The sequence below is a fragment of the Balaenoptera ricei genome, unplaced genomic scaffold (genome assembly GCF_028023285.1).
Source record: "Balaenoptera ricei isolate mBalRic1 unplaced genomic scaffold, mBalRic1.hap2 scaffold_403, whole genome shotgun sequence".
Taxonomy (NCBI): domain Eukaryota; kingdom Metazoa; phylum Chordata; class Mammalia; order Artiodactyla; family Balaenopteridae; genus Balaenoptera; species Balaenoptera ricei.
The window spans coordinates 29,710-101,798 of NW_026777606.1; the positions used below are offsets into that span (position 1 = coordinate 29,710).

Genomic DNA, 72,089 nt, shown 5'->3' on the forward strand with positions numbered 1-72,089 from the left:
GGAGCAGAGACCCGAGACCCAGAGAGTCTTGGTGGAGCTCAGCATTCCGGTTCCAGGCCTTAGGGTGCCTGGGGCACCCCAGTCGTCTACCTTGCCACGGCTTATGCTTAGTTGGTCAGTTTTTCCTTTGATTCTGTGAACTGGCATGCTGTCCATTCAATATCCACCCCCCTAACACATCTTTTGTTTGTTTTTAGCGGTTTAAGTTGGGTTGTCATCACATAAACTCGGCTACTAATAAATTCAAGCAATTCATAAGTGTGTGAGGTGAAATAGTTTCCCTGTTCTAGTCCCATTCTCCTCTCCTAAGTAAACAAAACAATTATTGCCTACTACAGTGAGCATGGAAGACCTTTATGTTCAGGAAAAAACTGATAATAATGGTATTTCAAAAAGAAACTCATATGTGTAAACTTGTATTATAAGGATTTTATTGCAGTATTGCTTTTATGACACTGAACTATCACTACTTCTGTGTTTTCCATACAAACTTCTATTATAAAACATATACAAATATATATTCTATAAACTTGCTTTTCTCCCTTGTTTTCATGTTAATATATGTAGCTTCCTCCTTTTAAGAGCTACATAGTATTCCATTATATTATTGTGTCATAATTTATCTAGTCTCTATTGATCTATATTTGGATTGTTTATGAGAATTCCCTTGGTTGAAAGTTGAAAATCCCAACTGAAACTAGTCTAAGCTAAAGAGAGAATTGTGTAATTGGATCCTGGATATAGCAGAGTGACTAAGCACATGAGCTCAAAGTCAGGTATCTGTGTTCATTAAGCAAGTTACAATTTGACCCAGTTTCCTCACCTGGAAAGTGAGGATGATAATAGTACTTATTTCATAGGGTTGCTGTGAGATGTAATAAGATACACGTAAGGAGCTCAGAACACCTGAAATGTTGGCTATATTATACAAAACTATACCTTTAAGGAAAAAAACCCCTGCTTTTTGGCCTTATCCCTGATCCTATAACAATATATCATGGATATTTTCCCAAGTCTGTACTTCATTTTAAAGAGAACAGCATTGTATTCTATTATATGGACATACAATTACCTATTTATGCAATACTCCAGTGATGGACATTTCAGTTACTTTTCATTTTCCACCATCACAGATTATGTTGCATATATATATATATATATATATATATCCTTTTTTATTTGTGCAAGCACTCTGTAGGATAAATTCAAAAGACTAGAATCAGTTAGAAGATAAAAAAAATCTTAAATATTGAAAGAAACTGGAAAATTTCTTTCTGAAAAGGTTGTGCCTAATTACATACTCCCTGTGGTAAACTAGTGCCTAGTCTTCTTTTCATTTTGTGCAATGGAAGCAGTGGTGCCCAAATATGCTCACTCAGAGTTGTACTGAAAACTCAGATTTATATCCATACTTTGTTCAAGAAGTCTCTTTTTTTACCCTCTTAAAAATGTTCTCATTATAAAAGTGATATGTAATCATTAGAGTCACCCAAAGTAAGTGGAGAAAAGAAGAGCCCACCAGTCCATGGAGAGTTCAGAAATAGAAGCTCCCAGAGGACAGAGATCTTGCCAGTCCTGCTCATCATGGTATCTTCAGTGCCTGGGACAGTGCCTAGCACAGTGCGTATTTGTTGATTAAAGGAAGAAAAAAATAGCCCAGGAGGTTTCACAAAATAATGATAACAAAACCACTAACCTCCCTGAATTCCTTCCTTCCCCCCACAACAGGCAAATAAATACACAACCCACACACCACAAAGGAAACAAGGTTCTGACTCTTGGCCAACAGTGAATTGCAATTTTTTCCTTCATTACTCTGAAAAAGGGAATGAGACTGAATGTCCAGGTGATCTTGAACAAACTCTTGGAGCATATCTCAAACTTGGTTTAGGTCTTTTGTTAAGTATCCAGTTTATATCTGATTATTCCCTCAGTTATGCCATGAACATTTGTGGATATCTATTATGTACCGAGCACTGGGTCTACAGTGATGAACGAAACATAGCCCTGTTCATGCAGAGTCTATAGGACCATACTCTTAAGTTCCTCTGAAAAGCAAACAACTCTCACTTCTGGAAACTAAAAACCTGATGTCTGCTATAAACTATAAATCCCATGAGGCTATAACATTTACCTGTCATCTTCTCTACTATATTCCTAGCTTGACATACAGTAGGTGTTTAATACCTATTTGTGGGCTGGCTAGCTTAAGTCAGTTCTGTTGGCTTCTGTATTCTACGGCCAGATTTAGGAAGGTAAGAGTATTCTGAACAGCAGGAGAGTCTGAAATTCAGGAGGTAAAGCAGTTTGCAACGGTCAGAAAGAAATCACTCTCATTCAACCTCCAGGGACAGCCACTTCCTCACCAGGTGCGGGACGTGCACCAAGGCAATGAGTCTTGACATAAGTGATCTACATCCTAGTTTACTGGAATATTTGATCAACAATATTTATTTTTAAGAAAGCACTGTTTGTCTTTTTTTTTAAGGTATAAAGTTATTTTGACACACTGGGTTTTGTTTTGTTTTGTTTTTCTTGGCTAAACCAAACACTTTTTCTGTCTGTGAAGCCCAAGTATAAAATACATATTCCTAGAGTTTGAACTGGTACAGACTGAGGTATAACTGGTCCAATGTCCTTTACAGATGAGTAAACTGAGGAGCAACTGGGTTGAGAGTTGCCCAAAATGGCATTGTCTCTCCGGATCTGATCAGTAGACATCAAGTTGGTAATTATCGCTAATCACTGGTTTGGCATTAGCTTTGTTTTGTAATTTCCCCTTCCCCCTTTAGAAGTTGGCAAGGATGGCAGAAAGCTGGAGTAGATAGATGAGAGGTAAAACTGACAAATTTCCTTGGGGCATGAGGAATTCTTTCCAATAGTCTCTATCACAGTGAAGGTGTTCAACTGAGATGGTAAGAGAAACCACAGGCCAGAAGGATTAGATCTGTGAACCTGACACAGGTACTTGTGGCCTTGGTTGGCTTTCTGCATCCTCAGCTCTGATGAACTACATCTTGAGAAATGTGGGCCCTATCTTTTGCTCTGCCTTCACATGCCCTAGAGTAGAGCACCCTATGTTACTACTTTTATAAAAAGCTGGTGAAGTAGATCTCTCTGGACCCTTCAGATCATCTCCACAGATGAGTCTAAAATGCAAATCCCACTAAAATATATGGAATAAATATTTTCCACCATGAATTAGATTTGAATATTACATATTTCAAAGAATAAAAGTGGATTTAAGGGGTTTCCCTGGTGGCGCAGTGGTTGGGAATCCGCCTGCCAATGCAGGGGACACGGGTTCGACCCCTGGTCTGGGAAGATCCCACATGCCGCGGAGCAACTGGGCCCGTGAGCCACAACTACTGAGCCTGTGCGTCTGGAGCCTGTGCTCCGCAACAAGAGAGGCCGCGATAGTGAGAGGCCCGCGCACCGCGATGAAGAGTGGTCCCCGCTTGCCGCAACTAGAGAAAGCCCTCGCACAGAAACGAAGACTCAACACAGCCAAAAATAAATAAATAAATTTATTTAAAAAAAAAAAAAAGTGGATTTAAAAAGCAGAGCACCAAAAAGAGGGCACAGATTACAATCATGTTAACATATAGAAATGTATAATAACAGTGATCAGAGGCTTTGAGGTATTATACTTAACTATTTAATATTCAGCAGACTTTTTTGTGAAATTAAGTTTATACAGTATTGGGGCTTCCCTAGTGGCGCAGTGGTTGAGAATCTGCCTGCCCATGCAGGGGACAGGGGTTCAAGCCCTGGTCCGGGAAGATCCCACATGCCGTGAAGCAACTAAGCCCGTGCACCACAACTACTGAGCCTGCACTCTAGAGCCCGCGAGCCACAACTACTGAAGCCCACGTGCCACAACTACTGAGCCCGTGTGCCTAGAGCCTGTGCTCCGCAACAAGAGAAGCCACCGCAGTGGGAAGCCCGCGCACTGCAACAAAGAGTAGCCCCCGCTCTCCGCAACTAGAGAAAGCCCGCGCGCATCAATGAAGACCCAACGCAGCCAGAAATAAATAAATAAATTTATAAAAAAAAAAAAAAAAGACTCATGCTTTGATTCTTTGAAGACACTATTTCTATGAATATAACACTGAAAGAATGGTCCAGTTGGAGCTCATGCGGGGTCAAGGACCTAGGTGAAATGCTGACAAATAAACAGTTTTACCCTCTGGAGTAGGGGTTCGGCAAATGCTCTCAGATTGTGGCTGGAAAGGGTGGAATTTGAAAAGCTGCCAGAGGAGGAGGGTGCAAGCTTAGGTGACATGAACAAAACGCTCTGACCCGACAGGCCTAAGAGAAGACCGCTCTTCTGTGGTGGCCAGGTTTATGAAGAAGCTTCCAACCTTTCTTCTCTAGGTTTTCTGCCTCCCGTCCCTCTCTGGTTCAACGTCTTTCATGCTGACTAAAACTTCTGCCCTGGTGACCATATCCATTAATTCAGAAAATCCGTAATATCCAATATTAGCTTGGCTATTTACAGTTTCCAAAGTCTTTCCTACTTTATAAACCACTTTCATGTATGTTTATCACCCACTGTTTGAAATGCTTTGACTTTTGACCCTGACTTAAATTAACTTTTTTTTTTAAACTGGAAATAGAGTCCATATACTGACCAAAGGTAATATAAAAAAAACAGTGAAAGGTTGGGGACCAAGTGCTAAGGACATTGCATTGGCCTGGCAACACAGACCAAGCTGCAGGGTAAACAGTGTGATGTGGGCAGAATGGAAGTGTTAGATTCTGGGGTATGGAGCTCAGGAACGCATTCCTTTCTGAAAAGGAAGGGCAAGGTGGCACCGTAGAAGCATTTGCCACTCAAAGACTTTCAGAGGCATCCATGCACATGAAATTGACAATGAATAGTTGTGAGACAGATGACCCTAACTTGCAATGTCATATGTTAGTCTTTGGAGGAGTGAAGAAATCCTTTGTTTGCCATAAGGTTGATTTATTAGGAAAATAAATCATAAGTTGCAACGTCTAGGCCATGGAGAAGAGTATCACGAAAGAAGCATGTGTTACATAGTTTTTAGGGCTGTGTTGTTTTACATACTTAATATACATAAAATTGGAATTTTTTTGACCTTCGAGAAGGTGTCATTCATCTCTGCCTTGGCAGAGATGACGGGAAGACTGGGACGTCTATCTGTTGGTACATGACCTCTCCCTCTATGTGGTCTCTTCAGTAGGGTAGCCTGACTTATGTGGTGACTCAGGGCTCCCAAAAGTTCAAACATAGAAGATTCCAGGCCTTCCTTAGCCTTAGCTGCATTTTACTACAACTTTCTGTGAATATATTTAAAATTCTATCAAGTGGATTACATATTGGAGTTTCAAGCTGTGATCAGCAGTATGGAAGACAGATCCATGGCAGAGCTAGGAGTAGGAAGAAAGTTTTTTTACACACAGTATCACTTATCAGGTAGCCTATCTCATACAACTCATTTTGAAAAAAGAAATTGAAATACAATCTATACATGCAAAATCAAGTGTAGAGCTTGAATTTACACACACATACATGCGCGCGCACACACACACACACACACACACACGCCCATCTTCTTTACCACCTGAAGGATGCCACCTGAAGGTATTCATCATTCTGACTGCTATCACTTAGATTTTGTTGACTGGTCCATTTTTATTTATATTCATCAGCACTTTCAGTGCTAGCTTGGGAAAGAAAAAGAAAACAACTCTATTGATATTGCTGCTTGTGAGAACTCTCAAAGCAAGAAAGAAACCAACCTAAGCAGTGGCACTCTTTCTAAAAAGGAATCAGGTCTTCTTGTTACAGAAGACCTGCTTTCAGTGAGGCTGAGTGAACAGTGAAGCAGCTCTGATGGCCCAAGCCCTGCGCACCAGGCTTTCACATGCAGTGTTTGATTCCACTGCTTTCCAGTGCTGGCTGGTGACCACAATGTCTATGCCACATTAAATTTACCACTCAGCTTTTTTTTTTTTTTTTTAATGCACCAGTGTAAAAGGCTGATTGTACAGCTTCCTCTCACTGTGTCACTGTAGTATAAGTCCAGAATTAGGATGGGCTCCAGTGTTGATCGGCTTCTCAATGACATCCTCAAGAACTCAGGCTCTTTCCACTCCTCCACTCCATTGTCCTTAGCTTCACCTAAGGTCGATTTTCCTTAGAGTTGTAAGTTACCTGCCCAAGTTATCAGGGCTACAGTGCTTCCTTGTTGAGGCACACCTGGAGAGAAAGGTGGCACAAAAGGGGGTTGGGGATGTCCTGGAAGCCATCAGGTATGAGACACCAAGTTAAAGGCACAGGAGGATGCAGATGGTACCTCAGTGAGCGCAGCAAAGTCCCTTGATCTTTTGATATCGCCTGTCATCTTCACAGCTGCAGAGATACAGAGCATCTTGTCTGGGGCCTGAAATGTCTGCTCTTCCCAGTGTTTTGGAACATGGCAGAAAGCTTAAAAGTAACACAATTGCTGGAGCTGTATTTATTTGAGCTAACTAGGGGCTTTCCACTCATTTTTAAAATTTTATTTAATTGAAGTATAGTTGATTTACAATGTTGTGTTAATTTCTGCCATACAGCAAAGTGATTCAGTTACATATATACACACACACACTTTTTTAAATATTCTTTTCCATTATGGTTTATCTCAGGATACTGAATATAGTTCCCTGTGCTGTACAGTAGGACCCTGTTTATCCATTCTATATGTAATAGTTTGCATCTAAGCTAACTAAGCTTCTCATTCTTGAATATTTTAAATTCAAAGGGGCAGAAATGATGTTAATGGGAATCCTCCATTGTTTAAACTTCCTGCAGCTCACTCATTCACAGGTGCACTTGATTGTGCACAGGATCTATAGCCAGGAAATGCCAGGCAGGGCTGCTTTACTCTCTAAGGGGAAAGGCAACTGCCAGAGTCAAGGGTCCTGAGGCCAGGACTGTGCCCCACCTTTGCTGGGTGATAGGCACCTACGACTGACATCAGTCAGGGTCCTGCCACAGACAGATGCCACACCAACAGAGGTCAATGGAGGAGGAAGGTTTAATATAAGGCTATTTACAAGGTGTGGGTAGGGTTAAGAAAACTTAACAAGGGATGCTGAGACCTCTCAGGGCTAGAATACCCCCTACCCCAGGTCTAAAGAGACAGGGGGAGGGAGTAGTTACAAAGCTCAGAGACAACAACTGAGAAGAGGGACTGAACAGCTGGGTCCTTCAGTGGAGGAATGCAGCCAATCTGAAGTCCAGCAGGAAGGGAGCCAGGGGACTAAATACCCCAACCCTTCTCTTCTCCCTCCTCTATCTTCTGCTGTTGCCTCCCATTTTCCTAACCCAACTCAAAGACAGGGCACCAGGGATCCTTGTTGAGAAAGTGGATCTGGTGGGAAAAAATGGAAAATACCCAGCACACGACCCTTTCATTCATCATTGCACAACTGGCGTCTGCCCAAGGAGGGGACTTTCTACCCACTGGACGAAAGGAAACAAAGAAAAAATTAAGTACCAGTGGTACGTCCTGAGAATGCCAACCCAGGTTCCCACATATGGTCAAAGTGGATTTAACCTATTTTCTTTTCTGCCTCTGAACCCCACTGGGTCCCAGCACTGTTCATCACACAGTAGTCGTGCATGCAGGTTTCACAAAACAATTCTACTCTATTTCTGGGGGTTACTAGGGTGCCACTGATCAACATCACCGTTGCCCAGCCCATATGTCTAATTGTGAGGGCCATTTTAGATTTCAGCTGAAAGTCTATCTCAGGGAAGCTTTCAAGCTAACCCAGGCAACACTGATAAAGATATTAAGAAAAGGTGGTGAACACCCCCTACCCAGTCACTGAATACACAAGCCGTGATTAAGGTGTTTACCTATAGTGCAGACAAAAGAAATGGCGTCACTTTGAGCAAAGTGGTGAATAAGGGCATCATGAGGGCTGTTACCTACAAATTTCTCTCCATCCCTCAATCATGAAGAAGTGGACTTACCCCCCCCCCTTGAAGCAATTGCTGGTGCTTGAAATCTCAGACTAGAAAAGATCCTGTCCTCAGAAATACACAGATCCTGTCTTTATTTAAAATTTTAATAATTTGTTCATCATTAATTTTTTGCATTAATTTTGATTTGTTAGATTATTGTATTAACATATTATTCATCTTGATTGTTGAGTTTTTTGGCCACCCCTTACTTGCCTCACTCTAATCCTGGCCCTGCAAGGGCCTTGCTTTATGAAACTTTCTGGTGAAGTTTCTTTGGAGAGCTTACTTATTGCATTGTAACTAGGAATCGGTTTAGAAATTTTTCATATAACTTTTCAGGAATATAGCTAGTTTATAACAGAAGTTACAATTCTTTATTTTTTTTTTCTTGGTGTCTTGGAGCCCGTAGGTGCAACCAAATACCTCCAGTACCACAGGGTGGGTCTCCAACTCCAGGGCTATCACTGCTTCTCCCCCAGCACCAAAACTTTGCCCAAGCCAATGGGCATTATTTATACTGACCAGAACTTTGTTTAACCCTGGGTGGGAATTAAACTCAAGTTATGTAAAAACAAAAAACATTTTAAAGTCTCCCTATTTTACTTTCATCCTGGCCTTTGGTTACTCACAAGTACCTTTTAAACAAACTCTGACAGAAATTGATACTGCAGTAAGCTAAAGCCCAAAACAACCAACCATATAGGAGAAAAAAAAAAGAGCACCTAGGTTCATCCAGAGCAGAATGAACAGACTCCCAGGAAGTAAAACCCATTTCTTTGCACTAAACTCACCCACCTCCATATCTTCTCACTGAAAGCCAAATCCTGGCAGTTAGCCCCTGAACCCCTGTCCCAGGCTTTCCATTGTTAACGGTCTCTCCTAATCCAGTGCCAAACCCAAGGCTCCAGAGATGCCAGATTTCATCCTGTGTCCCTCCCCCCTGACAGCCTGAGCAGGGGCTTCACACTAACAGGGCAGAATAGAAGGTTGGGTGCCAGGACACTCCCCAGCTGCTTGAATGTTTGAGGGAGATGCACTGGATTCTCTCAAGCAATAGATCAGTAGGCAGGCCAGCAGGGAAAGAGACAATAACATAACTTGTACTTGTACTTTCTTAAAAGAAAAACAAAAGGGACTTCCCTGGTGGCACAGTGGATAAGACTCCACGCTCCCAATGCAGGGGGCCAAGGTTCGATCCCTGGTCAGGAAACTAGACCCCACATGCATGCCGCAAGTAAGAGTTCGCATGCCGCAACCAAGGAGCCTGCCAGCCACAACTAAGAAGCCCGCCTGCCTCAACTAAGGAGTCCGCCTGCCTCAACTAAGAAGCCTGCCTGCTTCAACTAAGAAGCCCACGTGCTTCAATTAAGGAGCCGGTGAGCCACAACTAAGGAGGCTGCAAGCCACAACTAAGGAGCCCGCAAGCTGCAAATAAGACCCAGTGCAACCAAATAAAATGTTTAACAATGTCAAGCCCATCAGCCCTACCAGCATACCCTAGCTGCCCGTAGCTCTCAGACTGTTTGATACGCTGCTGCTGCCTGCAAGGCCTGGGTACAGAGGACCCCGCTGCACTATGTCTGAGTATTTTCCCACCGCATAAGCCCCCAGACTGCCAGCGTTCTGCCTCTGGCCTGGTGTACACCCTGGGTCTTTGGCCATTTCCATCCTACATCTCCCAGAGCCCAAGCTGGTTTGAGATGACACAGGGGTGACCTTTGAAACTGCCCCAGGCTGGGCCTGGAACACACCATCCAGACCCAAAATCAGCCTGAAGGACCAAGCTGCCTGGGGTTGGGCAGTGAAGCCTTGACAAGCACCAAGCTGGCTATTCCCCCAGAGGCAGAGCACGCTGCAGCCCTAGAGGCCAGAAGTTGAGTCTCTTGGAACAGGTTGACCTGTCGGATTAACAGCTGCAAACTAGGAGGTGCAGGGAGCCTCTTCTGGACGTCCTCCAAGCCAGCCACAGGCTTTGTGTACTGGTCTTGTTACAAACTGTTCAAATAGTAAAGTCTTAGGGTGTTCTTGCCTCTCCTGCTAATGCAGGATCCCAGCCCCCTGCAAAGTTCTCCCCACTCCTCATTTTAAATAATTCTGGATGCCCACAGGGACTTTCTCTTGGGTCCTTAGGATTAAGTCAGCTCAATTACAATGTTATGTCCCTGGACTCTGCTGCCAGCATCCTGCACTGTCCCCCTGCACTACTGAGGTGCAGGGCAAAGCAGGGGGAGAGCACCTCATTCCCCACTTTAAATTTTACTGTTATTAGGGTATTTAAGAGTCATGTAGTAAGCCAAAAAATAGCCCCCAAAAGATATCCACATCGAATTCCTGGAATCTGTGAAGGTCTTTGCCAATGTGATTAAATTACCAATCTTGAGAGGAGGTGCTTATCCTAGTGGGCCCTAAATGCAACCATATGTATCCTTATAAGATACACAGAGGAGAAGAGCCAGACATACAGAAGAGAAGGTAACAGGAAGAGGGATTTGGAATGATGAGGCCACAAGCCCAGAAATGCTAAGGCAGCCATCAGAAGATGGAAGAGGCAGGAATGGATTGTTCCCTAGGGCCTCCAGTGGGAGTACAGTCCTGCTGACATCTTGATTTCTGACTTCTGGACTCCAGAATTGTGCCACAATAAATTTCTGTCGTGTTCATCTACCCAGTAATGGTAATTTTTTACAGCAGCCTCAGGAAATGAATACAAATAGTGTTGCTTATATTCTCTCACTGTCTGACAGAGGTTTTTGTTTTAATTGAGTGAGTGTTCTTTAACTGAAAGCTCTTTTAGTTGTTGCTCCCAGCACTCAGACATGAATATATGGGGATCCTGGGATGAGACACCAAGCTGATTAAAAATTCCTACATGGAAAAAATACCTTTAATACAGTAAAAGACCCTAGAAAAATACTTAAAACAATTATGACAGACAAAATGCTAACTTTCTTCACATAAGAAGAACTCTTACAAAACGATAAGAAAAATACCAACAGAAAAAGAAACAAAATGGATGAAGGCTATGAATAGGCAGTTCACAGAAAAAGCTTTTCAATGTAGGAAGACATGCTCAAATTCATTCATCATTAAAGAAGTGCAAATAAAACCAAAGTATCATTTTTTCACCCATCATACTGGCTAAGAGCTGTACTGCTTGATTCTTTTTACTGAATCTATATTTCTCTGTCAATAAAATATTTTAAGAAAACCTACATGTTAAAAATAACATATAACAATAGACTCTGAAACCAGAAACCTGGTTTCAGATCAAGACAAATTTTCTCATTTATTCAAAATTTACCTAAAACCTTGCTTTATTTCAAGCCTTCTGAGATCCTTAGGTAAATGAACTCTTCCTGCTATAATAAGTCCATGAGTATTACACAGAATATGCTTTAAGAGAGGCAAAGCCACCCCCTCCATCATCTTTCTCCTCTTCCCTGTGCTGCCATCAAGAAGAAAGTTGGCATGGATTGTTCAAATTCTACGACTCTTATTGGGTCAAGTTTACTAGCAATTAATGTACATTAAAACATCACTCATTTTGGGTGTGGGAAGACTGAAACTCTTTCAGCATTCTCTTCTCTCCATGCTGAAGAACTGGAAGGTGTCAGGGCCCATTCCTAGCTGTGTGTGTGTGTGTGTGTGTGAGCCCCAGGTTGCAAAATAGTGAGTGGACATAGGGTCTTCTCCCAACACTACCCAAGGCCAGCCCAGCCATCCCTTGTCTCTTCTCTCCCTTCAATCACTGACAGGCCAGAGTCTGTTCTCCTTCCTGCTTCCCTTTTGCACACACACAGTGCTCACTACCCCAGCAGTAGTCTAAGCCAGCTCAGTAGTAGGCAGTGAAAACAAGTACCTTCTATCTTGCTGCCTGTGTGCTTCTTTCTGAACACTCTCTGTGTCTTGCTGGATGTGTCAGATTGGCTTTTTGCCTGAAGGTTCTTAGTCCTAACCAGACTGGCCAAAAAGGACTGATGCACGCATTTCAGTTCAGATCACCCAAGCTTTTCTCACTGAGTTCCAGGTCCAAGCCCAGTCAGCAACGAAGGCACACCAGCTACTCCTGGGTGTAAAGCATCAATGCAACTTCCAGACCCTACTTGCCAAATGGGGAGGGGACTTGCTTAGATGTGGCTAAATGGTCAAGAGCAGCTGGCCTGCAGCTGAGGGGACTGAAGAACATAGAAGTGGACTTGGATTTGATTTAACCCACTGCCAGGGCATAGCAGGGGCTCAATAAATGTGGACTGAGGTGATGACTGAGGTTGGAAAGACAGAAGAAACACATAGTGAATACTGTTTTTCACAATATAAGAACATGTCATCAAATACTACATTATGAGACGCAGCCGAATTTATTAGGAGATTGTACTAGTTAGGATAAAGGCTATGCTACTGCAACAAAAACATCCACAAATCTGACTGGAAGAGGATAGAAGTTTATTTCTCCCTGGTATAATATCAACCATTTAGTCTAGGCTACCGAAACAGCGCTACTCTGCGAGGTCATTCAGAATCAGTGCTTCTTCCACCACTGCTTAGGGCTACAGTTCCCAAGTTGTCCCAAAGAGCCTCAGTGAGCTCACAGGAGCACCATGGGACGTGTCAGATTTTTGAGAAAAACACAGTAATCCTCAACATCTGATATACACCACATAAACTACTAGCTTGAGGTCGTTCAGTTTCAACATGAGATAGCACTGCTTTCCTTTTGATGACATGAGATATTTCTGAATCTAGGTTTTTGGTGGTTGCCGTGATAAAAAGCAAGTCCTCTAAGAAAATCACTGTGGAACAGGGGATGGGGTAGTGGTGTCCAATCTGATTCCAAGGTTTGAGGAGTTGTGCAGTGCCCCATAGGTATACACATTCCATCACCAAGTGACTGCAGTTGTTTAAAGTAAAATATTTTTCTTTCAGTTTATGCATATTACTTGTTACAAATGTCTACTAAATGTTGGGAGACAATTCTCCATGGATCTCTCATGGTTTTGCATATGTTGTAAGCAGAGGCAATGACTGCCTTTGATCCAGGCTATCTTTTCAAGGATGCTTGTACAGGTGGTCCTCAAACAACATGGGGGTTAGGGGTGCCAACACCAGTGCAGTCAAAAATCCATATATAATTTTTGACTCCCCCACACCTTAACTACCAATAGGCTACTGCTGACCATAAGCCTTACCGATAATATAGTCAATTAACACATATTTTATGTTACTTGTATCAATATTATATACTACACATATACTATTATATAATAGTACTACTATTATATGATAATAGTACCATTATACAAAATACATGTACACTATATATAATATTATTGTACTCTTACAATAAAGTAAACTAGAGACTGTACCAATACAAGTTAATGTCATCTGTTTATGAGATTATCTGTCAGTACCTAACATCCATATTGTTGTATATGATATGAAACACTGTAGATACTATATGAATTACTAACTCTAGACATCACAAATGAAAAGATAATGTGTAAAAACAAATTCATATTTATATACAGATATAATATATTTATATACATATATAATAATACAGAAGCAGCAATATGATTACTTCATGGTAAGCTTAGTGTAATTGATACAATTGCTTCACAGTAGCTTAGCTTATACAGTGAATGAATCCTTATAAAAATTTTATGGCATACAGTATTACAGTCATATTCATAATACAGTGTTGGAAACACTGTTACATTTTTAAAAATCCACTTACCTATGGTGACATCCTGATACACAGTTTCTCCAATTAGGAGGGAAGAGAGAGGCATACTGTATGGTAATGTATATAACTTTGAAAGCAAAGTTATAGAACAGTAGGAAAACTAAAACATTATTAATTTTATATTAAGTATCACTTACCTTATTCCTATATAAGGTAGGCTAGCCACTTCAATACAAGTCTTGCACCTGATATTCTACATGATGATATTTAGGCAATGATGATGATATGATGGTGATGACACAATGTCTCATGGTTCTTGCAGTAGTTATTAGATTTTCATACAAAGACACTCACACACATACATAACAGATAAGTTTATTAACTGTAGCACATGATGACTGTCTACTATTCATTAAGTAGAAGTGGATCATCACAAAGGTCTTCATCCTAGTAGTCTTGATTCACATTGAGTAGGCTGAGGAGGAAGAGAAAGAGGAAGGGTTGGTCTTGCTGTCTCAGTTATGGAAGAGGTGGAGGAGGTGGGAGGGGAGGCAGGAGAGGTACGCACACGGGGTGTAACTTGACAAAAATACATCCTAATTCCTTTTTTTAAAATGTAGTATAGAGGAGCTATTTATTTACTTTATTTATTTATTTATTTTTGGCTGCGTTGGGTCTTCGTTGCTGTGCACAGGCTTTCTCTAGTTGCGGCGAGGAGGGGCTACTCTGTTGCGGTGTGCAGGCTTCTCATTGCAGTGGCTTCTCTTGTTGCGAAGCACGAGATCCAGGTGCATGGGCTTCAGTAGTTGTGGCATGTGGGCTTAGTAGTTGTGGCTTGCAGGCTCTAGAGCATAGGCTCAGTAGTTGTGGCGCACAGGCTTAGTTGCTCCGTGGCACATGGGATATTCCCGGACCAGGGCTGAAACCTGTGTCCCCTGCATTGGCAGGCGGATTCTTAACCACTGTGCCACCAGGGAAGTCCTTACATCCTCATTTCTATCTGAGATTTTTGCTTTTATATTTTTCTAAAAATGCTTCTATAAAGTACTAATCCTTCTTCCACTGTGTGCTTTAGTTTCAGCACCAGTATCATAGAATGGTCCATGTCGTAAAAGAAGTCAAAAGCAGTTTTTAATTATCAGAACCCTTCTGCCAGAGTGTCTAATGTCAATTTGTTTTCTGTCACTACTTCTCCCATGTCTTTTTCCTCATTGTCTGGCACTGGTTCAGAAGCACTCCTGTCCAAGTCATCTCTTGTTAAATCCTCTGGTATGGTGTCTATTAGCTCTTTTTTTTTTTTTAAGATTTATTTATTATTTATTTATTTAATTTATTTTTGGCTGCACTGGGTCTTAGTTGTGGCATGCAGGCTCTTCATTGTGGCACGTGGGCTCTTTGTTGTGGTGTGTGGGCTTCTCTCTAGTTGTGGCGTGCGGGTTTTCTCTTCTCTAGTTGTGGTGCACAGGCTCCAGGGCGCGTGGGCTCTGTAGTTGTGGCACAGGGGTTCCAGAGTGCATGGGTTCTGTAGTTTGCGGCACGCGGGCTCTAGCTGAGGCACGTGACCTCATTAGTTGTGGCACGCGGGCTTAGTTGCCCCGCGGCATGTGGGATCTTAGTTCCCTGACCAGGGATTGAACCCTGCATTGTAAGGCAGATTCTTTACCACTGGACCATCAGGGAAGTCCTGTCTATTAGCTCTTGAATTTCTCTGAGATCCCCATCTTGAAACCCTTCACCGCCAACCTTTTTTTGCCATATCTGCAGTCTCTTTCATGATTTCTTTGATTGGTTCTGTCCTAAATCCTGTGAAGTCGGCACCTCTGGACACAGTTTTCTCCAGCAGGAATTTATTGTTTGGGGCTTGATGGTCTTCACAGCTTTTCCTATAATAACAACAGCATCTTCAATGGTATAATCCTTCCAGACTTCCATGATCTTTCTCTACCATAGCACTGACAATTTTTTCCATGGAGTACCATGTGTAATGAGTCATCAAGGTCCTTAAGATCCCCTGATCTAGAGAATGAATTAGATGTTGTGTTTGGAGGCAAGAAGACCACTTCAGCACCTTCAGTGTTGAACTCATGGGGTTCTGGGTGGCCAGGGGTATTGTCCAAATCAAATAAACTTTAAAAGGCAGTCCTTTACTGGCAATGTAATTCCTGACTTCAAGGACAAAGCATGGATGGAACCAATCTAGAAAAAGGGTTCTCAATGTCCAGGCTTCCTTGCTGTAGTACAACCAAAAGACTGGCATCTGGTGTTTATCTTTTCGCTTCAAGGCTCGGGGGTTAGCAGCTTTATAGATAAGGGCAGTCCTGATCCTAAACCCCACTGCATTTGTGCAAAACAAGAGAGTTAGCCTATCCCTTCCTGTCTTAAATCCTAGTATTCGCTTCCCTTCCTTACTAGTAAATGTCCTTTGTGGCATTTTTTTTTCCAGAATAGGGCACTCTTGTCTACATTAAAAACCTGTTCAGCCTATTGTTTCTCCTCAGTGATTTTCTTAATCGTGCCTGGGAACTGGTCTGCTGCCTCTTGGTCATCCTCCTGTTATCTTGACATTTTTTTTAAAGCCAAACCTCTTTCTAAAATTATCAAACCAACCTTTGCTGGCATTAAATTCTCCAGCTTTAGATCCTTCACCTTCCTTTTGCTTGAAGTCATCATATAATGACTGCTTTTTCTCAAACCATATTAGTAGGTATGCCTTTCTTATAGCAATCCTACACCTACATAAAAGCTCCATTTTCAATATAAAATAAAAAGTTATTTCACAAAAAGTACATTTTCATGCATACTGGCATAGGTGTAGTGATGCTTTCACGTATTTCCTTTTCTTTTCTTTTTTTCCTTTTTTTTTTTTTTTTACAGTAGTCTTTATGCTGGATTCATTTATCCTGAAATGGCTGGCAACCGCAGCTACAGATCTCTATCTACAGTATACATCAAGCAATTCAGCTTTTTCTTGAAATGTCAAGACTTTGCTTCCTGGGAGCACTTCCAGCATCACTAGTGGCACTTCTAATGAGTCCCATGGGGTTATTCAAGGTTTACAGTATTGCACTAAACATGAAGAAAAATATGCAAGAACTGCAAGAAATCACTTTTTTCTGTGATAAGCAGTTTAGTGGAAAGATGAAGTGCTCACGTGGAGATGATTAGTGTCACATGGCATTTTAAGTGGATACCCACAAAACTTGAGCTCGCCACAATATTAAAAGGAGGTTAATTATTATAATAGTACAATATGCACTATAGTTAATTTTATGCAGTTATGATTCAATACTGCACATTTATGTTTGTTTATATTTCTCTCAACTGCAAATGTGCCATGTACTATCTGTAAGTCTTTGCGTAAGTTTTGATAAATTTTAACTCTTATTAATAGATTTGTGTATATTTTATGGTAGAAAATGATCAAATAGACTAGTATCTATACATATTTTATACATTCATGACATATCGTTTTCTTATTTTTTTCAATATTTCTAGGCTACATGGTTAGTCTGTGAATTTTTCAAATTGTTGCAAATCTCCAAATAATTTTCCAAAATGTTTACTGAAAATAATCCACATATAAGTGGAACTATGCAGTTCAAACTTATGTTGTTTAAGGGTCAATTGTATCTGATAATTTCTTATTTTGCCTCTCTGATAATTATACATACTTCACTCTGTAACCTTTCAGTATCCAGTCCTATATCACTCTGCCTTCATCAGGCTTTCCCAGTTATAAGCCTGACTTCTCACAATTGCCTATCAGACAAATGGCTTCTAGCCTAGCTGTCTAATACAGCAGTAACTAGCCACATGTCACTACTGAGCACCTGAAATATGGCCATTCTGAAATGAGGTATGTTGTTAGTATAAACTACACACTGGACTTCAAAGACAATATCTCACACACACACAAATATAAAATTCTCATTAATAATTTTTATGTTGATTATATGCTGAAATAATATTTTGGATGTATCAGGTCAAATAAAAAATAATATTAAAATTACTTTCATCTATTTCCTTTTTTTAAATATAAATTTATTTATTTTTGGCTGCATTGGGTTTTCGTTGCTGCGTGCAGGCTTTCTCTAGTTGCAGTGCACGGGCTTACCATTGCAGTGGCTTCTCTTGTTGCAGAGCACGGGCTCTAGGCACACGGGCTTCAATAGTTGTGGCACATGGGCTCTAGAGCGCAGGCTCAGTAGTTGTGGTGCACGGGCTTAGTTGCTCTGTGGCATGTGGGATCTTCCTGGGCCAGGGATTGAAGCTGTGTCACCTGCATTGGCAGGCGGATTCTTAACCACTGCACCACAAGGGAAGTCCCATCTATTTCCTTTTTACCTTAATATGGCGTCTAGAAAATTTTTAATTGCGTATGTAATTCACATTATATTTCTACTGGATAGCACTAGAAAATATATTCCGTGAAAATATCAAAAATATTTTGGGAAAATATGCAATATAGGACATAATAGTTATTAAAAGCATTTCAGATTTTGAGGTGCCTATATATAAAGGTATAAGTCAAAAAGTAAACAAATTAAGAATTTCCAGTGAATTATCTATATCTAATGTACAATCGTGTAAGTCAACTAAGAAATGAATTGCCAGTTAGTTGGGAAATGGAAAAATAGATTGGTATTTCTCCACAAAAGTACTTTAAAAAAGTAAAATCACATCTGGACACTTTTATTTTAAAAAAGATCAGGTTTATTTAAGAAAGGAAAAGCTTTGGCTTACTCAGTTTAAAAACAATAGTAAATCATAAAAGGTTGATCAAAAACATCAAGTTCTCCCAAAGAGTCAGAAGCCAAGAAACAGAAAATGCCCCACATTCTTAGCCCACTTCCTGTCCTTAGAAAACAATCTAAGATGAAACATTGTTTGTGAGCAAAAACAGCATGAGTGACATTCTCAAATGCTTGCCTTCGATCCTTAGAGAATTCCTAATAGAATATAGAATATTATATTACAATATAGCTAATAGAATATAGCTCTATTGTCTTAACAGGAAGACATAAACTGAGCTGTGTCTTCTCAAAGGCCAAATAGTATCTTGTGTTCCAAAGGAAACAGGTGTTCTTTAGTGGGTCTAGAGAGGACTACTGACAGGAAACCCTACCAGAAACAGGCAAAATGAGGACCTCTGGTTATCAGAAAATATGAAGTAAAAGAACACTACTAGACTCCTGAAAAATACAATTTTCCCACTCAGAAAATCCCAATAACACTCCCCAATAGAAGATTAAAGAGCCTAGTCCAAGGACACAGGATCCACTTTATAGGTTCAACAAACACACACTCAGTGTCAGACACTGCATGTCAGGCACCATTCTCAGAGCTGAAAATACAAAGTCATATTAAGACATGTTCCCTGCCTCTGAAAACTGAATAGTGTAGTGAGTGAGGCAGGCATGTAAATCAACAGTTACTATCTGGTATACACATTCTGTCAGAAGTTATTTAAGGAGAATATGCCATATATAGTCACAAGGATAGATCTAAATCAGGGGCTCAGCGAACAGCCTGCAGGCCAAATCTGCCCTCATCTGCCATCTGCTTTTGTAAATAAAGTTTTATTGGCTTACGTATTGTCTATGGCTGCTTTTCACTACACAACAGAGTTCAACACACAACAGGTAAGGTAAACAAAGACTAAAATATTTAATATCTGACCCTTCACAGAAAATGTTTGCCAACCTCTGATCTAAATCAAATTGAGGGATCAGGTAAGGTATCCTGAAGGAGATGAGAGTTAATATAAGTTTTGCAGAATAAGTGAGATTTACCTGAAAAAAGTAATAAGCACCCTTCTCCCTATTACCCATTTTTGAGGAGGCATGGGTGACAGGGCATTCCAGGTTGAGGGAATGGGCCCATGGAAAGGTAAAGAGGCCTAAAACAGCATAAAGAACTCAATTTTACCCTAGAGAACACAGGAAAGCTGAACGCAGCTCTCAGCAGAAACACATGGCATTAACAATGAGTTCTCAATCATAAAAAACACAGCCAGTGTTGGTTCTTAGGCTTTCTCTTAGCCCTGCCTGCCCTCAGGTGAAGCATGCTGTTCCTGACTTCAAGCTAGGAATACACCCGAGTCAAAACCCAGGGTCTGCCTGCTTTGGAGCAGCCAAACCTCGATTCTCTGCTTTGCTACATAGACAGGAGGCCAGCTCTGGCTAAAGTGTGTTACAGTTTCTCTCCAAACCTACTTTCACCTAGACAGACCCCAAGGTGTATATCTGAGAGAATCAAAAGCCTGAGCCCTATCCCTCAATACAGTACACTAAAAGCAAAAGCCCTATTTCAGGGAGTATTAGAACTCATACTCTATTCTAATGATTAAAAAAAATTCATCCTAATCCCAGAGTACTTCAACAGCCTCTAAACATAAGAAGATCTAATAGAGGTGTATCACATTTCATGAATGAATCTCTGGAATCAGACAAAGGAGAAATCAGAGATGCTCATTCCCTTTTTAAAAGCACTGTTGTCACCTTTACAAAAAGATTCTCAATGCATATAGATGCATATATCTAATGCATTAAAGCAAGGAATACCTTATAATTAAATTTAGCTCAAAACAACACCGATAATTTTGACAATATACTTTACAACTCAAAGGAAACCGGTTCAAGAAAGATACCAATGCAAAGATAACTTTCACTAGTCTTATACCTCATTTGGAAATCTCACAGATCACATGGTCTTAGTTAATTAAATACTCTTATTTCAGACACAGTGATGTCCACCTGATGCCACAATTTCCATAGAGTGTTCATAAGTTGTTCAGGATCTTTATGTATTCCAACCCAGCAGCCATTAACAAAAATCTTGGTTGCACTAAAATGCAACACCAACAGCATTTTGTACTTAGTAACCCTATAAGCTATAACTAAAGATTAACAATAGTTTTTGCATCTATACACACTCAGCAACAGCTGCAGGAGAAATTTCTTCTAAATTTCCATACTCCTTTCTTCTAAAAATACCAGAATTGGAGAAGGTTGAGCTCCAACTGAAACATAAGCCATCAGAGCTAAATTCTTCACAAGTCCTAGAGCATGGCCCTTGGAATAAATAAAGTACATATTACTCATACTGATTTAACATGCCTATCGAAATTCTTTTCCAAAAATATTTTTCCTTCAATTTGATCTCAGGATGTACTCTTACTTACTAAGAACAAAATTATAAATAATATCTTAGTTCTAAACTACACTACATAATAAAAACTTGCTTCTAAAAATAATTATACCCTACATAATTACTGTCACACTTTTTATCCTGAACATAAATTCTAATGCATTACCTCTGGAGTCTCAGCAGGACACACCATTCCCCACAACGTATTACGTAACTGTCTTGGTTTTGCTAGCTTGCCATCTCTACCAATGGAAGGATTTAAACAACACAGGTGAGAAAGAGTAGATGCAAAAGTCAGGCAGTTTAATACCTAGAAAACAATAGTAAATCTTTAAAGTTTGGGCATTTCTGTTACTCACACTATCATGTTTTTGGCAAATACTAGAATGAAGCAAAGTCATATTTTTACATATAATCCACTCAGTGTTCAATTGTCCCCATCCCTCCTTTCTCCATCCTGCCCTGGATAATCTTATTCACCCCTGTAACTTAACTGACCCTTAGAGCAGGGATGGCAAATACATGACATATAGTTCTAACATACCACGTAAATGTTTTGTTTATGGTCTATCTCCAACCACTAGGATGTTAGTTCCACAAGGGTGGGGAATTTTTATTTGTTTGTTTCATTCTCTGTTGGATTTAAATAATCCATTTGGGTCATGTAACCATATCAATAAATACTCTAATAACTAAAATATACTCCACTTTCTAACTCTGTGACCAGTGTTTGGTCTACATTTTACCTTACTTCTCTGTAGTCTTAAAGACTCTGGACAATTCAGGACAAATTTAAGAATATCAATTACTCCTGAGACAAGGATCATCAATGGAAAAAATTGATAAGGAAATGCATATTTATCTAGACTCAACAAACCTTTCCACAAAAATAGTAACTTTACAGTGGACGAATCTAACAGATGCCACTGTGAAGTTAATATTACCAATAATGGGACAAAATGACATCCTGTGACTCCTGATGTGATGCCCTGGGAAGCACACAATATGATCTCTGTATGTGTCCTGCCAAAAAATGCATAAATTGAATCTAATCATGAGGAAATATTGGAAAAGCCCAAATTGAGGATATTCTACAAAATAAATGGCCTATCCTTTTCAAAAATTTCAGTGTTTTGAAACACTGAGGATAAAGACAAGGGAAGATAGGGACTTACCTGGTGGCACAGTGGTTAAGAATCTGCCTGCCAATGCAGGGGACACGGGTTTGAACCCTGGTCCAGGAAGATTCCACATGCCACGGAGCAACTAAGCCCGTGCACCACAACTACTGAGCCTGCACTCTAGAGCCCGTGAGCCACAGCTACTGAGGCTGCATGCCACAACTACTGAAGCTCATGCCCCTAGAGCCCGTGCTCCGCAACAAGAGAAGCCACCACAATGAGAAGCCCATGCACTGTAACGAAGAGTAGCCCCCGCTCGCTGTAACTAGAGAAAGCCTGCACGCAGCAACAAAGACCCAAAGCAGCCAAAAATAAATAAATAAATAAAGACAAGGGAAGATAAAAAGAGACTAAAGAGGCATAAAAACAACATGCAATACATGATCCTGGACTAGATTTCTGAACCGGAAAAAAAAAATGCCATTAAGGACATGATCAGCACAACTGGCAAAAACCTGAATAAGATCGTGAAGCTAATAGTGTTGTACCAAAGTTAAATGTCCTGATTTGGATAATTATACTACAGTTGTGTAAGTGAATGTCCTGGTTCTTAGGAAATATACACTGAAGTATTTAGGAGTAAAGGGGCATGAATGCCTGAAATTTACTCTCAAGTGGTCCAGAAAGAAATAAAACGTATATATAGATAATAGAATCCTAAAGTAAATGAGGCAAAGGTAACAACTGGTGATTCTGGGTGCAGAGTATAGGAGAGTTATTTGCAACTCTTCTATAAATTAGAAATGATTTCAAAGTAAAAGGTTTAAAAAAAAAAAAGGTACCAACTACTCTTTTTCCCTTTATACTAAATAGCACCAGACTAGTATGGTTTTCCTTACTACTGTTTCTTCTTGTTGATGTCAATGAACTCTGGCTGCCTCTAGGTTTCATGTCTATTTTACAGAGAATTGTCAGGAGAGAAGGTAAGGCAGGGCTGAAGGATTGCACTACACAGTAAACAGCATGGGGTTTGCAACAGCTAAATTGATCTTCAGAGCAGCTTTGTACTGTGTTTTAGGATTAGCAACAGTCAGTAACTTTAAATCTCATGAAAAATACTATGAATACATTTTGCTTGCGCAATACCATTTCCATCATCTCTGGATCTTCAAAATCATGAATATGCTCTGAAATATCTCTGTCAGACACAAAATCTAATGCTCTAAAAAAATTAATGATGAAAATGTCTGGGTTAATATATGGTAGGGTTACCACAATGTGCTGACCAATAGCACTCTTTTTGCACCCTAGGAAAAAAAAAATCATTAGAATATGAGGACACAGAGATCGTAGCCATATATAAACATCATAAGAACCATTTTATATACATGTTCATTATATGTATCTCAAAAGAAGCATGTCTCTCATATTTTAAGGAACGTCCTATGGCTGCTTTTCAAACCAATGGAACAGGTTTACTCATTTGATGGACAGGCTGGTCATTTGGACCTGAGAGAACTTGCATTATCTACTCTCTCTGTCTGCCAAGATCCTCTAGAATTCCCCAAGACTGTATTTGGAAATGACCTTTGGCTGCAAAACACAGACCCCCAAGTCCTTTCCCGCAACCAAAAAAATTAAAACTTTGGAACAAAGAAATAAATGAGGGCAAAATAAGAGAGAATATGGATACACAAATGTGGGAAAAGCTAAGCACAAAATGAAAAATAAATATTAACTCTTAGTTGGTCTGTGAGGTATCGCCACATACGAACAATGTTGCAAAATTAACAAACAGCCTCTCTCATATAAGCTTCTCTTTTCCAATTTTTCCCCCTTTAATTGCAACACAGACAGAAATGAAATAAAAGCTACTAACTTACACTGCATTACACAACACCTGGTTTCTCAGTTTTAATCAAATTTCTTTCCTTCAATATCAAATTCTATCTTCTCTTGGCCTCATAACCCTACATTATCATGGTCCATCTAATAACAGTTTCTGTTGTCTTCCTCCTCCTACTTCAGGCCTCCTTCCTTAGAAACCTTATCCCATCTTACGGATGTTCAGTAACAACTTTACATAAAGGATACGCAAATCTTCATCTTGATCTTTTTCCTGTACCCTCAACCCTCACGTCTCCAATTGCCATTTCATTCTTTCAACTTAGATACCAATTATTCCATTCAGTCTATTATTTGTTTCATCAAAAAAACTTTTCTGAATAAGCAAAACATTAAAGCAGAATGCCTACATCATGCACCACCCAAAATCTTTTGTCTAAAAATGAACTCACTAGGTTCTCTCTAAAAACCAATTCTTAGAAGTTCTCTATTTTATCTAGGACCTCAGAGTAAGAACCATACAATCTTAATTGACTCATTCTCATATTATATCAAACTTATCACTATATCTGGATGATTTTCCTTTCTCTGCCGCTAATTAATTCATTTTGCCCATAGCTGCCATGAAAATCTCTCTAACATACTGTGTTCTTACTTTGCCCTCCATAATCCAGGCCAATGCTTATCAACAAAGAATGCACATCAGTCACCTGGGGATCTTTTCCAAACACTTGTGCTTGGGCCCCGTTCTACCCCCATTCACAAGTAAAAACCATTTTAATTCTTTAAAACACCTATCCTACATGAGATTTTAACTTCAGGCACTTAAATGTCTCTAATGTTCAAGACTCCTTCTTTATAAAACTTATAAAAGTGATATTAGACTCTGCAGAACTGTTTGTAAGAGCACAAGACTGGAAACCTAAATGTCCATCAAAAGAGAAATGGTTCAAAAAATTATGCTACATCTACACATGGAATATCACAGCTCAAAAACAATGATCAATTGCTGATCTAAATATATTTTTAAAGGATACCAGCAATCTTCAAACAGGCATATGTTATGCTCCCATTTATAATTTTGTGTTAAGACTATTTATGGATGGATTCATGAGAAATTATCAAAAACAGCTACCACGGGACTTCCTTGGTGGCGCAGTGGTTAAGAATCTGCCTGCAGGGGACACGGGTTCAAGCCCTGGTCTGGGAAGATCCCACATGCTGCGAAGCAACTAAGTCCATGCGCCACAGCTACTGAACCTGTGCTCTAGAGCCCGCGAGCCACAACTACTGAAGCCCGAGCACCTAGAAGCCTGGGCTCTGAAACAAGAGAAGCCACAGCAATGAGAAGCCCACGCACTGCAACCAAGAGTAGACCCCGCTCACCGCAACTAGAGAAACCCCACATGCAGCAACGAAGACCCAATGCAGCCATAAATAAACAACCAAACAGCTACCGCTAGGGAAGAAATCTGGGGATCAAAGGAAGACTATCTATCTATCTATCTATTTATTTATTTATTTATGGCTGTGTTGGGTCTTCGTTTCTGTGCGAGGGCTCTTCTCTAGTTGCGGCAAGTGGGGGCCACTCTTCATCGCGGTGCGCGGGCCTCTCACTATCACGGCCTCTCTTGTTGCGGAGCACAGGCTCCAGACGCGCAGGCTCAGTAATTGTGGCTCACGGGCCTAGTTGCTCCGCGGCATGTGGGATCTTCCCAGACCAGGGCTCGAACCCGTGTCCCCTGCATTGGCAGGCAGATTCTCAACCACTGCGCCACCAGGGAAGCCCCGAAGACTACTTTTTATAGTGTACCCTTTTTTGTAATTTTTTGAACTATTTTAATGTGCACATAGGCCTTATTCAAAAAAATTTAATAAAAAATTTACATGAAATTAAGTAAGAGTTGATTACAACAAATTCCCAATATAGTTGTAAAGATTAAATCAAGCAAACTGAGTAACATAATTGGCACATAGCAAATATTCAAGAAATGTTAGCTGTTATTATATTACATTACTATAAGCAACATGCCTAGGGTAGGCAGCTACTAAGATAGTGCCCGATGATCCCTGCCTACTATTACTGCCTTGTATAATCCCCTCCCTTGAGTATGGACTGGATGTGCTGACTTGCATCTAATAAATAGAACTTGGCAAAAATTATAGGATGTTGCTTCCAAGACCAAGGTATAAAAAGATGGTGATTTCCAGGAATTCCCTGGCAATCCAGTGGTTAGGACTCGGCGCTTTCAATGCCAGGGTCTGGGTTCAATCCTTGGTTGGGGAACTAAGATCCTGCAAGCCTCGAGGCGCAGCCAAAAAAAAAAAAAAAAAAGTGACTTCCATCCTGCCCTTATGCTCTACAAATTTTCTTAATTACTCTCTCTGCCAAAGTGAGCTGCCATGTTATCAGTTGCTGTATGGAGGGGAGCCAAGCGGCAAGGAACTGATTCCTGCCAACAACCAGGCAAACGAGCCTTAAGATGATGACTGCAGCCCAGACAAATAACTTGACTGAAGCCTTGTGAGAGACGCTTAGCTAAAGGACCCAACTAAGCCACATCCAGAAACTGTGAGATGATAAATGTTGCTACTGGAGTGATTTATTACACAGTAGTAAGTAAATAATAAAATGCCTAGCATATAACACTGATAATATGCTCCAGAAAAACTTTTTGACTAAACATGCAGTCTGGTAACTTACAAAACTAGACCAACAGGAATAAACCCAAACAATATCATGTAATAGTCCATACCTGTCCTCCTCTTGCCAGCATGCTAACCCAGATAGTGGGTCAGAAGAATTCTCCAGACATGATCTACACTCTCCTGTGTAGGCATATTTAGAATCCTGTTTGGCAAACACAAAGGTTATGTTTGTTGCCATTTTCTCTTGAGCAATCAGAACCTATATGGACAATAAAAGTTACAGCCATAAAACCCACAAGGTCCTTGAAGTAGAAAGAAGAGTGAAATCTGCATCTTAATTTAATCTCATCATACAGGCTCACTGAAACATCAATTCTTGAACTTTACAAACTCCATTTTGCAAAAATGCTCCATAAAAACATACAAGTTCAAACAACTGACCAAATTTCTAGTGCTTATTATATACAGCTAAATAAAACTTTGGTTTATATAAATTCAGCTGTCACCCCCCTAAATAATTCAACTACCACTTTCAGATTATTCTGTAGAAAAGCTTACTTTTTAATTTCAACTTTCATAATTTAAATCGTAATGATAATTGTGTAATTTTTTAAAAATAATGCTACTAGGGCTTTCCTGGTGGTACAGTGGTTAAGAATCCACCTGCCAATGCAGGGGACATGGTATCGAGCCCTGGTCCGGGAAGATCCCACATGCCGTGGAGCAACTAAGCCTGTGTGCCACAACTACTGACCCTGCGCTCTAGAGCCCACGAGCCACAACTACTGAGACCACACGCCGCATCTACTGAAGCCCGTGCGCTCCAGAGCCCGTGCTCCACAACAAGAGAAGCCACCACAGTGAGAAGCCCGTGCACTGCAATGAAGAGTAGCCCCCGCTCGCCGCAACTAGAGAAAGCCTGTGCACAGCAATGAAGACCCAACACAGCCAAAAATAATAAACAAATAAAAATAAAATAAATTTATAAAAACAAAATAAAATAACGCTACTATACCTTTTCTGATCCATTAATAATGAAGTAGCCATCAGGATCCAAGAGGCATCCATTTAACTCACAAAGATCATGATCTGCTAAGCCATTTAGTAGACAGTAAATTGAATGCAACATAACTGGAACTTTACCAATAAAAGTTTTCTGATGCTGCATCTGAAGTTGTTCTTCACCTTCTTTAATGACTGTTGCTGTTATAAAGTGGAGCAGAAAATAAAAGCAGATCACAAGTTAATAGTAAGGTAATTGTTAAAACTTTCAACTGGTTAAAATTGCATTTTCTAAACTGTATTTCAATATCAGCCGCTGGAATAGCTCTTTCTTACGTGAGATTTCTTAATCTGGCTTCACGTGGCAACACTGGTGAAGCAGCACAATCTCTTATGGGCTTGGAGAGGTAAAGTTGTTCAAACTTCAGCAAATATCTTGGCTAAAATGAAACCAAAAAACATGAAGAGGGTAAATAATTTTTTTCTATAAAAGTTTTGATGATTCCATTTAAACCGCCATTAACATTTTGAGTAGAAGAAACTCTATAAACCGACTAAATCAATCCACTTTAATATGGGTACTCTCCAAAGTCAACAGCCATGTTCCATATACATTAAGTTTTATACTTCATCACTTTCTCAAGGTGTAAGACAAAAAAAGAGTTAATATATCGCAAGTAAGTAAAGACTATACACATAACATATGCTCTGAATTTATATGAAACAATTAAAATGGATTTGCACTAATGATCTACACAGCCGTTTCATGTGCCCTCTCCTTCATTCAGGTCAGAAGTACAGTTCCCAGAAAAAAAAGAAAAGATAAATTTGGACAATTAGAACTATACTCTAATCTCATCAATAGAACATAGAAAAAGTAAACCTAACTCTTCAATTAAACATACAGAAAATCCTAATTACTACTCTACATAAAGGACTGAATACTTCTAGCCCTGGCTGACTATAGCTCAGCCCTTAGCAGGAAAAAAAAAAGTTTTCAATAACTTATCTATTTGTTGCCCAATAAAACAAGACCCATGAAAACTTTCCAGTAATAAATGGATAGTGTATTTCTCTCTAGATCAATTCTCAGAGGAGAAGATGTGAGTAAGCAGACCATTAAAGGTAAATTGTTGACACCCAAGCTTCCCAAACTGGAGTAGAAAAAAGCATAGAGAACTGATGGTGATAATGAGTCAAAGGGAAGCCAGCCATCCAACTACTCATTTCTACTATCACCCTAGTCTAGGACATTATTATCTGAAACCCAAGCTATACCAAGATTTTAATCTGACTCCAGCCTCTCTCCACGCCAAGTAAACATGATCTCCAAAGTAACCTTTCTAAAATAATGCTTCATGCACATTCTCTGACAATCCTTCCACAATTCCCCTTGACATCCAATGACATCCAAAGGCTGTGACAATCTGGTTTCATCTTACCTTCCACTAATACCCATCAAAAACAAATCAAATCAAAAATCATATACTGACTGTTACGGTCCCTAAAATCTATCCCCAAGCCAAATATTGATATACCAAGTATTTTTTTGCTGAAATGATTAAGTACCTTTTCTCTACTAAGACAAGTCCTACCCTGCCCTTCAGAGTTAGTTAAAGTCCATCCCATCTCTTCCTCTAGGCTCTGACAGCCCAGCTTGAGAGATCTCTTCCTCCATAAGTACTTATGACACTGGCACTTTGAAAATGCTACATTATAATACTGTTGTCTCTCTTGTTTTGCAAAGACCATGAAGAGAAAATGCTCTAAGTATAAAAAAGGCATTTTATGCCCATTTTCCAACACAGTGCCAGAAGTGCCAATTATTTTTGTTCTTAACAGCAAAAGTCTGTGCAGCACCTCCAGCCAAAATGAGAATAATACATCAGCCCTTACAAGATAAGCTACAGAAAAGAGGGACTGAACTGGCCAGAAGTAATATTCTCTCTTTCTGTCTAATTCTATTTCTGGGGCTCTCCCTACTTCCCCTTGTTTTTCAGTTTTCCCTGTCCCTTAAGGCCCATCATGCTGCTTCTCTACTCAAAATCTGGGGTCAGTCATTATCATTCATGTAAAACTAGATTCTAAAATTATAGCCTTAGGACTTCCCTGTTGGTGCAGTGGTTAAGAATCTGCCTGCCAATGCAGGGGACATGGGTTTGATCCCTGGTCCGGGAAGATCTCACATGCTGCAGAGCAACTAAGCCCATGTGCCACAACTACTGAGCCTGTGCTCTAGAGCCCGTGAGCCACAACTACTGAGCCCACGTGCCACAACTACGGAAGCCCGCATGCCTAGAGCCTGTGCTCTGCAACAAGAGAAGCCACCTGAATGAGAAGCCCGTGCACCATAACGAAGAGCAGCCCCTGCTGACTGCAACTAGAGAAAGCCCCCACGCAGCAACAAAGACCCAATGCAGCCAAAAATAAATAAATAAATAAATTTACATAAAAAATAAGTTAGTTAATTAAATAAAATTATAGCCTTGCTATGATTTTAACAATGTTAAAAAAAACATGCATATGTGAAAACAAAGACTACAATGAACTCAGAAAAATTAAAACAGCTAATATGATTGATGGTTTTCCTTTATTGTATCTCCTATTGTTATGATAATGTATTTCATGCAACAAATAATCAAGGGAAAAAGTCCTTCACATACTTTTTCTTTTATGATTCCTTACACTGTGAAAGAAAAAAGTGAGGTTTTTCTGAAGCAATATAACTATTCCTGGCTTGCTTCTCTTAGTAGTCTATCATATCTCTGAGTTCTGTCTTACTAGCTATTAAATACTTACTATCTGAATAAGGATTAGGGTTTTACATTACTTGCAAAAATGCATCTCTCCATTAGTAAGACTAAATCAGGAGCTGATTGATGATGCTAGAAGAACACTACTGAAAACACCTACAGACCCTCTTCTTTTTTTTTTTTTTTTTTTAACTGTTAGGCCAGATGAGTTAAGGACTGAAATTTCAAGTCAATACTCTCATTTATGTTACTTTATTAGAATAACCATTTTACTGGTTCTTCAACTTCTCTACTAGCATGCTGTTTCCGCTTATAGGTCTATAGGTGGAGCATCTTCCACAATTCTTTGAACAGACATCTGAATAAACTCATCAAAAGCATCCAGCTGTTGTCTGACCACGCCTTTCTTGTCAAAATGGGAACTGGGAAAATAGTTGAGTTCATAATCAGTTACAACTCAGTGATGTTTTTTAGCATATTTCCCCATTTCCATTATTATTAAATTCAATAAATACTAATCATTAAATACCAACCACTCTATACAAATCATTACAAAAAATACTATGTGGTATCCAAAAAAGGAATAAGTCTAAGAACGCTTTCTCTGTAGAACTTAGTTAAATTTGGGGGAAAGAGACATATTGGTAAAATAATTCAAACAGAACTTGAGAACTATAAGAAAGCCCTAATTTACAAATGTCCTTTATATATCAATTTCATCCAACATGTTTGAAACATTTCTTGAAAAAAGTGTCAGGAGATAAAACTAAAGAAAATGCACAAAGATAAAAATAAGTATGACAACATGAATGGACCTTTAGATAATTATGCTAAGTCAGATGGAGAAGGACAAATACCATGATTTCACTCATATGTGGAATCTAAAAAAAAAAACCCCAAACCCAAACCAACCAACAAACAAGAGAACAGAAAAACAAACTCACAGATATAGGAAACAGATTAATGGTTACCAGAGGGGAAGGGAGTTGCGGGGTAGTTGAAATGGGTGAAGGGGGGTCAACTGTACGATGATGGATGGTAACTAGACTACGGTGGTGATCACTCAGTTGTATATACAGATGTTGAACTATAATGCTGTATTCCTGAAACTTACATAATTTAAAAAAAGGATTAAAAAAAAGATAAAATAAGAACTCTAGGCGGGGTCTGCAGGGAGGAGAGCGGCCGGGGTTGGTCAGGGCGCGCGCGGCAGGCGGTGCCTGCACAACCCGCTCCCAGGCGGTTCGGGGATCCGGGGCCCCGCGCCCGCCGCCCGCGCGCCGCGTCCCCGGGCCGCCGCCTCAGACGCCACTTGTGGAATTCTTTCCCCGGCGGCTGTAACTTTAAACCGGCCTGAGCGAGGCCTGTTTTTATTCAGAAACCAACCACCGGAGAATGGCTGCGGAGAACGCCGAGATGCAGGGCCAGCCGGCCACTTGACGATTCCTCACCAAGTGGCCGGGAAGCACCGGCTTTACCTAGGAATCTTTCTTTGAGATTTCAAGGTTCTGTCGCCCCCTTCCAGGGTTGGCCGGACTGGTTGCTGAGGGGCTTTTGATTGAGGGCGCTGCCCGAGCCTGGGGAGCTGTGCATGAATGAACCGCATCGCCTGGCCTCAAAGCGCTGACTCTGAGGCCACCACGCATGAGCCCGGGCCACCCTCCTGCAGAAATCACTCCAGGAGCTCCTTAGGGACCGGCTTGTGGTGGTGAGGAGCCAGGAGATGCATGTAGCAGCCACGTACCGCCAGGCCTCCCTGTACGTGGGTGACCTCCATGCGGACGTCACCGAGGACCTGCTGTTCAAGAAGTTCAGCGCTGTGGGCCCGTGCTGTACATCTGCATCTGAAGGGACCTGGTCACCCGCCGCTCTCTGGGCTATGCCTACGTGAACTTTCTGCAGCTGGCAGATGCCCAGAAGGCCCTGGACACCATGAACTTTGACCCGATAAAAGGCAAATCCATCCGTCTCATGTGTTCTCAGCGTGACGCCTTCTTGCAAGGAAATCTGGAATTGGGAACGTGTTCATCAAGAATCTGGACAAATCCAATGATAACAAAACCCTTCATGAACACTTTTCATCTTTTGGGAAGATCCTGTCCTCCAAGGTGATGAGTGATGATCACGGCTCCAGGGGCTATGCGTTTGTGCACTTTCAGAACCAGATTGCCACTGACAGGGCCATCCAGGAGATGAATGGGGCACTGCTTAAGGACTGCAGGCTGTTTGTTGGCAGATTCAAAAGCTGCAAAGATCAGGAAGCCGAGCTCCAAAACAAAACCAGTGAGTTCACCAATGTTTACATCAAAAACTTAGGAGATGACATGGATGATGAGAGACTGAGGGAAGTTTTCAGCAAATATGGAAAAACCCTGAGTGTTAAGGTGATGACAGATTCCACTGGGAAATCCAAAGGCTTTGGCTTTGTGAGTTTTGATAGCCATGAGGCTGCCAAAAAGGCTGTTGAAGAAATGAATGGAAAGGACATGACATAAATGGACAACTGCTTTTTGTAGGCCGGGCACAAAAGAAAGAGCGACAGGCTGAGTTAAAGCAAATGTTTGAGCAGCTGAAACAGGAAAGATTTCGGCGGTGCCGGGGGGCAAAGCTCTATATTAAGAAACTGGATGAGACCATTGATGATGAAAAGCGACGGAGGGAATTTTCTTCATTTGGATCAATTAGCAGAGTTAAGGTAATGCAGGAAGAAGGGCAAAGCAAAGGGTTTGGCTTGATCTGCTTCTCCTCTCCTGAGGAGGCCACTAAAGCAATGACTGAGATGAATGGCCGCATCTTGGGCTCCAAGCCGCTCAACATCGCCCTGGCCCAGAGGCCGTAGGAGAGGAAAACTTAATGCACCAGCCAGTGTTTGTAGCAGCTTGGGGGATGTTAGTGATCTCTGCCTGAATCGTCCTCAGTAAATTTCAAATCCCAGCTGATGGCTGCTTAGTTTAGTAAACATTATGATCGAAGGCTTTGTATACAAAGCTATTTATTTTTCTTTGGAGGAAAAATAAGTGAATCTTAGAACCTCGGTTCTTTTCATAGAGGCATACCATCTAATTATAATATAGTATATTTTTCTGATTTTGATGTAGTGCTCATAGCAATAAGTATAATTAGATATATTTTTACTGCATTTTGAACCAACTGAAGTGTGGTAACTGTTTGCATTTATTGCATACTTTTTAATAATATTGCTAGCTTTAATTTCTTCCATGAAAATATGCCCAAAGTAGTTCTTATGCCCAAGAATTGCAAAGTAATTTATTTTTACAAACAGAAATTTTCTAATTTCTCATCTATTTTTTTTTAAAGAAACCAAAGTTTAAAAATTGCTACTACAAACTCAATATCTAATTTCATTTTGAATTAATGTTTAAATTACTAGGAAATAGTTGAATTTCCTTTCAATTTATATCCTGAAACGGTGTTTTTCTGATGGCTGAAATTAATGATGGAGTTTTTTAATGTTGCCTACAAACCTGCTTTATAGGATATTTTACTGTTCTTTCCATTGGTTGACATAATCCAGGTGCTTGCTGGTTATCAAAATTGTGACTTGAATAGTAAAACCTTAACTTCCACATTCCTTAAGATATAAGCCTGTATCATTTCTGGTCAAAAAGTTGGCCTAGTCTTAATTCTCTTCATACGTATACAGCATAAAATTATGCCTTAAGTTTTGAACCAGGTACCAACATTATAAAAGTCATATATAGAAAACACAGACATTCTGTTTAACAACTGTGTTTTCTAATCTCTGTTATATGTTGTAACACGTAGTGATATTGTCTCAGGGTTCAGAACAGTAAAAGTTTATGTTTATGAACTCCACGTCTCCTTTTATGAGACTTTAAGAGCTATGTAACCCATGAAGGCTCACTTTTAGCCTTGATTGATCAGAAGTTCACTAATTGATTTTCTGATAAATTGAAGTTACATCACTTAGCCTGCTTTCCAGCATGATTTTTATTTCAGTCCCATTCCCAGATCTTTTCTTCTCTCCTGCCTTTCCTCTATATTACTCAGCTCCTCTCTACTTTTTAAAAAGGGTTTTATTATATTGACTTTTACTGTGTGCTGTTTGAAATCCACTTTGGAAATAGATGCAAGAGTTATTTATTTACATTTTAAGTAATTACTTTTAAAATTCTGATTCTCTCATACCAAAGGTGTCTAGAAAATAGTTTTGTTGTTTTTTTTTTTTTTTTACTCTGCTTCATTGTTTCCTGTAACCATATATTCAAGTCTTCTGTTTCATATATTACCAGTACAAAAGAAATATTAAAGTATTTCTGTGGCCATACTTTAGCTATGAAAGAATGAGAAAATCTGTTTCTGTTTTTTTTTGTATGAACTATATGTATATTCATTGCACATTTTCTAAATTTAAAATCTCTTTAGACAATGAAAAAATTATGGACAATGAAAAAATTACGGCAACACATAATCCTATTATGCAGACAGATCTTCTGTTAAAATTTCTTGTATCTCCTCCCAAATTTTTCTCTATACTTATACACATGATTTAACAAAAATGGAATCATGCTATAAGCCTTGTTTGAAACTGCTTTCTTAATTTGACAACACGCCATAGTCAACTTCCAGGACCACAAATAATTATTTGCACTATAATTTTAATGACTTTTATCTTTCCTTTAATGTTCGTACCATAATATAACAATTTCCTCTTGATAAACGTATAGGTTGCTAGATTGTTTCCTCCCTTTTTTTTTTCCTCTATCATAAACAACTTGGAGATAAACACCCTTTGCAAACTCTTATACGCTGATGTATATAATTATTTTCTTCAAAAAATGTATGATTCATTGGAATTAATGTTTAGTATTTAAATTGCCCAAATGCTGTTCAGAGATTTGTGCCACTTAACACTTCTGTTATGAGTATGGAGGATTGCTCATTTCCGTATACTCTAAGAACAAAGGATTTTGTTTAAGTTGTTGTCTGATTCAACATGACATGTAAAAACAGAATATTTCATTGTTATTTTACTTTTTTATTACCTCAAAAGTTAAACAGCATTTCTTGTAAAAAACAAACAAACAAAAAAACCTCTAATTTGAATGAGCATGAGGATGATGCTATCAATGACTAAAATATGGAATGGGTAAGAATTTCAACTTTAGGTTAAAATTATTCTATTTTGAATATGTTAAAGGTAAGATGAGAATAAGCCACTGAAGTGAAAATATTCAGCAAATGACTGATGATAACAAATGGAGCAAGGGTGAGAGATCAGAATTAGTAGTGTAGATAGAGAAATCACAGAATGATGCCTTAAAGAAGAACAAAGAATCTAAAAGAGTAGATGTACTGTTTACAAGGAATAGACACTTGTTCACGTCAGGGATGGGGAAGGAGATATACAATGAAGATACAAGTAGATATAAGTGCAAGAGGAATCTCTCCCCTCACCACCACACAGGAAGAGCTGCATAGCTGGACTCAGCTTCTAGCCTCCTCTCCTTAGTAACTAACTCCCCATCCTCAGATTAATTTTCTGAAACAACATGTGTAGCCCAACTAATCATCAGCCTCCCATTCTGACATCATCAGATCACCACACAGGTTACTGGCCAGCCTACAGACTGGCTGGCTTTGGGTCAAAGTCCCACCCTGATTCAACCCACCGTGGTCACCAATATTAGAAGTCAGGTCCTATGGTAGAGAACACAGTACACAATCATCCCTGTACAAGGTATGGCCTCAAGAATGGTGGGGGCAATTTCCTTCAGTAGAGACTGTGAGCTGACAGGAAAGAAAAATTTCTCACAATGATCTGGGTTAGCCATCGATATGTAAGAAGCACCTAGAAGGCACTGTCCGTAAGATAAATAGCAATGGTTTTTATGGACAATTTACAATGAAAAATCTTTACAAAACTATGAACAAGTTTCAGTCCCCCAGGAAGCTGAACCATAGTTACTTTCCCCCAAATCATTAGAACAGTATTACTTCTTCATTCAAATGCTATTCTTTAAACACCTAAACTCTATGAATAGTTCATATTTATGCTATCTACCATGATAATTGTACAAGAAATCATCTTACTGAAATCATTGGTGATATTAAGTAATATCACATTCACAATGCTTGGGACAGATCACTTGATGTTAAATAGTGAAAAAACAAAATGTCATCTCACAATAGCCAAAGCACCTATAATCAATTCAAGTATAAGCATCTAATAATTTATTTTGTAACAAATGTTAAATGCAATGACTGGTCAAATAGGGTATTTTATCCTTGAGCAACCTGTCACATACATTGAAAACAATTCTCTTTTGGCTAAGATCAAAATATTCTTTCTCCCTAGAGATTACAGAATATAGGCATACCCTACAGAATAAAGGCATTTCCTAATAAAATGTCTGTTGGTGTTTAATACTCAAACATCATAGAAAATACAAAATATCTCAGTAAGAAGTTTTTATACCCATGTTTAATAGGGAAAATAGATATGTACTTACACCCCAAAAACTCAATAGATTTTTAACAAAACAATGTTCAAGAAAGGTTCACTTATCCTCCAAATACAACTAGTAGAATGTCAGAAGCATGTGTTCTTTGAAAAAGGAGAGAGGGTCAACTGAGAGGATGTGCATCTTGGAGATGGCAAGGCTCAAAGAGGAATCATAATGTTACTATATACAAAGCAACTGTCAGTTTGGTAAGAGAGGAGAGTTTTTACATTTTACATCCTATAGCAGGATGTTACTTTATTCAGTTAAAAGTTACTCTTCTTACCTATATGTAAGGCTTCTTACTGACTTTTATTACAGTTAATTATACTCACAATTGAATGGGAATTTGGGTTGAAATACTACCACCTACTGTAACTTCATCCATTTAAAATAATGAGAAAACAAAGGAATCAAATTAATAGCACCTAATAGGCATCATGTGCCTCCTGATATAATGCACTAAGAGCAGAAAATTCAATGTTTCCAAAAGTAATCATCTGAATCTAATTATGAGGAAACCCAAACTGAGGGGCATTCTAAAAAGTAACTGGCATGTATTCTTCAAAAATGTCAAGGTAAGGAAAAACAGAAAAAGAGTGAGAAACTGTTGTAGATTATGGGAGACAAAAAAATAAGGCATGAAAACTAATTCCACTATGCGCTCTTATGTTGGATCCAGGATCAAAAAACCTCTTTTTATTTTGTTATAAACAACATTAGTAGGACAACTGGCAGAATTTGCATATGGTTTCTAGATTAAATAACTGTATTAATATTAATTTCCTGATTTTGATGAGTTCTATGAGTATGTAAAAGAATGTTCTTATGTAACCAAATTACTCCCAAATGTTTCAGAAAAAAAATATATGTAGAGAGAGAGAAAAAGGAAAAGACAAAGAAAATGTAATATAAGGTTAACATTTATGGAATCTGGGTGAAGTACATACATGATTTCTTTGTGTAACTTTTGTGTAGGTCGGAAATACTTCAAAAGTTAAAGTTAAATATTTAAATAAATAAATAAAATGAGAAACCAGCTCTCATGTAGCATATTCATATAGAACATTTAATTTTCAAAATCAGAATTAGCAGGAAATTCCTGTATAGCTTATAGTGCTTTTTAAAGTTGATTCAGTTTGGTCTAAAAAGTTACCTGATTACAATCCAGCATGCCTCTTGCCACAAATCTGGGGGATTTCATCCTCCTCCTCATCATGCTGCATATCTACAAAAAACAAAAATATTCTCACTTTCAGTAAAATGCAACCAGTTAACATCTTGCTCCTATGATATGATGTAGAAGAAACATATAACTATCTGCTAAGTAAAAAACAATCCTTTTACCCCACTTTTCTAAAATTTCAGTCAATTACATTAACTGAATTGTAATGAAATAATATTCATAGGTCTATATATACATATGTCTATGTCACACAGGTATTCTCCCAACACACTAAGTGGCTTCATGACAAAGGTTCAGTGTAAATTGTGTGAATTTTAAGTATTCCATCTTCTCCAGAAAGTCCATGTAATTCTCATTAATAGCTAACTATTGATAACTAGGAACAAGGTCATAGTCCTCTGACCAGCAGGCTCCTTGGAGACATTTGGGTAAGAGGGTACAGCCAGCAAAAGACTCCAATAGCTGGGCAATACCTTAAGGTGGGCTGTCTATTACAGCAACATTTCATACATGGACAGGGATAACAGGCTGTATTTTCCAAAGATGATCACAACCATATCGTCCATTTCACATGCTCCTTTATAATAATAAAAGTGGTCTTGACACTCCTACTACCAAGATATGAGAGTCTATCTTTTCTTCCCTCGAATGTGAGTGGATTTTTGACTCTCCTATAACCAAGAGAATACAGCTAAAACAATGCTACATGACTTTAGAAGCTAGGTCAGGAAAGGCAATGTGGTTCCACCTTGTTTGCTGAGACACTTTCTTCTGGAGCCCTGAGCTGCCACTAAGAAGTTCTACTACTCTAAGGCTGGTATACTTGGGTGAGGAAGCCCAAACTACATGGAGAGGCCACTTACAGATGCTCTAGTCAGCAATCCTAGTCCTTGAGTTTTCCTAGGCTGGATGCCAGACATGTGAGTAAACACTCTAGGATCACCCAACCCCCAGCTGTCAACACTCAGCCTTTGAGACTTCTCAGTTCAACCACTGACATCAGGCAGCAGATGAGCCATTCCTACTATGCTCTGTCCAAATTCCTGACCCACTGAATCCATGAACATATTAAATTAATTTTTGCACAGCCAAATTTTGGGGTAGTTATGCAATAATAGGTACTTAAACAACAGGGCATTTGAAAAATTAGGGTGCACTGGTCCTAATATTAGTCCCATCTTCTTATGTAAAAGAATAAGTGTGTTGTGGAGATAAGGACGAGATGGGGGAGTAGAAGAACTTGAGCTCAACTCCTCTCACGAAAACACCAAAATCACAAATAACTGCTGAACAACCACTAACAAAAAAGATGGAAACCTAACAAAAAAGATATTCTACATCCAAAGAAAAAGAAGAAGCCACAATGAGATGGTAGGAGGGGCGCTTTCACGATATAATCAATCCCATATCTGCCAGGCGGGCAACCCACAAACTGGAAAATAATTATATCACAGAGGTTCTCCCACAGGAGTGAGAGTTCTGAGCCCCACATCAGGCTCCCCAGCGGGGGACTGGCAATGGGAGGAGGAGCCCCCAGAGCATTTGGCTTTCAAGGTCAGCAGGGATTGAGTGCAGGAGCTCCACAGGACTGGGGGAAATACAGACTCCACTCTTGGAGGGAGCACACAAGTTTTCACATACACTGGGACCCAGGGCAAAACAGTGACTCCACAGGAGTCTGGGCCAGATGTAACTGCAGGTCTTGGGGTGTCTCCCGGGGAGGAGGGGGTTGGCTGTGGCTCACACCAGGGGCAAGGCCACTGGTGGTAGAGGTCCCAGAGTGAGCTCTCCCGAGGTTGCCACTTTGGCACCAAGACCTGCCCCACTTGAAAGCCTGCAGGCTCCAGTGCTGGGACGTCTCAGGCCAAACAACCAACAGGGTGGGAACGCAGCCCTACCCATCAGCAGACAGGCTGCCTAAAGTTGTCCTGAACCAACAGCTGCTTATAAACACACCACTGCCCACCAGAAGGATAAGACCCAGCTCCACACACCAGTGGGCAGACACCAGCCCCTCCCACCAGGAAGCCTGCATAAGCCCCTGAACCAACCTCACCCACTGGGGGCACACACCAGAAGCAAAAGGAACTACAGTCCTGCAGCCTGAGGAACAGAGACCACAAACACAGGAAGTTAGACAAAATGAGATGGCAGAGAAATATGTTCCAAAGGAACCAGACAAAACCCAAAAAGAACTAAGTGAAGTGGAGATAGTCAATCTACCTGAAAAAGAATTCAGAGTAATGATAGTAAAGATGATCCAAAATCTCAGAAAAAGAATGGAGACACAGACCGAGAGGATACAAGAAATGTTTAATAAAGAGCTAGAAGATTTAAAAAACAAAGACATAGAGATGAACAATACAATAGCTGAAATTAAAAATACACTAGAAGGAATCAATTGCAGAATAAACGAGACTAGAAAACAGATTGGTGGAAATCACTGTTGCGGAACAGAATAAAGAAAGAAGAATGGAAAGAAGTGAGGACAGTCTAAGAGACCTCTGGGACACATTAAATGCACCAACGTTCACATTATAGGGGTCCCAGAAGGAGAAGAGAGAGAAAAAGGGCCTGAGAAAATATTTGAAGAGATAATAGCCGAAAATTTCCCTAACATAGGAAAGGAAACAATCACTCAAGTCCAGGAAGTGCAGAGAGTTCCATACAGGATAAATCCAAGGAGCAACACTCTGAGACACATATTTATCAAACTGATAAAAATTAAAAACAAAGAGAAAACGTTAAAAGCAACAAGGGAAAAGCAACAAATAACATACAAGGGAATCCCCATAAGGTTATCAGCTGTGTTTTTCCCCAGAAACTCTGCAGGCCAGAAGGGAGTGCCATGATATATTTAAAGTGATCAAAGGGGAAAACCTACAACCAAGAATGCTCTACCTAGCAAGGCTCTTGTTCAGAGTTGACAGAGAAATCAAAAGCTTTACAGACAAGCAAAAGCTAAGAGAATTCAGCACCACCAAACCAGCTTTACAACAAATGCTAAAGGAACTTCTCTAGATGGAAAAGAAAAGGCGACAACTAGAACCAAGAAAATTACCAATGACAAAGCTCATCAGTAAAGATAAACATACAGTAAAGGCAGGAAATCATCCACACACAAATATCAAGTCAAAATCAGCAATGATGAGAAGAGAAGAGTACAAATGCAAGATACTCAAAATGCATTTGCAATTAAGAGACCAGCAACTTAAAGCAATCATATATATAAAAAAATATAGAGAGACTGCTATATTAAAAACCTCACGATAACCACAAACCAAAAATCTACAATAAATACACATACAAAAAAGAAAAAGCTATAAAACACAACTCTAAACATAGTCATGGGACTTCCCTGGTGGCGCAGTGGTTAAGAATCCGCCTGCCAGTGCAGGGGACACGAGTTTGAGCCCTGGTCCGGGAAGATCCCACATGCTGCGGAGCAACTAAGCCCATATGCCACAACTACTGAGCCTGTGCTCTAGAGCCCACAAGACACAACTACAGAGCCTGCAAGCCACAACTACTGAAGCCTGCATGCCTACAGCCCGTGCTCCACCACAAGAGAAGCCACTGCAATGAGAAGCCTGCGCACCACAACAAAAAGTAGCCCCAGTGTGCTGCAACTAGACAAAGCCCGTGTGCAGCAACAAAGACCCAACACAGCCAAAAATAAATAAATAAATTTATACATTAAAAAAAAAAACATAGTCATCAAATCACAAGAGGGAAGAACAAAAGAGAAAGGGAAGAAAAAAGACCTACAAAACAAATCCAAAACAATTAACAAAATAGTAATAAGAACACACACATATCAATAATTACCTTAAATGTAATTGGATTAAATGCTCCAACCAAAAGACACCGACTGGCTGAATGGATACAAAACGAGACCTATATATATGCTGTCTACAAGAGGCCCACTTCAAATCTAGGGACACATACAGACTGAAAGTGAGGGGATGGAAAAAGGTATTCCATGCAAATGGAAAGTAAAAAAAGTTGAAGTAGCAATACTCATATAGACAAAACAAACTTTAAAATAAAGACTGTTAGAAGAGACAAAGAAGGACACTATGTAATGATCAAGGGATCAATACAAGAAGGAGATACTGCAATTGTAAATATACATGCACCCAACATAGGAGTGGGTCTATCACACCCAACCTCCTGAAACTATTCCAAAAAACTGCAGAGGAAGGAACACTCCCAAACTCCTTCTAGGAGGCCACCATCACCTGATATCAAAACCAGACAAACATATCACAAAAAAAGAAACTTACAGGCCAATATCACTGATGAACACAGATGCAAAAATCCTCAACAAATGCTAACAAACCGAATCCAACAATACATTAAAAGGATCATACACGATGATCAAGTGGGATTTATCCCAGGGATGCAAGGATTTTTCAATGTCCACAAATCAATCAGTGTGATACGCCACATTATAAATTGAAGGATAAAAACCATACGATCATCTCAATAGATGAAAAAGTTTCTAACAAAATTCAACACACATTTTTGATAAAAACCTCCAGAAAGTGGGCATAGAGGGAACCTACCTCAACATAATAAAGCCATATATGACAAACCCACAGCTAACATCACACTCAATGGTGAAAAGCTGAAAGCACTTCCTCTAAGATCAGGAACAAGACAAGGATGTCCACTCTCGCCACTTTTATTCAACATAGTTTTGGAAGTCCTGGCCACTGCAATCAGGATAGAAAAAGAAATAAAATGAATCCAAATTGGAAAAGAAGAAGTAAAACTGTCACTGTTGGCAGATGACATGATACTATACATAGAAAATCATAAAGATGCTACCAGTAAACTACTAGAGCTCAAGAATGAATTCCGCTACACCAGTCCCTCCCATCAGGAAACTTGCTCAAGCCCCTTAGATAGCTTCATCCACCAGAGGGCAGAGAGCAGAAGCAAGAAGAACTACAATCCTGCAGCCTGTGGAACAAAAACCACATTCACAGAAAGACAGAAAAGATGAAAAGGCAGACGGCTATATACCAGATGAAGGAATAACATAAAATCCCAGAAAAACAACTAAATGAAGTGGAGATAGGCAACCTTCCCGAAAAAGAATTCGGAATAATGATAGTGAAGATGATCCAGGACCTCGTTAAAACAATGGAGGCAAAGATCGAGAAGATGCAAGAAAGGTTTAACAAAGACCTAGAAGAATTAAAGAACAAAAAAACAGATGAACAATACAATAACTGAAACAAAAAATACACTAGAAGAAATCAATAGCAGAATAACTGAGGCAGAAGAACGGATAAGTGACCTGGAAGACAGAATGGTGGAATTCACTGCTATGGAACAGAAAAAAGAAAAAAGACTGAAAAGAAATGAAGACAGCCTAAGAGACCTCTGGGACAACATTAAATGCAACAACATTCGCATTATAGGGGTCCCAGAAGGAGAAGAGAGAGAGAAAGGACCCCAGAAAATATCTGAAGAGATTACACTCAAAAACTTCCCTAACATGGGAAAGGAAATAGCCACCAAAGTCCAGGAAGCGCAGAGAGTCCCATACAGGATAAACCCGAGGAGAAACACGCCGAGACACATAGTAATCAAATTGGTAAAAATTAAAAACAAAGAAAAATTATTGAAAGCAGCAAGGGAAAAACGACAAATGACATACAAGGGAACACCCATAAGGTTAACAGCTGATTTCTCAGCAGAAACTCTACAAGCCAGAAGGAAGTGGCATGACATACCTAAAGTAATGAAAGCAAAGAACCTAAAGCCAAGATTACTCTACCCGACAAGGATCTCATTCAGATTTGATGGAGAAATCAAAAGCTTTACTTATAACCAAAAGCTAAGAGAATTCAGCACCACCAAACCAGCTCTGCAACAAATACTAAAGGAACTTTTCTAAGTGGGAAACACAAGAGAAGAAAAGAACTTACAAAAACAAACCCAAAACAGTTAACAAAATGGTAATAGAAACATACATATCGATAATTACCTTAAATGTGAATGGATTAAATGCTCCAACCAAAAGACACAGGCTTGCTGAATGGATACAAAGACAAGACCCATATATATGCTGTCTACAAGAGAACCACTTCAGACCTAGGGACACATACAGACTGAAAGTGAGGGGATGGAAAGAGATATTCCATGCAAATGGAAATTAAAAGAAAGCTGGAGTAGCTATACTCATATCAGATAAAATAGACTTTAAAATAAAGAATGTTACAAGAGACAAGGAAGGACACTACATAATGATCAAGGGATCAATCCAAGAAGAAGATAGAACAATTATAAATATATGTGCACCCAACATAGGAGCACCTCAATATATAAGGCAACTGCTAACAGCTATAAAAGAGGAAATCGACACTAACACAGTAATAGTGGGGGACTTTAACACCTCACTTACACCGATGGACAGATCATTCAAACAGAAAATTAATATGGAAACACAAGCTTTAAATAGCCACAAAAGACCAGATAGATTTGACATTTATATGACATTCCATTCAAAAACAACAGATTACACTTTCTTCTCAAGTGCGCATGGAACATTCTCCAGGATAGATAACATCTTGGGTCACAAATCAAGCCTCAGTAAATTTAAGAAAACTGAAATCATATCAAGCATCTTTTCTGACCACAACGCTATGAGATTAGAAATCAATTACAGGGGAAAAAAACGTAAAAAAACACAGACACGTGGAGGCTAAACAATACGTTACTAAATAACCAAGAAATCACTGAAGAAATCAAAGAGGAAATCAAAAAATACCTAGAGACAAATGACAATGAAAACACGATGATCCAAAACTATGGGACGCAGCAAAAGCAGTTCTAAGAGGGAAGCGTATAGCTATACAAGCCTACCTCAAGAAACAAGAAACATCTCAAATAAACAATCTAACCTTACACCTACAGGAACTAGTAAAAGAAGAACAAACGAAACTGAAAGTTAGTAGAAGGAAAGAAATCATAAAGATCAGAACAGAAATAAATGAAACAGAAACAAAGAAAACAATAGCAAAGATCAATACAACTAAAAGTTGGTTCTTTGAGACGATAAACAAAATTGATAAACCATTAGCCAGACTCATCAAGAAAAAGAGGGAGAGGACTCAAATCAATAAAATTAGAAATGAAAAAGGAGAAAAGTTACAACAGACACGGCAGAAATACAAAGCATCCTAAAAGACTACGACAAGCAACTCTATGCCAATAAAATGGACAACCTGGAAGAAATGGACAAATTCTTAGAAACATATAACCTTACAAGAATGAACCAGGAAGAAACAGAAAACATGAACAGACCAATCACAAGTAATGAAATTGAAAGTGTGATTAAAAATCTTCCAACAAACAAAAGGCCAGGACCAGATGGCTTCACAGGTGAATTCTATCAAACATTTAGAGAAGAGCTAACACCCATCCTTCTCAAACTCTTCCAAAAAATTGCAGAGGAAGAAACACTCCCAAACTCCTTCTATGAGGCCACCATCACCCTGATACCAAAACCAGACAAAGATAGTACAATAAAAGAAAATTACAGACCAGTGTCACTGATGAATATAGATGCAAAAATCCTCAACAAAATACTAGCAAACAGAATCCAACAACACATTAAAAGGATCATACACCACGATCAAGTGGGATTTATCCCAGGGATGCAAGGATTCTTCAATATACGCAAATCAATCAATGTGATACACAACATTAACAAATTGAAGAAGAAAAACCATATGATCATCTCAATAGATGCAGAAAAAGCTTTTGACAAAATTCAACACACATTTATGATAAAAACTCTCCAAAAAGTGGGCATAGAGGGAACCTACCTCAACATAATAATGGCCATACAAAACAAACCCACAGCAAACATCATTCTCAATGGTGAAAAACTGAAAGCATTTCCTCTAAGATCAGGAACAAGGCAAGGATGTCCACTCTCACCACTATTATTCAACATAGTTTTGGAAGTCCTAGCCACGGCAATCAGAAAAGAAAAAGAAATAAAAGGAATACAAATTGGAAAAGAAGAATTAAAACTGTCACTGTTTGCAGATGACACGATACTGTACATACAGAATCGTAAAGATGCCACCAGAAAACTACTAGAGCTAATCAATGAATCTGGTAAAGTTGCAGGATACAAAATCAATGCACAGAAATCTCTTGCATTCCTATACACTAATGATGAAAAATCTGAAAGAGAAATGAAGGAAACACTCCCATTTACCACTGCAACAAAAAGAATAAAATACCTAGGAATAAACCTACCTAGGGAGACAAAAGATCTGTAGGCAGAAAACCATAAGACACTGATGAAAGAAATTAAAGATGATACAAACAGATGGAGAGATATATCATGTTCTTGGATTGGAAGAATCAATACTGTGAAAATGACTATACTACCCAAAGCAATCTACAGATTGAATGCAATCCCCATCAAGTTACCAATGGCATTTTTTACAGAACTAAAACAAAAAATCTTAAAATTTGTATGGAGACACAAAAGACCCCGAATAGCCAAAGCGGCCTTGAGGGAAGAAAACGGAGCTGGAGGGATCAGACTCCCTGACTTCAGACTATACTACAAAGCTACAGTAATCAAGACAATATGGTACTGGCACAAAAACAGAAATATAGATCAATGGAACAGGATAGAAAGTCCATAGATAAACCCACGCACCTGTGGTCAACTAATGTATGACTAAGGAGGCAAGGATATACAATGGAGAAAAGACAGTCTCTTCAATAAGTGGTGCTCGGAAAACTGGACAGCTACATGTTAAAGAATGAAATTAGAACCCTCCCTAACACCATACACAAAAATAAATTCAAAATGGATTAGAGACCTAAATGTAAGACCGGATACTATAAAACTCTTAGAGCAAAACATAGGAAGAACACTCTTTGACGTAAATCACAGCAAGATCTTTTTTGATCCACTTCCTAGAGTAATGAAAATAAAAACAAAAATAAACAAATGGGACCTAATGAAACTTCAAAGCTTTTGCACAGCAAAGGAAACTACAAACAAGACGAAAAGACAACCGTCAGAATGGGAGAAAATATTTGCGAACGAATCAACGGACAAAGGATTAATCTCCAAAATATATAAACAGCTCATGCAGCTCAGTACTAAAAAAACAAACAACCCAATCCAAAAATGCGCAGAAGACCTAAATAGACGTATCTCCAAAGAAGACATACAGATGGCCAAGAAGCACATGAAAAGCTGCTCAACCTCACTAATTATTAGAGAAATGCAAATCAAAACTACAATGAGATATCACCTCACGTCAGTTAGAATGGGCATCATCAGAAAATCTACAAACAACAAATGCTGGAGAGGGTGTGGAGAAAAGGGAACCCTCTTGCACTGTTGGTGGGAATGTAAATTGATACAGCCACTATGAAGAACAGTATGGAGGTTCCTTAAAAAACTAAAAATAGAATTACCGTATGATCCAGCAACCCCACTACTGGGCATATACCCAGAGAAAACCATAATTCAAAAAGACACATGCACCCGAATGTTCATTGCAGCACTATTTACAATAGCCAGGACATGGAAGCAACCTAAATGCCCATCGACAGATGAATGGATAAAGAAGATATGGTACATATATACAATGGAATATTACTCAGCCATAAAAAGGAACAAAACTGGGTCATTTGTAGCGACATGGATGGATCTAGAGACTGTCAGAGGGAAGTAAGTCAGAAAGAGAAAAACAAATATCGTATATTAACGCATATATGTAGAACCTAGAAAAATGGTACAGATGAACTGGTTTGCAGAGCAGAAATTGAGACAGAGATGTAGAGAACAAACATATGGACACCAAGGGGGGAAAGTGGTGGGGGGGGAGGTGGTGGTGGTCTGATGAACTGGGAGACTGGACTGACACATATACACTAATATGTATAAAATGAATAACTAATAAGAACCTGCTGTATAAAAAAATAAATTAAATAAAATCAAAAAATTGAAAAGACTTAATTCCGCTAAAGCTGCGGAATACAAAATATATACATAGAAATCTCTTGCATTTCTATACACTAACAATCAAAGATCAGAAAGAAAAGTTAAGGAAACAATCCCATTTACCATCACATCCAAAGAATAAAATAACTAGGAATAAACCTACCTAAGGAAGCAAAAGATGTGTACTCCAAATACTTTAAGACACTGATGAAAGAAATGGAAGATGACACAAGCAGATGTAAAGATATATCCTGTTCTTGGATTGGAACAATCAATATTGTCAAAATGAGTGTACTATCCAAGGAAATTTACAGAGTCAGTGCAATCCCTATCAAATAACACATTTTTATACGTTTTTCACAAAATTAGAACAAAAATTGTTTTTAATTTGTATGGTAACAACGAAGACCCCGAACAGCCAAAGCAATTCTAAGAAAAATGCCACTGGAGGAGTCAGGCTCCCTGACTTCAGACTATACTAGAAAGCTACAGTAATCAAAACACTATGGTACTGGCACAAAAACAAATACAGATCCCCTACCCTTTCCCCCAGATTCTCACCTTTGCTCCGTGTCTCCAGCTGATTAGCGTCAGACTTTTCCTTCATTATTTTTCTTTTGTAAATACAAAGCACTAAGTTCAAAAAACAAACAAACAAACAAACAAACAAAAATACAGATCAATTGAACAAGACAGAAAGCCTGTTGGGCATATAAAAGTTATGTTTATACTATACCATAGTCTATTAATTATGCAATAGCATTATGTCTAAAAAATTATGTAGATACCTTAATTAAAAAATACTTTTTAAAAAAAAAAAAAATACTTTTTTGTGAAAAAATGCTAACCATCATCTGATCTTTCAGAGACTCATAGTAGTAAAATCAAAGATCACTGATCACAGATCACCATAACAAATATAATAATGAAAAAGTCTGATATATTGCAAGAATTACCAAAATCTGATACAGAGACATGAAATGAACAAATGCTGTCTAAAAAAATGGCATCAACAGATTTGCTCAATCCAGGGTTGCCATAAACCTAAATTTGTAAAGAATGCAGTAATGTGAAGCACAAAAAGAGGTGCAAAATAAAACAAGGCACACCTATAAACAGTTGTCAGCTCAAGGCAAATTCAAGTTTTCCTTCCTGGCACTTTCTTCCCAAATATTTTCCATCCGAGGTTAGTTAAATTCCCAGATGCAGAACCTACTGATATGGAGGGCTGACTGTACTCAGAAGTCATCCACGTATGGAAACTGAAGCGATGGAGAAGGGATGAAATCATCCAGGGATAATGTGGACAGCAGAAGATAAAGAGAAAAAAAGCCACAAAGGTAAGAAGAATTAAGTGAGAGTGATGTTGCACATTGAACGAATGACTTTCCATGAGAAAGTCCTCAACAGTGTTGACTACCACAGGGTTTAGATAAGGTTTAAAAAATGTCCATCTGATTTATCCATTGAGAAGTCACTTATTTTCTCAAAATATTGGAAGAAAAAGGAAATAAACCATTCAACTTGCTTTCTTGAGGACAAGAGAGATCTAATATTTCGCACAGAAAGAAGCCAGCTGAAGAAAAAGTGTCTAAAAACTGATCAGGGCATATCAAATAATGATCAAAGGACACAGGCAGGAATGGAATGGAGACTCAATGCTGGAGCAAACTTGATAACTGAGATAACGTTAACTCTTTTCCCACAGGATTATTATACATTGTTAAGAGAATATTAATTAGCACAATCACTACAGTGGTCACTTGGCACCATTTAGCAAAATGTTAGTATTTTGTGTAACATGTGTACATTATCTGACCTGACAATTCTATACTTAAAAATTTATCCTACAGATATACTTGTATTGGACATAATGATATGTACAAGATTACTCATTACAGCATTGTTTGAAGCAGAAAAAGACTGGAAGTAACCCAACTATCCATCAAGACACAACTTTAGTTAGTATATCCAGACAAACTAAGTAGCTGTGAAAAAAAAATAGGATGCTCTCTATGTACTGATATGAAAATCTCCTGGATATAGTAGATAAATAAAGCAAAAAATAAAAGTGCAGAAAAATGTGAAGTTACTTTTCGTCTGTAAAAAGGGGGAAAACAGAATACTATATTTGTAGGGACTTCCCTGGTGGCGCAGTGGTTAAGAATCCACCTGCCAATGCAGGAGACACGGGTTCGATCCCTGGTCTGGGAAGATCCCACATGCCGCGAAGCAACAAAGACCGTGTGCCACAATTACTGAAGCCCGTGCGCCTAGAGCTCGTGCTCCTCAACAACAGAAGCCAACGCAATGAGAAGCCCACACACCTCAACGAAGAGTAGCCCCCGCTCGCCACAACTAGAGAAAGCGTGCGCAACGCAGCCAAAAATAAATAAATAAATAAGCTTTAAAAAAAGATACTACTATACTTGTATTTCCTTGAATATAAATAAAGCATCTGGAGAGCTAAGAATCTAAGAACAGTGGTTACTTATGACTCTAAAGAACAGTGGTTACTTATGATGGCGAGGGCTCACACAGGAGAGATGGTGGACAAGAATAAGACCTCACACTTTACATTTTCATGTCTTGTTGAGCCATGAGAATATATTACCTACTCAAAAATGAAGCTAAAAAACTTTCAACTTTTTTTCCAACACAGAATTAAGAGAATGTAAAAAAAAAAGAGAGAGAGAATATAATAATGATGCTAATAAATTAGACTCAAGATTAAAAGTGACATAAGTTTAAACAGTAGAGTTTAAGCTTCTGCTTCTACTTTCTCCACGAAGCAGCTGAGAAAATAAGGAGAAATGTGAGGGGTGAACACGGTATAAGGAGCTAGAAGAAGACGATGTAGAAATAGAAGCTGTAGAGAATGGAATTGGGAGCTTTAAAAATACATCATGAAAATACACTAAACATGACCAAGAATTCTACATATAAAAAGAAAAAAAAAAGATATATTGGTCCTGTTCAGTGAAACACACGCCACCTAGAACTGTGTCATCTTGTGGAAAGAGGAAATGGAAAAGTCATCTTTTACGATAATTTACTTAGGCATATGACAGCATGAAGGAACGCCAAAACAGACTAATCCCTGCTCCCCTCCCCTCAATATTCTTTATCCCCGGTGTATTTCCAGAGCCTAGCACAATGCCTGGCACAGGCTGACGCTCAAAAATTCAACTATTCATAAATTCATTAACTCTGGCCTTAAGGGAAATCAAGAAAGGAGTCCTTTGCTTCAAAGTCGGAACAACAGAACCTGTCGCATGGTTCTGCGCGCTATTTTCAACACGGGAAGAGAGTGTCAGATTCACCCAGGGCAGACAGATGAGAGAACAACAGTCACCCTGACCAAGATGATAAAGGCTACGTTCCCTGCACCCTCCACCTCTCAAAATCCCGGATTCGTTCGCGGCCTCGGGAGTGCGGGGAAACGACTGGGGCAATGGTGCGGCGGACCGGGGAGGAGGCCGCAAATCCTCAATTCGTCCAGCTACCCGTTTCCCCCCTTAGATGGGTCGCCGCGGAGTGTTCTGAGTGGTCACCTACCCTCGTGTGCGTCACACATATTGACAAACGGTTCACGAGAAGCTAACTCTCAAAACCACAGAGAGAAAAGCCAAGCGCCCACAAACCCACGCAGCGTCAAACGAAAACATTTCCGTATCGGGCGTTCCCAGAATACTCTGCGTCTCATGGCGCGGGAGGGGCAGGGGGCGCGGAAAAAAAATCCCCACAAAGGCCCAATATTAATTCTGCGCCTGCGCAAAGTGTAGGTTAAGGTTTGCTGACGGCTAGAACTGCACATGCGCAAGTTGTGGGCTGACGCTTCAAGTGGTTGAAGCGGGGGGGGGGGGGGGGGCTGCTTCTACACTCTTAGCTTTGGATCTAGCCAATGAAAGTTTTTGCTTTTTAATGCTGTTGCACAAATAATGACACATGAAAAAAAAGCCAAGAAGATGTATTAATAAAAGATTTTTACCATTGTAAAGCAATTATAGTCTAATAAAGATGTTAAAAAAAAAGGATTTTATTGTGGCCATATGTCTGCGGCATTCAATTTTCTATTTTTTTCCAGTTCCAAAGACAAAAAAACACGAAGATTTTTAAAATGTGATTTCTTACCAGCAGATGGTGCCAGCGCGTTGAAGAAGCCTGAAAGTGAACAAACCCTCACTCGCTAGCCTATTCGACCAACCCACCGTAGTCTAAGTCCTCGGTGCTTTTATCTTGGTTTCAACTGGGCTCTCAGGCCACAGAGCCTTCATCGCGAGAACTCACGAGATTAGACGCGAGAGAAGGAGCCGAAGTGAGACGCTGACAAATGACAGCTTTCAGGTAGTCTCTACTGTTTTACTCACATATGGGGCCACAGAGCACGTGCGAAAAGGTGGCTCAGCCCCTTTTGCCCACGCCCGCGTTTCTCATGCTGCCCACGGGCCTCACTCGTAGGCTGCTATGTAGCTTCCTGCGGGGATCCACTCCCACGGTAGCGGGCCATGGCCTCTGGGAGACGCTCCTTAAGAGGAGATGTGAGGCCAACTCCTTCCTGTACCCATCCGGTCTGGGATGTGGGCTTCCCCGTGGCGCGACAGCGACTGGAGATAACCAAGGAAGGGCTGACATGGAGGAGAGTTTTCTGTTCCCCGAGTACGTCCCGGATCCGGAGCCCGCAGTGACCCTCCAGGACCAGCTGCGGGAGCTGCAGCAGCGGCAGGAGGAGGAGGAGCGACGGTGCTGCAGCGGCGGGAGGAGCGGCGGCAGCAGGAACTACGGAACGGCAGGCAGATGCACCCGGAGCGTATGCCAGCGCTGCTGACTGCTGGTGCTTCACCGGCGCGCCCTGCATCTGCAGGTGAGCCGCAAGCAGTACCTGGAGCTGGTGACCGCCGTGCTGCGGCGGCCCAGTCTCGCCCTGGTGCCATACATGGTGGACCTGCTTGATCTGCCCGACGCCCTGCTGCCCCACCTGCCCGCGCCGGTGGGCCCCAAGCAGCTGATCTTGCTGGGAAACAAGGTGAATCTGCTGCCCCTGGATATCTCGGCTACCGACAGCGGCTCCAGGAGCGACTGTGGAACGACTGTGCCCGCGCCGGGCTCCTGCCGCCCCCTGGCTACCGAAGGCCACAACACCCCAGCGGGGACCGGCCACGGGACGAGCAAGAGAAAGCGAATCCTTCGCCCAAGTCCAGCACGATGCTCAGAGACGTGCGGCTCATCAGCTCCAAGACTGGCTATGGAGTCGAAGAGTTGATCTCCGCGCTCCAGCGTTCCTGACGCTACCGCGGCGACGTCTACCTGGTTGGCGCCACCAACGCTGGCAAGTGCACTCTCTTCAGCACGCTCCTGGAGTCCGATTACTTCATCGCCAAGGGCGCCGAAGCTATTGACCAGATGGTCTGGTGAGCCTTAGGGCGCCCGTCCCCATCGTTTTCTGAGACACTGGAAGTCTGATCGTGGTTCAGGCACCTAATCCTATATCTTTCCTTAATGTCCACTAGGGGCTGGCTGGAGCCTTCACTTTAAAAATTATCTGCCTACTTTGGTCACATTTCTCTTCTGTGTCAGTTTAGTGCTTGGAAATTCGGTATATGTTGTAGTAACTTTCCAACAGAAATAATTAGAGTATTTCTATGTACCAGTCCCTCTTCTAGGCACTGTAGGTGAACCAGATGACAAAGTAGTTTGTTATCTTGGAGGTTTCCCTTGTAGCTTTAGTTCTTTGTATATTTCTCCGGAAAATCCTTCTTTCACTTTCTACACCTAGCTCCACCCCTCACTTTCTCTTCATATCTTGAGTTTACTCATGAGATTACTATACAGATTTAACATTTGAATAATTCATTAATGCAATATGATGTGTGGCTTTGCTGAGAAGAAATGTCAAATATGTGGCTTTAAGAAACGTCTGTAGTAATTGCAAAATGGGTGCTTCTATGACCCTGTTTGTCATAGAAGGCAAAACTAAATACCTCATTTGTTCCTTTGAAACCAGTATTTAACTTTGAAAAGCTGTTTTTCTCTGTAGAGAACTTTGGTTGACTTATACACACAGCGATTTTATACTGGTTGGTAGTTTTTCATTGTATAAAATAAGTTCCTTCTTCCTTTCTTAAGGAAAATCAGTGAACTTGGCTTACAGTTGTGGCTTCCAACTTCCTTCCCGTTCACATTACTTCAATGGACAAGGTGGACACTGTATATCAGAAGCACAGGGGTCATACGTTACTCAAGGTGAGGCAACATGCTTTGATAGTTAGGTTAACACACCCTGTAATAGTCCCACGGCCCTGCTAAAAAAGCCTTTGTTGGACAGAACCATCTTTGTTACACTCTCAGCTAGCTCTCCCCCGACCTTGTTCACCTTGAGGATTTTGACTATAACGTGAGGTGGGCTCTTATAGAAAAGGGATGCTGGATTGGACTGATCCTAGAATAGTGACAGAGCTGGGTTTTCTCTAGGTGACACTGTCCAATATTGTAGCGCCATGTGCCTATTTAAATAAGTTAATTAATTAAAATGAAATAAACTTTAAAATTTAGTTCTTCACTTGCACTAGCCACTTTTCAACTGCCCAGCGGTCACATCATTGCAGAAAGTTGTACTGGATAATGTGAGTGAAGAGAAGTTACAGATTTTCTCACAACTGGGTGATGCTACTGGCATCTAGTGGGTGGAAGCCAGAGATGATGCTAAACGTAATGCGATACACAAGACAGCACCTCACAACACAGAATTATCTGGTCCAAAAGGTGCGTAGTGCTGAGTTGAGAAGCCCTCGTATGAGTGGAAAAGCTCTCCTCCAAGGTTCTTAATCCCAGGCACTTAGAGATTATCGTACCTCTTCTCTCCTGCTTTACTTGCTCCTTCCTTTGACCTCTTAAGGAGTGTGGTAAAATTTCTCTGACCTTTAAAAAACAAAACTCAGTGTCCCGCTCGTTCCTCCTCTTTACAATCAAGCTTAATCCTGCTTCTCACGTCCCATCCTCTGCAGTCCCCGTTGTGCCCTTTCTATGCCACTGAAATTGTTCCAAGTTCACCAGAGACTGAATGGGGCCTGTTTACAGATCTTTAACCAGACATGGGTACACACTGTTGGCTAGTGTGTAGTGTATGATAGTTAAGATCTCTGGAGCCAGGATGGGTCCAAATCCTGCTCTGCTCCACCACTTAACGAAGCTGTGTGACTTTAGGTAAGTTTCCTTTACCTCTCTCTGTTGCACCTACACCACGAGGTTGTGGAGAAGATCAAGTGCAAGGGGACTGTTGTCACTGATACGTAAGTATTTGTGGTGATGAAGATTATGAGACATACCTACTGCAAAAATAGCGGGTACGTCCAATGAAGAGGTGATTTACCATTAATTAATGCTCATACAACTGAAAATAAGTCAAAACACAAAATACACACCCGCCCTTCAACAAGGATAAAACCAACCTGACTTGGGAAGTAAATGCTTCTTTCTCTCTGGATTTCCTAAGAAAGCCAGAGTGAAATTAAAACTCCATCGAAATAACTGCCCTAAAGTTAATACTCCAGAGACATGTAGGATTTGCAGGGTAGGGCTCCACCCCCATGCATCTGTGTAGTCTTCAGAGTGGACTCACTGATACTTCTCAAAGCAACACTGAGGCTTCTCTCCCGGTGTAATACAAATGGTTTCTTGGGCTGCTCTGTGGCTCATCCTTGCCTTCTGGTTTTCTTACTCACCTCCCAAGTCAAAGTCAATCCTGCCTCCTAATGATCACTGAGACCAGCCTCATAGTCCAAACTGTAATCTACTTTCTTTAGGCTGTTTTGAGATCCTTAGGTATTTTCCCAGCTCCCAGTTTCACTGCCTTCTGCCCACCCTCACCCCACCACAGCTGTAGTTCTCAACCAGGGTTGACTCTTACCTCAAGGGAACATTTGACAAAGACTGGAGGCGTTTTTGGTTTTCACAACTTGGTGGATGCTGAGTAGAGGCTGCTAAAACTTGTGCAATGCACAGGACAGCCTCCCGGGACAAAGAATTATTTGGCCCAAAAGGTCAATAGTGCTGAGGTTGAGAAACCCTGCACTACGCAGATTTTTCCAAAATACAAAGCAGGCCACAGTATTCTTTTTTGGTTCTTTTCTCTTTCCTGCTTATAATTCCTTGGTAGTTCCACATTACTGAGAGAACTCTAAACTGATAGCCTCATCACTAATGCACACACACACACATAACATACTCCGCACAGTTAAACTACCGTTCTCTGAACTCATTATCCTTTTTCCAGTTTGTGTCTGTACATGATACTAACCCAGGATACCTTTCCACTGAGTAACTTTAATCTATTTTTCAAATTCTGCTCTTCATTGTTTTCCTTGACCAAACCACGTTCATTACTTCCTTCACAATCACAGTACTTAGTAGATGCCTCTCATCGCATTTCTTACCTTGTAGTTTATTTACTTGCTGTTTCCACCTTCTGATCTCCTCGGGGGTAGGGACCATATAGAACGTATTGTAATAGCTATCTTTGTGTCCTTAGTGCTAAACACAGAGAGATCTGTTAATAAACAGGTAAATTATTATCCAGTTACTTCCAATTCATGGAAACACCTGTAAACACAGAAGCTGAATCTTACCCATTATCCATGTACCCTTGAGAGGTAATGAGGCAGGGATTAATCTCTGTGTCCAGCCAGGCCTGTAAGAACTAAGGTATTTGGAAGGATGTTGCTTTAATTGCCCAAAATTATTGTGTCTAAAGCTTTATGGAGGACTGTAAAAACTGTAAGCTAATAAAGCAAGATTCTGCTGTCTGGAGGTTACCACCAGATGGATGCCTGCATGGGGCCCTTGTCACAGAGCTCCCGGGTTTTTCATTTGACCTAGAAGTGATTTGAGGTTTTTTCAACAGTTGAATGTTTAAAAGGATTTTATTCTTGATACCTGTACAGTAATATCTTATCAGTGCCTTAATATTAGAGTTATCAGGGGTTTAATTTGAACTTCCAAATATCTTCATCTCCTCCCAATGGAAGATTCCAATGGGTGGAGAAGAAAGAATGGCAGGATTTCCTCCTCTTGTTGCTGAAGACATCACATTAGATGAAGGACTTGGGGAATCTGAAGCAGTGGCTGACATCAAGTTCTCCTCTGCAGGTAATTGTACACCAAGCACTTTTTTGTTTAATTTGGCCGCAGCGCGCGGCATGTGGGATCTTAGCTCCCTGACCAGGGATTGAACCCGCACCCCCTGTAATAGAAGCACGGAGTCTTATCGACTGGACCGCCAGGGAGGTCCCTACACCAAGCACTTTTTTTTTTTTTTTGACCTTCCAAATTATTTTATTTTATTAGAAATATGGTTTCACTGTTGAGATCTTAGAATAATTGGGTTGTCAGAAATCTCTCTTTTAAAATATGTTATAAAATTATTTATCCTAATGAGATTAAGCTTTCATTAACTGCCTATCTATAGCATGGCCAAAACAAACAAACAAACAAACAAAAAAACATACCTTATTCTTATTCAAAAACCATTAGGGTTTTTTTGTTTGTTTTCACCAAGCACTTTTTAAAAGGTGAATAAAGTAGCCTTACTGACTTTTAGTATATTTTTTATACAGATGTGCCTTAACTGACATAAGCTGAATATTTTAAGAAATACATTCTAGATTATTCATAAGATGTAACCTACTCTGAAAATAAATCTGTACCTTTTCACAAATGCATTGTATGCTTTTAAAAAATAGAGTGAAACACAGCAGTAGCCTCCCTTGGGTTTCCATTTTGAGCTGTGTTTGGTGTTTTTAATAAGACAGTTGCTAACACCATTTGTGTTCTGCCGTGTTCTTGCATAGGCTGGGTAGCAGTAACGCCGCAGTTCAAGGACAAACTGCACCTCCGAGGCTACACACCTGAAGGAACAGTTCTGACGGTCCGGCGCCCACTCTTGCCACATGTAGTTAACATCAAAGGAGAGCGCATCCAGAGAAGCGTGACCTATAAAACCAAAAAGCCTCCTGCCCTTGTGTACAGTCTGCAGAAAAAAAAAAAAAAAGATAAATATATGAAGCTGACCTGTTCACATTGAAGATTAACGATATAGAACATTACTGTATGCATTGCATTAAATATTGCTATAATAAAGCCTTCCGCCACCCTTTTTAAGCTACCAAGGACCGTGCCTCTTTTTAATGAATTGAGTTTGTAAACACAAGTTATTTTTTGCTGGGTACATATATGTGTGTATCTGTGATTCAGATATACCTAAAAAGGAGTTCTGTTGAATTCAGGTTTCTTCCACTATATTTTTAATGAAACCAGATGGCATTTCTAATTTGGAGGCTAGTTGAGAGAGCAACTTAGTTGTCATGTGAAAAAATGGCAGAGAATCAATTTCTCCAAAATACATTGGCTTAAATGAGATAGAAGTGAGTATGTGGCTTTGCTCCACGTAGTCATCCAAGGACCCGACTGGGGGAACGTGCCGCAGCTTCCATCTCTGGGTCTAAGGTGGTTGCTCAAGTCGTCATCCTTTCGCAATGGGAAAAAGAGAAGAGAGTGAAGAGCATGCGGCTCCCCTACTGAAAAGAAGGGGGAAGTGCTGGAAGTTGCCCACTTACAGCGTCCATTGCTCAACAGTTACACGGCCACACCCCCCATGGGGAAGCTGGAGGATGCAGAGGGAAATGGGGATTTCAGACTTGTATTACTTAAGGGAAGAAGGGGAGAATAGAAGCTGGAAAACAAGAAGTTTCCCTTACATAACCTAAAAGGGCCTGAAAATCTTAGAAAAGAATTCATGTTATGTCTTTCTGGCATTCAGTTTCTTCTGCAAGGATCAGAGCACTTTAACCATTTTATCAACATTTGCCTGTAAACACTGTATAACATTACATCAGTCAGAAGTCTTTACCTTTATGTATTCCTAATTGAGTAAGTGGCACTACAGCTGTGGACAATGAACTGGCCAGTCAAGTCCCAGATCCCAATGTTGAGATAAAAGCTCGTGGAGTAAGCTGGCCTGAAACGCAGATCCATGAGCTTCCTATAGACTCAGGTTTAGCATGAACTTTTTTTTTTTAATAAATTTACTTTATTTATTTATTTTTGGCTGTGCTGGGTCTTCGTTGCTGCGTGCGGGCTTTCTCTAGTTGGGGTGAGCAGGGGCTACTCTTCATTGCGGTGCGCAGGCTTCTCATTGCGGTGGCTTCTCTTGTTGCGGAGCACGGGCTCTAGGCGCATGGGCTTCAGTAGTTGTGGCACATGGGCTCAGTAGTTGTAGCTCACAGGCTCTAGAGCGCAGGCTCAGTAGTTGTGGTGCATGGGCTTAGTTGCTCCACGGCATGTGGGATCGTCCTGGTCCAGGGCTCGAACCCGTGTCCCCTGCACTGGCAGGTGTATTCTTAACCACTGAGCCACCAGGGAAGCCCTAGCATGAACTTCTTAGTAGTCCCATGTTCTCTGTCAACGTGTACACTCTAGCTCCCTTCTCACTAAATAAGTCACTGTAGGATAAATGGTATTTTAAAACGCAACTTGTCAAAACTTTGTAGATCTCACTTTCATTGGGTTTGAAAGTGAATACTATTGACATCTTGGGGAAGGTAGTTCTTTATGTGCATCCTTCATCCCCAGATATGAAAGGCCAGTAGCAACTTCCCAGCCCCATCCCTCATCGTGATAGTTGAGAAAAACCCCTGACGTTTCCAGACCCACCCTCTAGAGGGCGGTAGCTTCCCAAGTTGAGAAAATGATTGGTAGTCGATTTCTAGTTTATTTTGGAGAAAGTGAAATACAATTAATTTTACAAGTTAAAATTGTGACCATTATATTTCTATCTACTGTTTATAGTTTGGAGCTAGGCCTGAATCTTTAGATAAAATGAAGAAAATATGGTAAACTTAGCATTTGTGGAAAAATACAAAATCCAAAAACTGATGCTGTATTTACCCTGAAAACTTACAATGTATTTTAGAAAGCAGAATATTTCTCCCGCCTTATCTTCTCTCTAGGCTTTTAGACCTCTCAACCAGCAAAGATTCCATTTTTAAATGTTCATAACTTATATTCTCAGGTTTTTCTTACCTGTAAAATTCAATGGTTATGTTTTGACTGAGGCATATCTAAAAATGTTCCAAGGTATTTTGCTAGCAACTTCAAACAGTGCAATTTACTAAGTAAGTTTCAGTTTCCCTGGTTGTATTAGTCTCTTTGGGTCATCATTTTCTCATCTGTAAAATGGGGGAATGACAGTAGATATTTCAGTCCTAACATATTATGATTCTCAGCAAAAACAGGCCGGAAAGCCAGGAAACAGTGGTTACAATACCTCAGACAGAAAAGGCCCTCAGACCTCAGACAACTGTGCCTAGACAGTTGAGAACTGGTGCTAGGATCTGCTACTAATTTACACCACATTCTGCCAACCTAATGCAGCCCAGGATCACTGCTGTTCTATCCAATTGACCCACAATGGATTTTGGTTTAAGAAAGTTCTCTTACTGTGTTGGTTTCTGAGCATATGTCAGCTTACTGATACTTCTTAATCCATTGATCTTAGTGTGAAGAGTGCCCTTCCATCATTAATCATTTACACTGTGGCAGCATGCAGGAACTAGTAAAGAGTAGAAATTAATGGCAAGGTGTCAGGACAGCCCCCTCATGTCCACAGAACAGAGGTTGTTTTGAGGGGCTAGAAAATGATTTAGTAACTTTATACCAGTTGGTTCTGCGGCCTTGTTGTGTTCAGCATGTCACCCCTTTTGTATTCATGACACCTTAAAAGAAAGAAAATATGTGCCATCAAAGAGTTTTTTGACTTCTATGTGATATTAAATATGCATTTTTATTTTTTAAAGTTCCATCATATCTTTCTTCCCCTCTTTAAAACAGCATTTTCTTCAAAGTTACTGAGACAAAGTGAAGTTTCAACATTTTGCATTTTTAATCACCATCAACAGCAAGCCCTACTAATCACTAGGTCTTTACTGTGTAGTTCCGCAGAGTCTAAATTTGTTTATGTTACTTGCAACAATTCCCATGACAACCAAGGAAAAGTGGAGCACAGATGCAATCCTGTGTGCTTGTGTTTCTTGATCACTCAGACGCTTTTTGCAAAATGGAAATCAAGGCTAGTTTCCTGCAGATGACTAACTTGGAGCTCCAGCTGTGCCAGACATGGCAGAGCTGTTATTCACTGAGTAGGCACCCAGCACTGAAGCTGAGGCGAGCTGTTTTGTAGATGGCCTCTGATCATTTACCCTGGCTTCCCTCCCACTTGGCTCTGTCTTATGGAGCAGTAGAATCATTTCCGTTCTTTCTCAGAATGTTCCATTTTCTCTTGGCTGCTCTCTTCCTCCCCAGGGGATTGTTTTCTCTCAACTGTCAAAGAGTAGTGCTTAAACAATAAAAACAAAACTTCAGACTCATGTGAATCCAATAGATAGCACCTCTGCGTGCTCTTAATGTCTCTGTCATGTTGTCTGCCCCACTGATGCCCTGTAGTGGGTGGGAATGGCTAAAGATTAATATTTTAACATCATGTAGGAATGATGCCTCACTTTTCCCCTTCATGTCAAAGACCATCGATATTCTCTCATTTAATACAGGAGTTTCATGTTCTGATTATTAAGTCTAGACCATCCTTAAAACACTGTTTTGCAGAAGCTTCCTTTTGCTTCTCAAACAATTCTCAGAATTTACCTTCTGGCTAATCAACCTAGCGGAAGAATTTGGTCATAATATTCTCACTGGTAGGTGCAATAGGTATGATGCTTAATCACAGACAGTCAGTACCTCTGGCCAGTAACTGTGGTAAATCTGAGAAAACTGAGGCCACACACAAAGACACACATGCTAGAGAACACGTCATCAGGTGATTTTGGACATGAGAGACTGCCAAGATCCTTTCTAATTTTTCAGTAAGTTTCTCAAAAATAGCCAGCATTCAATGCATGAATGAATGAATTAGGAGGAAGAGGTGAGTTTTTTGTTTTGGAAGTGGGTTTTTGCCTTCCCTGAAAAATAGCAATAGAGCAGACTTAAATTTGCTTAGTAACTTCACACTTTTCTAGGGTTTCTTCCTGTACTGCCTAAAGACAGTACCTCAGGACAGTTGTATGTGAGACTATTCGCAGCTGCTATGATCATGATAGCCCATATAGCTTCTTTTTATTCCTTTACATTCTTATAATAGTAATAACAGCTAACTCTTGTTTAAGCACGCACAATGAGCCTGGCACTTTTAAGCACTTTACATTATTAACTGAATCCTTACAACAATCCCATGCAGGTGGTATTGTTATTACCTGCATTTAGAGATGAGGAAGCTAGGGAACATGTAACCAGCCCAGGGTCACACAATGAAGGAGTGATGGATCTCTGATTCAAACAAACCCAAGCAGTCTAGCCCCAGCACCCTGTGGGTTTGTTTAATTATACAGTAAAACTGACTTTTTTTTCCCTTTCTATGTACAGTTCTATGGAGTTTAATATATGTACAAGTTAATTAACAACGACCATAATCAGGATACAAAACAGTTCTACCAGCACCCAGGTTTTAACCACCACACAATACTTCCTCTATATATTAGAACCCATTACAAGGCTAAAGGCGAGAAGGCGAGAACTTTTCAACCTTAAGAGGAAAACGTGTTATCTTAGAAAAGAAAAGCAACCCACTTTGAAGACCAAAGGTTTTGACACAATTTCCTTGGAAACCCTGTGTCACTGCCACTTAGTTCTCTTTCTATCTTCCTTTGAACCCTCCCATATACAATTCCAGCCTGAGAACATTCCTCAGAGCTAGGGTGTGTGTTGTGTGTGATGTGCTGCATGCACCCTTGCTGTCTGACTTCAGCAATGCTGCCCAAACCTAAAGTGTCTCGCTGTGATTTTCATGCTGTCTTACCATCTCAGGTAGTTTTAAATTGAAAGTGCTTTCATGGCTGGCTGGGAATCTTTTCACATTGCTAGTGAGCTTTGTCAAGTACCACGGACAGATCACAGCATGAGTGGAGATCCTGACCCACAATTCTGATTAAGAAAATAGGAAATTACATACACAGGAAATTTGGAATGCAAACATCCAAAGAAATATACCAGTAAAGTATCCTAAAAAAAAAAACTGATATAAAGTCCTGATCCTGATGCTTTAAAAAGTGGAGTCATCTGCAGTTACAGAGCCAGAAGAGAGGTCAGCAGGCAGCAGCTTGACTTCTACATTTGTGCCTAGAGCTGTGCTGGAAAATATGTTCTACTCAGAATTTACTGCTTCTCATGAAGGTTTATACTTGATCTGAGAACAAAACCATTGATGGAGCTCTACCCACCACCAGTCCCTCCCATCAGGAAACTTACACAAGCTTCTTAGACAGCCTCATCCACCAGAGGGCAGACAGCAGAAGCAAGAACTACAGTCCTCCAGCCTGTGGAACAAAAACCACATTCACAGAAAGATAGACAAGATGAAAAAGCAGAGGACTATGTACCAGATGAAGGAACAAGATAAAATCCCAGAAAAACAACTAAATGAAGTGGAGATAGGCAACCTTCCAGAAAAAGAATTCAGAATAACGATAGTGAAGATGATCCAGGACCTCGGAAAAAGAATGGAGGCAAAGATCAAGAAGATGCAAGAAATGTTTAACAAAGACCTAGAAGAATTAAAGAACAAACAAACAGAGATGAACAATACAATAACTAAAATGAAAACTACACTAGAAGGAATCAATAGCAGAATAACTGAGGCAGAAGAATGGATAAGTGACCTGGAAGACAGAATGGTGGAATTCACTGCTGCAGAACAGAATAAAGAATGAAAAGAAATGAAGACAGCCTAATAGACCTCTGGGACAACATTAAATGCAACAACATTCACATTATAGGGGTTCCAGAAGGAGAAGAGGGAGAAAGGACCAGAGAAAATATTTCAAGAGATTATAGTCGAAAACTTCCCTAACATGGGAAAGGAAATAGCCACCCAAGTCCAGGAAGCGCAGTGAGTCCCGTACAGGATAAACCCAAGGAGAAACATGCTGAGACACATAGTAATCAAATTGGCAAAATTTAAAGACAAAGAAAGATTACTGAAAGCAAGGGGAAAACGACAAATAACATACAAGGGAACTCCCATAAGGTTAACAGCTGATTTCTCAGCAGAAACTCTACAAGCCAGAAGCAAGTGGCATGATATACTTAAAGTGATGAAAGGGAAGAACCTACAACCAAGATTACTCTACCTGGCAAGGATCTCATTCAGATTCGATGGAGAAATCAAAAGCTTTACAGACAAGCAAAAGCTAAGAGAATTCAGCACCACCAAACCAGCTCTACAACAAATGCTAAAGGAACTTCTCTAACTGGGAAACACAAGAGAAGAAAAGGACCTACAAAAACAAACCCAAAACAATTAAGAAAATGGTAACAGGAACATACATATTGATAATTACCTTAAACGTGAATGGATTAAATGCTCCAACCAAAAGACACAGGCTTGCTGAATGGATACAAAAGCAACACCCATCTATATGCTGTCTACAAGAGACCCACTTCAGACCTAGGGACACATACAGACTGAAAGTGAGGGGATGGAAAAAGATATTCCATGCAAATGGAAATCAAAAGAAAGCTGGAGTAGCAATACTCATATCAGATAAAACAGACTTTAAAATAAAGAATGTTACAAGAGACAAGGAAGGACACTACATAATGATCAAGGGATCAATCCAAGAAGAAGATAGAACAATTATAAATATATATGCACCCAACATAGGGGCACCTCAATACATAAGGCAACTGCTAACAGCTATAAAAGAGGAAATTGACAGTAACACAGCAATAGTGGGGGACTTTAACACCTCACTTACACCAATGGACAGATCATTCAAACGGAAAATTAATATGGAAACACAAGCTTTAAATAGACACAATAGACCAGATAGATTTAATTGATACTTATAGGACATTCCATCCAAAAACAGCAGACTACACTTTCTTCTCAAGTGCGCACGGAACATTCTCCAAGATAGATCACATCTTGGGTCACAAATCAAGCCTCAGTAAATTTAAGAAAATTGAAATCATATCAAGCATCTTTTCTGACCACAATGCTATGAGATTAGAAATCAATTACAGGGGAAAAAAACATAAAAAACACAAACACATGGAGGCTAAACAATACGGTACTAAATAACCAAGAGGTCACTGAAGAAATCAAAGAGGAAATAAAAAAATACCTAGAGACAAATGACAATGAAAACACGACGATCCGAAACCTATGGGATGCAGCAAAAGCAGTTCTAAGAGGGAAGTTTATAGCTATACAAGCCTACCTCAAGAAACAAGAAAAATCAAATCTCAAAAAAACAATCTAACCTTACACCTAAAGGAACTAGAGAAAGAAGAACAAACAAAACCCAAAGTCAGCAGAAGGAAAGAAATCATAAAGATCAGAGCAGAAATAATGAAACAGAAACAAAGAAAACAATAGCAAAGATCAATAAAACTAAAAGTGGGTTCTTTGAGAAGATAAACAAAATTGATAAACCATTAGCCAGACTCATCAAGAAAAAGAGGGAGAGGACTCAAATCAATAAAATTAGAAATGAAAAAGGAGAAGTTACAACAGACACCGCAGAAATACAAAACATCCTAAGAGACTGCTACAAGCAACTCTATGCCAATAAAATGGACAACCTGGAAGAAATGGACAAATTCTTAGAAAGGTATAGCCTTCCAGGACTGAAGCAGGAAGAAATAGAAAATATGAACAGACCAATCACAAGTAATGAAATTGAAACTGTGATTAAAACTCTTCCAACAAACAAAAGTCCAGGACCAGATGGCTTCACAGTGAATTCTATCAAACATCTAGAGAAGAGCTAACACCCAGCCTTCTCAAACTCTTCCAAAAAATTGCAGAGGAAGGAACACTACCAAACTCATTCTATGAGGCCACCATCACCCTGATACCAAAACCAGACAAAGATACTACAAAAAAAGAAAATTACAGACCAATATCACTGATGAATATAGATGCAAAAATCCTCAACAAAATACTAGCAAACAGAATCCAACAACACATTAAAAGGATCATACACCATGATCAAGTGGGATTTATCCCAGGGATGCACGGATTCAATATACGCAAATCAATGTGATATACCATATTAACAAATTGAAGAAGAAAAACCATATGATCATCTCAAAAGATGCAGAAAAAGCTTTAGACAATATTCAACACCCATTTATAATAAAAACTCTCCAGAAAGTGGGCATAGAGGGAACCTACCTCAACATAATAAAGACCATATATGACAAACCCAAAGCAAACATTATTCTCAATGGTGAAAAACTGAAAGCATTTCCTCTAAGATCAGGAACAAGGCAAGGATGTCCACTCTCACCACTATTATTCAACATAGTTTTGGAAGTCCTAGCCACGGTAATCAGAGAAGAAAAAGAAATAAAAGGAATACAAATTGGAAAAGAAGAAGTAAAACTGTCACTGTTTGCAGATGACATGATAGTATACATACAGAATCCTAAAGATGCCACCAGAAAACTACTAGGGCTAATCAATGAATTTGGTAAAGTTGCAGGATACAAAATTAATGCACAGAAAACTCTTGCATTACTATACAATAACAATGAAAGATCAGAAAGAGAAATTAAGGAAACACTCCCATTTACCATTGCAACAAAAAGAATAAAATACCTAGGAATAAACCTACCTAGGGAGACAAAAGGCCTGTATGCAGAAAACATACACTGATGAAACAGACACTGATGAAAGAAATTAAAGATGATACCAACAGATGGAGAGATATACCATGTTCTTGGATTAGAAGAGTCAAGATTGTGAAAATGACTATACTACCCAAAGCAATCTACAGATTCAATGCAATCCCTATCAAATTACCAATGTTACTTTTTACAGAACTAGAACAAAAAATCTTAAAATTTGTATGGAGACACAAAAGACCCCAAATAGCAAAGCAGTCTTGAGGGAAAAAAACGGAGCTGGAGGAATCAGACTCCCTGACTTCAGACTATACTACAAAGCTACAGTAATCAAGACAATATGGTACTGGCACAAAAACAGAAACATAGATCAATGGAACAAGATAGAAAGCCCAGAGATAAACCCACGCACCTATGGTCAACTTATCTACGACAAAGGAGGCTAGGATATACAATGGAGAAAAGACAGTCTCTTCAATAAGTGGTGCTGGGAAAACTGGACAGCTACAAGTAAAAGAATGAAATTAGAACACTCCCTAACACCATACACAAAAATAAACTCAAAATGGATTCGAGACCTAAATGTAAGACCAGGCACTATAAAAATCTTAGATGAAAACATAGGAAGAACAGTCTTTGACATAAATCACAGCAAGATCTTTTTTGATCCACCTCCTGGAGTAATGGAAATAAAAACAAAAATAAACAAATGGGACCTAATGAAACTTAAAAGCTTTTGCACAGCAAAGGAAACCATAAACAAGACGAAAAGACAACCCTCAGAATGGGAGAAAATATTTGCAAACGAATCAACGGACAAAGGAGTGATCTCCAAAATATATAAACAGCCCATGCAGCTCAATATTAAAGAAACAAAGAACCCAATTCAAAAATGGGCAGAAGACCTAAACAGACATTTCTCCAAAGAAGACATACAGATGGCCACGAAGCACATGAAAAGCTCCTCAACCTCACTAATTATTAGAGAAATGCAGATCAAAACTACAATGAGGTATCACCTCACACCAGTTAGAATGGGCATCATCAGAAAATCTACAAACAACAAATGCTGGAGAGGATGTGGAGAAAAGGGAACCCTCTTGCACTGTTGGTGGGAATGTAAATTGATACAGCCACTATGGAGAACAGTATGGAGGTTCCTTAAAAAACTAAAAATAAAATTACCACATGATCCAGCAATCCCACTACTGGGCATATACCCAGAGAAAACCATAATTCAAAAAGACACATGCACCCCAATGTTCATTGCAGCACTATTTACAATAGCCAGGTCATGGAAGCAACCTAAATGCCCATCGACAGACGAATGGATAAAGAAGTTGTGGTACATATATACAATGGAATATTTACTCAGCCATAAAAAGGAACGAAATTGAGTCATTTGTTGAGACGTGGATGGATCTAGAGACTGTCATACAGAGTGAAGTAAGTCAGAAAGGGAAAAACAAATATCGTATATTAACGCATGTATGTGGAACCTAGAAAAATGGTACAGATGAACCAGTTTGCAGGGCAGAAGTTGAGACACAGACGTAGAGAACAAACATATGGACACCAAGGGGGGAAAGCCGTGAGGGGGGGCAGTGATGAATTGGGTGATTGGGATTGACATGTATACACTGATGTGTATAAAACTGATGACTAATAAGAACCTGCCCAAAAAAAAAAAAAAAAAAACCATTGATGATAAAGGAGGAAAAAAGTTCATTAAGTTTCTTATCAAAGAAATGGAGATGATTAATTTAAAAAATTTCTGTAGTTGTATTTTAAGTAAACTAATGTAATGTTTAAAATAAATAAATAATAAATAAGTAAAGTCCTGATCCTATTAGTGACATAGACCTAGTCCCTATTTATTCACAAATCAAATAGCTTCAAAAACCAAATTAATTTGGCCCTGAACTTGTTTAAATGGCCTTGCCTTTCTGCTTGAGCATTCATCCTGTTTCCTGTTCCTTTTCACATCTTAACTGATTTTCACTAAAAGGGGATCTTAGTTGCCCAACTAAAAGCTTTCTATTATCTCCAGTTTTCTCAACATTTAACATCTAGCCTAAAGAGATTTCTCACTTTCCACTGTTCACATTAAACTTTATGGTTAAATATTCAACTGGAATAAAAGTTAGAGAAATGGTGACTACTTTCCCTTAAATACTAGATAGAAGATATATTTTACTGAAACACTTGCTAAGGAAAATGTCTTTTTCACTGGATGAAAAAGCTATTATGTAAAGTTAATTCCAAGAAATGTACTGAAAATTTACAGCATGGGAACTTGGACGAGACTATTCAACAAAAGAAAACAATGCTCCCCCATTCAGCCTGGCTTCAATCAGTTCTAGGTACAGTTGCTCATTTGTCAATTGGAAATGCTTCTTTTTTAACTAGACTGAGGGCATAATTAGGTTTGTATCCACATCTGCTGCTGAGCAGCTAACCACCCCAAAACTTAGTGACTTGAAACAAGCTTCTATTTGCTCTTTAGTTGGGCAGTTTAATCCGGGCTCAGCTCAGTGGTTCTCCCACTCTGTGGGGATATGCATTTGCAGACCTCACTCCATGTCAGGAGCTTCAGCTGGGATGGCTGTAATAACTTGGAAACCTAGGCCTTCTTCCATGGGTCCCTCTCTCTACCTAGAATATTGTCCTAAAGTAGGCCAGTTCAGGCTTGTTCACAAGATCATCGTGTTCAGAAAAAGCATGAGAGTAGAAGCTGCAAGACCTCTGAAGCTCAGAGATCACGCAATGTCACTCTGCTGCATTCTACTGGTCAAAGCAAGTTGCAATGGCAGCACAGACTCAAGTTGATTGGAAGGGCTGCAAAGAATCTGTAGCCACTTTCATCCATCACAAGGTTTCAGCACGTTCATCCCCTTGAGGAAAATGCAGTATAACATGCTATATATTCTGACCTATGTGAAGAGAATCCACTGTAAATTTATCAAATAAGAAATTTGATGCTGACTTAAATTTACCTCAGGAGTCAGATACATAGGGCAGCTCATGACTGGAAAGGAAGGAACACAAGGCTGTGGGATTTTGATTTCATCATGAATCTTTCAGGAATAGTGTTTTAACTGTGCATGTATTACTTTCATAAATTTAAAGTGAAAAAACAAATCCGCTCAGGTGCAAACCTAGGCAATCTCTACTCCCATCCTGACCCACCCTCATGGAGTACTTACACTATCAGAATGTTAAATCAGGAAGTCAGCTATCTGCATAGTCTCTGTTAGGGGAGGTAATGAGGACACAGAAATGAAGGAACTTAGTATCTCAAAGTAGTACCCTATTACTCTCCAAGGAGAAAGTAGGTTTTAGGCAGAATCCAAGCTTAGGATCCTGAGGCCCTAGAAACTCTTCCTTTCTTTTCCTGGCTCTACAACCAGGGAGAGGAGTGGAGTGACATGGGGGTTGAAAGTGATTTCAGAATCCTTCTCTTAGCACTGGCTGCCTACCAGCATTTCTCCATCTCTGACGCCAAAGAAGGAGGCAGAAACCCACGTGGAGACATTTGTTGCTCTCAGCACTTCCTGCTGTCTAGCGTGTAGAGCCTGTTGTTGTATGTCTCCACCACTCCCTATGGATTCTGAGAGACCAGGAGACAGGCACCTGATGCCAAGTGCCTGTAACTCAAGTGATATTCTAATAAATGGATCAAATGGGACAAATTTCTGGGCCTACAATACAGCAGGCTCACAGGGCCCAAGAACCAAGGACGTTTCAAAATAAATGTTGTTCTTCTCTTTAAATTATGATATGTTCTTCTGTTTTCAAATAGCTACCCACAAATCAAAACTACAATGAAGTATCACCTCACACCGGTCAGAATGGCCATCATTGAATACTCCACAAACGGGACTTCCCTGGTGGCGCACTGGTTAAGAATCTGCCTGCCAATGCAGGGGACATGGGTTTAAGCCCTGGTCCAGGAAGATCCCACATGCCACGGAGCAACTAAGCCCGTGCACCACAACTACAGGAGCCTGCGTTCTAGAGCCTGCGAGCCACAACTACTGAAACACCCGCGCACCTAGAGCCCATGCTCCGCAACAAGAGAAGCCACCGCAATGAGAAGCCTGTGCACCACAAAGAGTAGCCCCCACTCACCGCAACTAGAGAAAAACCCACATGCAGCAACAAAGACCCAACACAGCCAAAAATAATTAATTTTTTAAAAAACCCTATAAACATTAAATGCTGGAGAGGGTGTGGAGAAAAGGGAACCCTCCTACACTGTTGGTGGGAATGTAAATTGGTACAGCCACTATGGAGAACAGTATGGAGGTTCCTTTAAAAAAAAAAAAACTAAAAATAGAACTACCGTATGATCCAGCAATACCACTGCTGGGCATATACCCAGAGAAAACTCTAATTCAAAAAGATACATGCACCCCAATGTTCACAGCAGCACTATTTACAATAGCCAAGACATGGAAGCAACCTAAATGTCCATCGACAAAGGAATGGATAAAGAAGATGTGGTATATATATATACAATGGAATTATTACTCAGCCATAAAAAAGAATGAAACAATGCCATTGGCAGCAAGAAGGATGGACCTAGAGATTATCATACTAAGTAAAGTAAGTCAGAGAGAGAAAGATAAATATCATATGATATTGCTTATATGTGGAATCTTGAAAAATGATACAAATGAACTTATTTACAAAACAGAAATAGAGTCACACAGTAGAAAAACTTATGGTTACCAAGGGGAAAGGGGAGGAAGAGGGGAAGGGATAAATTGTGAGATTGGGATTGACATATACACACTATATAAAATAGGTAACTAATAAGGACCTACTGTATAGCACAGGGAACTCTACTCAATACTCTGTAATGACATATATGGGAAAAGAATCTAAAGGAGTGGAAATATGTATAATTGATTCACTTTGCTCTACAGCAGAAACCAGCACAACATTGTAAATCAACTACACTCTAATAAAAAATTTCAAAAATACTAATTATTTAAAAAAAAATAACTACCCACATAATATAGTCGCTTATCTAAAAATGCCAGCTTATGCTATCTCAGAACCGGGCATAAGTAGAATCAGGGAACAACTGCATTAACCTACTTTACGTTCATCTCAAAAAGGTGAAGTTCATCTCATTACTGCTAGTAAACTTCTCACGATCGTCAGTAAATATAAACTGGTTAGATGTTATGACAGAGAAGGCTGCATAAAGAGTGACCTCTATATCATGTTAATATAATTAATACATTATCATAAATTGAGAGCATTCAGATTAGGCTGAAATCCTTTTCACCACCACTCCTAATTGCTCCTTGCATTTATTACAGCACCCATTTCCCCACATAAAATTCTTCACTTAATCAGAAAAGCAGTGTAACACAGACCTGCCACTTCCTACTTGTGTGACTTCAGGCAATTGGCTTGTCTGTAGGAAGCAAAGTGGGAATAACAACCTACTTTTTAGGGATGTTGAGAGGATTCAGAGTTAATGGGA

General features: G+C 39.8%; 1 protein-coding gene and 2 pseudogenes across 10 annotated transcripts; 2 read left to right on the forward strand and 1 right to left on the reverse strand.

Moving 5' to 3' along the window:
• Nucleotides 1-13,625: 13,625 nt before the first annotated feature.
• On the reverse strand, nucleotides 13,626-53,064 carry LOC132358779 (DNA-directed RNA polymerase II subunit RPB2-like). Of its 10 annotated transcripts, none has more exons than XM_059912128.1 (8): nucleotides 51,416-51,529; nucleotides 48,419-48,490; nucleotides 37,828-37,899; nucleotides 27,770-27,873; nucleotides 27,447-27,634; nucleotides 26,539-26,690; nucleotides 20,983-21,058; nucleotides 20,358-20,740 (listed from the first exon to the last, which is right to left on the reverse strand). In XM_059912128.1, the coding sequence occupies exons 5-8, from the start codon at nucleotides 27,597-27,599 to the stop codon at nucleotides 20,630-20,632; spliced, it is 492 nt and encodes a 163-aa protein (XP_059768111.1). In that variant the 5' UTR covers nucleotides 27,600-27,634; nucleotides 27,770-27,873; nucleotides 37,828-37,899; nucleotides 48,419-48,490; nucleotides 51,416-51,529; the 3' UTR covers nucleotides 20,358-20,629. The 10 variants fall into 10 exon arrangements, 5 of the variants coding, with proteins under 5 accessions (XP_059768111.1, XP_059768112.1, XP_059768114.1 ...); XM_059912129.1 differs by lacking the exon at nucleotides 51,416-51,529 and adding an exon at nucleotides 48,967-49,085; XR_009500521.1 differs by lacking the exons at nucleotides 20,358-20,740; nucleotides 20,983-21,058 and adding an exon at nucleotides 13,626-14,142 and having other exon boundaries at nucleotides 26,539-26,633.
• On the forward strand, nucleotides 31,859-33,025 carry LOC132358780 (polyadenylate-binding protein 4-like; annotated as a pseudogene).
• LOC132358776 (nitric oxide-associated protein 1-like) lies at nucleotides 52,083-58,067 on the forward strand (annotated as a pseudogene).
• The last annotated feature ends 14,022 nt before the right edge of the window (nucleotides 58,068-72,089 follow it).

Coding starts and splice junctions, on each gene's coding strand:
- LOC132358779 (XM_059912131.1), bottom strand. CDS start 27,599: ATGCAGCATCAGAAAACTTTTATTGGTAAAGTTCCAGTTATGTTGCAT. Junction 21,059..26,538: donor TGCTGGCAAGAGGAGGACAG/GTATGGACTATT, acceptor TTCCATTGGTAG/AGATGGCAAGCTAGCAAAAC. Junction 20,741..20,982: donor GTCCTGCTGAGACTCCAGAG/GTAATGCATTAG, acceptor ATTTATTCCAAG/GGCCATGCTCTAGGACTTGT.